The sequence below is a fragment of the Saccopteryx leptura genome, chromosome 5, assembly GCF_036850995.1.
Source record: "Saccopteryx leptura isolate mSacLep1 chromosome 5, mSacLep1_pri_phased_curated, whole genome shotgun sequence".
Lineage (NCBI taxonomy): Eukaryota > Metazoa > Chordata > Mammalia > Chiroptera > Emballonuridae > Saccopteryx > Saccopteryx leptura.
In genome coordinates, this window is record NC_089507.1 from 157112554 (window position 1) to 157184185 (window position 71632).

Genomic DNA, 71632 nt, shown 5'->3' on the forward strand with positions numbered 1-71632 from the left:
CCCCAACTTCTAACATGCTCTGGCTAGACGAGATGGTCCACTGTCCTTCAGAGATATCTGCCTGTCTGTCTCCCCTTGTGTTCCTCTTTTTCCTACAATGTCCTTTTCCCCTTACCACGTGTCAAAATCTAGGTATCATCAAGCCCACATTTCAACCTTTTTAATGAAAACTTCCTGATCTTTATATTTTCCTGTTCTAAACTTCATAGTACTTTGTTTACACCCATCATAGGACAACACATTCCAACTCTGACAGACAGACAGACATCCAGGAACTGCATCTCATGGATCTTTGTCTCCTCTCTTGAGCCTTGGTGCTCGCACATAGACACACTTCATGAGCGTTCATTGAACTGGGTCGGTCTCCCTGATTCCATTCTCTCTCCTTGCCCGCAACCATTTAAACAGCTGAGAGTAATGGCACTTCGCTTCTACAACATTGAAAGTTACAAAACTCTTCCACACTTGATTTCATGAACAGGCCTTCGAGGCAGGCAGGATAGATATCATGCTCATTTTATAGATATGAACACTGGGGCTCACGGAGAGGAAGGAAGTGGCTCAAAGCTACAAGCAGGTAAAGAATGCCGCCATTAGCAGAACTCGGAGAAGTACCCTAAAATGTGTGCAGCTGAAGGCCAAGGAAGAGAGCAGGTGAAGACCAAGCTCTCCCAGGGACCACTCCCCTTCCCCCTTTACTGAGTGTGCTGAAGATATTCTAAGCCAGCTGGGGGCTCCTAGTGGGGGGTTACCAGTCGGGGAGCTGGGCAGGTGGCGTTGTGTGATTGCATGAGCATTTTAAATTGGTGTCTCCCTTTCAGCCCCAGATACACAGATCATCACGCCAGCACCAGGAACTCCTGGACTCCTCTTTCCTCCAGATTAAGCCATAACTCCAGGCCTCCTTTCAATCTGAACACTCCGTAGATTCTGGTGGCTAAAAGCTCATCAGGCAGCTCTGGGACCTGGGCCTAATTGTCCCCCCTTTCTCACACTTGGGACAGACCCCTCGTTTTCCCACTCATTCATTTATTCACTTATCCAGCCATCCATTGGTTAATTTTCTGGAGTACCAGATCCTTACGCTGCCAAGTATTCCAGTTCCCTGGGGCTCTTTCGGGTTCTTCAGTTCCAGGCTGAAGAATCCGCCAAGTTCCTGATGGGCTGATGTGTTCTCTCTTCTAGGTAATACCTGGTTATTTTTAACAGTGGGCTTCACAGAGAATGTGAAGGTTTTATGAAAGAATAGTGGAGGACGAAGATATTTTTAAAGAAAAAAAGAGTCTTTTCCAAACAGACCTCATGTCGGACTTGAAGGGTTGGGGGATGATCTCTAATTTTCTTCACTCCTCAGTGCCATTAACAGGAAAGCCATATTTAACCTTCCCAATGGTATTAGCTGCACCAGCTCTTTGAAGCTTTCCTTTACTAACGCTCAGTTTGGATCCTCTGACTGGACCTTGGCAATGTTTGAGATCAGAGTTAGAAGTGAGTGATGTGGCAAGGGACATTCTCGGGTCTTAATTATGCTTGGGATGGTTAGATACTGAATTTGGAAGAATAAATATGTCCTGGTGGCAGAAATGTGGGCACCCCTGTCCCCCTGCTTGCTTGCCCACTCTTACAGTCTTCGCATTGAATGGATCCTGGCTGAGATACAGGGAGACTCCTGGGGCTCCTCCTGCCAGGAAGCCCTTGGACTACTAGCTACCCCTTCCCCACTCCTGGCAGGCCGGGTAGAGGAGGACAGGGCCTGTCAGTTTAGCTCAGAGCCTAGCAGAGAACCTTGCCCATCAAAGGCAGATGGTCGGCAAGCAAGGTTGTGTGGTACGTGAGGACAAAAGTGATGCTCTCTGTGATTGAATTATGTGAAAGTCTTTGCAGCTCGTTTTTTCTTTCTACTCAGCACACACAATCTCTGAGACCAGTTACCTTTTTTTTTTTTAGTGACAAAATATATCCCTCCACAAATTCTCTCTTTTCCCTTTGTCACTCTAAACACAGTGAATGTTCTTCTGGAAGTTTTGAAACATCAGACATTTGAGTCAATACCCTAATTTGGTGTTTTTTAATATGAATGAACCATAAGGAGAATTTTTTTTTGAGAATTCATTTATTTGTTCTCCCTCCCCTCTTCTCCCCTCCCCTCCCCTTCCTTCCCCTCCCCCAAGTTTAGCAAAATAATTCAGATCCTGATTTTAACTTGCAAAAATAAACAAACTAACAAACAAACCAACCCTGTTGTTTCCCAGAGAGTTCAGAGACTGTGGTCTCAGTGTGGGCCCAGTTCCACGTGTTTCTGCTGGTAGTCTGCTGCCTGCTACAGGTCTGGCTCAGTGTATAATTACATCAGTGCATACAGTTTGAAGTTTTTCTACTATGTGGAAGCTTAATTGAAGGAGAAGAATAAATGAGAATTGCTTCAAAATAATTAGGAGGTGATAGTAACTTCTACCAGAGCAATCTTTATGTAATGGCTCGTGTCAATGCCTGTGACCAATTGCAGCATTTTTAGTAACTCACTGATATATTTCACAAACGTGGTATTTTTGAATGGACAGGTCAATCAATCTTTTGGACTCAGCAATGAATATTTCATAGTAATCAGAGCACTGGTCTGAAAAAATCCTGTAGTTTATCGTTGAACTGCTGGTGGTAATCAAAAATGATTTCCTTCATTGCAATGGTCCAGCCTTTAATTATTTCCTGAGCGCTGGTAGAAAGCTATATGATCTTCTCTTTCCTTTTTCCATCTGTATCGACAAGGATGCTGAGATGCTTCTGCACATCCCTCTGCACAAACCACTCAACTTAACATGAGAATTGGGATGCAAAGCCAGCAGAGTTGATAGTGTATTTGGAATAGAAATCCTCAAGGACATCTACTAATTTCTTAATCAGATCGATTATCTTTTCTTCAAGTTCATAATATTTCACCATCCAGCTGAGCACACCTGAATCTAAAGATTCTTTGAGATGAGCCTTTATGTACTGTTGGATCTGCTCTAACTCTTGAGAAGCTTCTTGAAGTTTCTTTTGAACAAGTTCATTCAACTTACCAAAGTTAAGGGATAGGAATCTAAACACATATTGAATATAACTGTTGATGGTTGGGTTGATATCATTAATGAGATTAGCAAATGTCTTCTCCTTTAATCGGTTCATTTCTCCTTCTATCTCTTGGAAAACATAATGTAAATACCTCTGAAGTTCACCTAGCATTTCTGTAGTTGTGTTAGACTGGAGGTCATGAAATAACTTTTGGATCTTTTGTGATAAAGATTTCAACAGTTTCCCATACTCCAAGGTAACATCTGTTAGTTTATAACGTTTTGAATCAAAAGGAGATTTAATTGTTAGGTCCTTGATTAGTTCAGATTTCTCCATCAGGTCTTGAAAATAGCAAAACAGTGTTTCTAGCCCACTGTGGAGTTTTGAATGTACCTGGGACAGTACCTTCCCCACTTCCCTTATGATTATAGTGCAGAGTTCACTTATTGTGTACGTGCCGGCTCTTCCTGGGAGCCGAAACGTGGCCCCCTCCAGGTAGTTACTGAAAAAGTCAATCACGCTCTCGGCTATTGTGTATTTCTTAGTAACTCCTATTAGGCTGTCTATCATCTTATTTTGGAGTCCCTGGAGGTTGAGTTGGCCTTCCTGATCCAGTAGTTCCTGGCACAGGTTCTGGGCCCTGCCATTCCACAGCTGGTAGGTGCTCACAGCACCTCTGGTTACCCTGCTGAGTTTCAGTGCCTCTCCCACCACATCAACCAGAACTGCTGCATCTTGATAGGTCTGCTCAGCCGTGCTCTGCACACTTCTTCTTAGTTTTAAAGCAGCCTCTCTCAGATCAAGTCCTGTGTATTCCTGGTGGTTCTTGTCGATATAGTTATAAAGGGCCCCTGTTGCCCTGGGCATGTTGTCTTTCAGGGAGTTTAGCAATTCAGACACTGCCTCTTCTTCCCAGTTAACTTTCACCTGAAATTTCTTATGAGATTCAGGGTACTGGTGCCTCAACTCAATTTTGAATATGCTGAGTTTTTTATCTGGCGATGACTAAAACCAGAAAAAGAAAAAAAAAAAGAATAAAAGAACAAGTTTTCAATTATCCTGATTACATAATATACTACACTAAAACTTCATTAGTAGTTAAAAGTAAAGATCAGAGGATCTTTCATAGTCTTGAAGGGGATTTATCTTTTTTATGTCAGTTCATGTGTTTGTCTTACGGTTAAACAAGTCTACTGTTGTTAATTCCTCTTTAGCGCGTGCCTTTAGAAAGGATAAAATTATGCATGGCATTTACACAGTAACACTTAACATTAAGGCCTTCATAGAAGGAGGTGGAGGGGGAGGAAGGGAGAAACAGACAGGAGAAGTCTAACTCAGAGAAAAAAGAAGTAGTGAGAAAGGAAAATGCCCACAGTCCATCCAGCAGAGATCTAGAATGCCAGCGCCAGGAGCATTCATTCTCCAAGCCTATGACAAACTTGAAAAATAGAACCTCCCTGGCGTGTGGGGGACCCGGGTTCGATTCCCAGCCAGGGCACATAGGAGAGGCGCCCATTTGCTTCTCCACCCCCCCCCCCTCCGCTTCCTTCCTCTCTGTCTCTCTCTTCCCCTCCCGCAGCGAGGCTCCATTGGAGCAAGGATGGCCCGGGCGCGGGGGATGGCTCCTTGGCCTCTGCCCCAGGCGCTAGAGTGGCTCTGGTCCTGGCAGAGCGACGCCCTGGAGGGGCAGAGCATCGCCCCCTGGTGGGCAGAGCGTTGCCCCTGGTGGGTGTGCTGGGTGGTTCCCAGTCGGGCGCATGCGGGAGTCTGTCTGACTGTCTCTCCCCGTTTCCAGCTTCAGAAAAAAAAAAATAGAACCTCGTCACTTCTCACGTACTAAATTTAACGGCATCTTTGATTTGGGCAGAGCTTGTAAAGGACAGGGGACAAACCTGGCAGATCTCATTTAAAAACTCTATTGTGGGGAAGCATTTCGGAGCCTTGAATACTCCAGAAACCACTGCCTGTTTCCCCCAAATAAAAGCGTCTTATATTAATTTTTGCTCCTAAAGACACGCTAGGTCTTATTTTCAGGGGAGGCTTTATATTTCTAAGCTTGAAAAAAGTTGCACTAGGTTTTATTTTCGGGGGATGTCTTATTTTTGGGGAAACAGGGTATCTGAAAACGTATTCCACATATGCCAGAGTTTGCTTGTGACTTAGGTGGTGAGCCATAACCTTCCTTTTTCTAGATTTGCCCAATCTTAATAAAATAAGAGGTAATAGGATGTCATATGCACATCTAATAATTAAAATCAATAAAAGGCTCATCATAATATTTTCTGGAGAACAGTTCCTCAGAGAAGATGTTCAACTTGCTCATTGCTTTGTCTCATCTAACCTGGGAAATCCTGGAAAAAATACTTCGTATTGAATTACATTTATCTGTCCCAGGTCTCTGCTTGCTGTTACGGTGTGGAACCCATTAGGTGGGACTCACCTGAGGGCGGTAGTAGAAATTGTATATTACAGTATCATCATTGTCTTCCAAGTCCATGGCCACTGTGCCTATGGCTGGAGAGGCTGCCGAGTAGTAGTTTTTGTCACCTGTGTGGTAGTGCAGATGGACATCAGTGAACGCTTGGCTGGTGACGTCAAGGCGAACCTCTCGTTCCCAGTCCCTGCAAGCAGAAAAGCAGAGGAGTGATCACGAAAGGGGGGGCGGCAATGGCACAAATCACAATGATCTGAACAGGAATGAAGTTTCAACAAAAGTTCTATACCAAAGTCCTTGGTATTTGCCATCTTCTGTGTATTCTGCGCTGATGTCACGGTGTGCAAATGTTCCCGTAGCCTTACTGACTAATGCGCCATCTTCAATCTTGTGTGTTCCCACAGCTGCACAGGAGAGATTTTTCATTTGATTAGTAACTATAGGACACAGACATTTTTACTGGGGAAACCAGGAGAAACCTTAACTTCAATGGCTTACTTATATATTTGAAACATGCAGCCCGCATTAAAAAAAAAAAAAAAAGAGGAGATAGTATCAGTCCTAAAATCATTACAGAAAAGTCTATTTTCTTTGAACCTATTCCTCTTAAATGTCAGTAGGTTTTCTACAGGGTATTACATGGGGATATATATTGTATCTCTTCTTTTAAATTTTGCTACAGTGAGTAATTGTGCCTCTAGTCATATCTAAGTATGTAAGAAATGATTCACAACTCTGGCTGCAAAAAAAGATGTAACATATAGGATTTTTATACAGGAAGAGTCAAGACAGTCCCTTACCATTAAGGTCATATTCCAGAAACTGTAGGGTTGAGTTGCACTTGGACTCCAGGAATGTTTCAATGTGATCTTCTTTGTTTTTCAAACCAGCACTCCAAGTAGCATTATACAGAGGAGAGGCCAGCCCGAAATGTGCAGTCAGTGCCCCAAAGGAAGGAAGGTTAATTCCAGCAGGCACAGAGAACCTAATGGAAGGAATCTCAATAGCCTGATCAGGTATGGTAATATTTGGCAACTGGAAGTCTGCAATCTTGCTGGCCATCTCATTTAGATCCAATACAGCAGCACCCCTGGAAATGCTTTTTGGGTAAGTGAACCGGGATACCGTTAACTGAGTTTTAGGCACAGTTATCTCAAAAAAGGGAACCGAGGAGTCTTCTGGCTCAGAATACTTTGTTAACACATCAACTTCAGGGAATTTCACTTTGGGTAGGGCTGGCACGTGGAGCGCAAATGGTGAAGTACTTAGCTTTTTGTATATTTTTATTTCACTGAAGTCAAGTGTGTAGGATGGAACCTGAAGATCTGTAAATGGGACATGGAATGTAGGCGTGACAACAACCGAATTCAGATTATTTAGTTTCAGGCCAGGAATAACAAATTTATCAGCCAGTTCTTGCACGGGGACAGATAAGGTATAGCCATGGGGGTTTTTGGTGTACACAAGGGCTGTTGAAGCACGAAGGTGCTGCTTCCTATCCAAGCTGGTGGTTGCATCCAGCTTTAAAAGTTCCCATAAATTCTTGCCATAAACTGGTGGGGTAATATTGTAAAGAAACTGTAGGTACGCCTCTATGGCACCTGCAACATCAAGGCGTGCCTCCTTCTGGTCATTAGAAAGCTGTATGTCACTCTGAAGACACCCGGAGTGAATCTGGATATCACTTTTCCAGCTGACCTTCTGGTTCTCAGTGTTCACATTCAGAGACACGTCCTGGCCAAAGTAACTGAGATCAAGGAAGGGATTGGGCTGACTTGCACGGACCTGAACAAGGGCTGACATTTTCCAGGGGGAGAGTTCCACGGTGGCTTTGCTTGTGTGCTCTCCGGATGTTGAAAAGGGGTCCTGTAGCTGTAAGTGGTTCTTTGTACTACGCTCCCAGACAGCATATATGCGTTGGAGAGTGGCTTCACCAGCAAAACTTTCTTTTACTTCAAGGTTCCAGATACCATCAACTTTGGAAGCCCCTTGTAGCTTCACTGAAGACCGAGTCCCTTTGGAATTTAAATAAGTGCTGACCTCACTGGCAATCATTCCTGAATATTCCTGTAAAAGGACTGAACCCTCAACATTTCCTTTGTTAGCTAACTCAATGGAAAAGTAAGACGTGAGGCTTTCTAAACGGAGATTGTGGCCCACTGTCCCTGTAGCAGTAGAGTGCAGCTTGGTGGAATTGAAATCATACTTTAAGTCAATGGATGAAGAGACAGAAGGTTTTGACTTGGTGTTTCCATTAAATTCTTGCTTGAAATTCAGTCTCAAAATTGGAATTTGAACTTTTACCATTGTTGTCACTGAAGCTGTTGTTGTCATGGTTTTCTTGGTTAAGCTAATGGTACTGTCATGATTACCTTCCACGAACTGGTTACTCAGAGACAAAGCTGTGGCTAACTTCAGCCCTCTTTTCATTGTCAAACTTGAGGTGCCCTCTAATTTGTACTGCAGTGCATCAATGACAGAAGAAGAGGAAGAAAGAAAATGAGCAACTATGTCTGATTGGTTGTAAAGTCCAAGATTGGTATTCAGTGTGATGACACTTGATTTAAAGGAAAAATCATAGGTGATATTGCCCATGGTTGGAATTAAAATATAGTTTGGGACATTTAATACCTTGAATTCTGGAAGAGAAAACTTGAGAAAATTCCTAGGGACATGAAGGGCAGGCAGCTCTAGGAATGGTAGGGCTAATGTATGTGAGGGCACATGGAAGCCAGAATCCAGGATGGTAAAATTGGAGATGCTGATCTCTTCTGGGATCACAGAGCCAGATGTCAACATCTCTACTGTGAATGGAGACACTTCGATGTTGACTACTGGAATAGTGTATCCAGGAATCTGAAAGGTCCTGGGTTGCCTGTTCAGGGATTTATATACTTTGTACTTATCAAATTTAATTTTTGCTTCATTATAGGATTTGGTAAAAAAATCTAATGCCTTGTGTCTGACTTTCTCAAAACGTCTGTTGAAGGAGTTGATTTTCTGATTGATAAACCCATAAAACACATCCAGAGGCACGAGGATGGAATGTTTGTCTTTGTTTTTCTTGTACCGAACCTTTACATTTAGATCAAATGCTTGCTTTGTTGTTTTCAAGAATTCCTTCAAACCTGTTTTTTCCCATAAGGAGAAATCTTGCACCTGGGGAACTGTTAATCTTGTAAAAGGTAGAGTCATTTCAGGAATTGTTAAAGGAATGTGGAGGAAATCCAGGCTGGCTTCTCCGTTTATTCCTATGTGGGCCTCAATGCTGTTTTCATTGTTGCCAGCAGAGAAATTGTGATTGTATTTATACTGATTGAACCTGGCACTGGCTTGCCAACTAGCTTGCTGGGTATTGGGAGTCAGAAGCAGTGCATAATTATTCAGAAAGTCTATTTTCCCTGTCAATTTCAACGGGAAACTAACTTTCAGATTGCCTTCATTGAGTGTGGATGCAGTCATCTCAAATGGCTGTGCTGAAAAAAAAAGAGAATTTTTCAAAGTCCCACTGACTTTACCATCTAAATGGGCATCGTGGTGGCCAGTTACCTCTACCTTCCTTTCTCCAAGTCGAGCTGAGCCTTTAGCAGCAAGAACACTGTGGCCTATATGATGGGATTCAATTTGGGACTGAATTTCCAACTGATAAAGGTCGAGGAAATCAGACGCATAAACCAAGGTTTGGTTCACGCTCAGGTGTTTGCTATGTATCTTATTAGACAAGTCAAAGGAAGTGAGGGGTCCTTTCACTGTGAAGCTGACTTGTGAGTCATGTGTTCCCTCATCTGAGAAGCTGGGGCAGGCCCATTTCCACGATCCTGTCCCTGAAGAAGTCCAGGCTATCTGTTGCGCTTCAAGCAGGGTCTTGATTTCATTGTGTAGGTCAGCCTGGCTGGAGAAGTCCAGTTTGGGAATGTTCAGTTTGTGGAAGTACTTAGTGTTGCTGTCCAGGGTAAGCTGATGGTCTATCCTAATGAGCAGGCTGTGACTAAGTTCCACTGTGTTTTTTTTAGTGTGGAAACCTGCCACTGTGTTTGCTTTTCCTTCAATAGCATTCTCAGAAACCAGCACTTCACTCTTATACTCTGTTTTCAGGTACTTGCTGGAGAAACTCAGGGATTTTTTAACAAGGAGTGGATTCGTCTTAGTATACAAAAGTTGTGCATTGGCTTGGAAGTCAAACTTGAGAACGTCTAAATTGGAGTCTCCTTTGGCAGTGACAGAAGCCATCACCCCTGCCTCGTTCGCTGATGTGACATTCTGAAGGTCAGCATTCGCATCCAGTGTGAAAAGGGGAGACTGGATTTTCAAGACGCTGTGCAGCTTGCCAAAGTTAGGGACTTCCACTGTGTGTGAGATGTTGGGAAGCTGGAATTCTGGTATACGAAGGTCAGGAACTTCAAAATCTTTGAGGTCAAGATTTGGGATTATGAATTCTGGAATTGTGATTTCTGGTACATGGAAGTCTGGCAGAGTGATTCTAGTAAGAATAGTGTCCGTCCCCACCAGGTCTCTCAGGTACACTTCTGGAACTGGCCACCACAGCTCGCTGTTCAGCATTTGGTCAATGATTCTGATGATCTTTGCTTTGATTTCTATCAAGTCAACGGTAAAGGAAGGAATGAGGAAGGTGTTGACAACAGTAAATTCTGGTGTGGAAAACCTGGCTGGGACTTTTATATCGCCTAATTTTTTGAAGTTTATCTCAACCGATGGAATCTTCAAGTCTGTCAGGGGGACTACAAAATAAGGAGTTGGAAATGTAGCTTCTTGAAGGGCATTGAGGCCGACTTTAAAGAAAGGCATGGTCCCAAAAGGTGTCTTGATTTCAGAAAAGAAGTAATCGCTTCCTGCAATTTCTAACAGGGTTCTAACCCAGTTCTCGATGGAATGCTGTCTTGCAAAGTCAGTAAGGTTCTTATCAACAAGATTCCACCAGTCAATAATGTAAGTAACAAGTGTGTCATAAGCTTGGCTGGCCAGGTACAGGAATTGCTGCACTTCCTGTTGAAGGTCCATTTCATACATTTGGTCTCGTATATCTTCAAGGGTCTCTTGGAATTTGGCTTTCATGTAATTTAGAGATGGTGAATTTAAAGCTTCCTGTAACCAATCAATGAATAAGGTTATTTTGGTGCCTTTTAGGTTTTCCAGATGGATTGAAAGCACAGTTTTGATGTCCTCTACAAACAGTTTTAGTGCTTTTGCTTTCTGTTGGAGGTCCAGAGCCTGGATTTTCTCATTGATTCTCTGAGTCACCTCACGAATTTTATTATTGGTTTGATCTACAAACTGATGGTAATCAAATGACCTTAATTTCTTTGCCAACATATCAAGGAATCTGTTTAATTCTTCAATGAATCTTTTAAAAGACAATGTCTGAAGCTGAATGACAGTATCATCAATAAACCCAACCAATTTCTCAAAGTGATCTTTTATCCCAATTTGTTGTAGGACATTGCTCAGCTTCTGAACAGTCTCCTTCAACTTATATTTGTGGGCCAACTGTACTGATTTATCCATTAAAACCTGGATGTGTTGGTCTATTTCATACATCTTAATTAACTTGTGAACCATGGCTCTAAAAGCATTGATTTTTTCAGCTACTTCAAAATCTTCAATGAGATTTCTCACACAGTATTCAACATACTCAATCGTTTGCTTTATTTTTTGAAATGGACTTGTAGTTCTCAACTGATCTAAAAGCACTCTGACATCAATAGCTTCAACCTGTTGTTTTAACTTTTCTGCAAAGTGCTGGAGGTCAATATTCTGAATTTGTGTCTTGAGCTGTTGCAATTTTTCTTGTATCTGGACTCTGATTTGATACTTAGCATCTATATTTTGAATCCAAGACGCTGTACTATTTCCAATTTTGTTAAAATCAATCTTTTCAAGAAACAAATGTAGATCATGGATTGTTTTTACTATATTTACATGAATTTTATAATGTTCATTAAGAATTTTTAATTTTTCAATGATTCGATTGATAATCTTAGCAATAGCTGTTTTTAAATCATGCAAATCATAATTATCTCTAATATACTGATCAAATTGTATCACATACGTTTGTAGTTTTTCATTAAAGTTGATTTTGGCATTGTCTAGTGCAATTTTTAGATCATTTTCTGTAATGTTATAATTTTTTGCAAAAGCAGTTAGTTTCTCCTTGGCATTTGAAACTTGTCTTTCCCAATTGACTTCATTCAGATAGTCATTCACTTGCTGTGAGAGTTCGTCCAAGGCAATTCTGTATTTCCTCACAAATTGATCAATATCGATTTGTTTCAGTTCTCTCTGTATGGTTTTCAATGAAGTTACAATTACTACTCGACTCTTCTCAAAATGTTCTGGCAGGACATTAAAGAACGGGAGGTTGATGGTGTGAACATCTTGGTTCTTGTCATATTTTACAGAAGCAACCATAGTGAATTCCTGAGGCTGGTCAATAGTATCCCGCATCTCCAAAGCATCAATTACATTGACGGGCTCAGTGAGTAAAAATGGCACATTAATTGGAGAGTCTAGCACGGTGAGGTCAGCCAGGCCCCGTCCAATAAGCTCCACACCGACTTTGTCTTTAGTATTATAAGCCTCAAACGTGTGGCTGTATTCATTTTTGTTCAGCTGGGTCTTGAGTTCCCAGGTGCCTCTCTGCTCAGCAGGAGTGAGCAGGACACCGACTTTGTTATCAAGACCAGTGCTGATGCTCTTTCCGGACATGAGATGGTGACTTGTGGACCCTTTGCAATCATGAGAGAAAGTCAGGGCCAGGGGCTCCGCTTTCAGGAGGAGCTTACTGTACAGTTGCCCAAGGTGCTCTCCCCAGAGAGCCAGTTTCCCGTTGCCGTTTGTACGGGCATCGATGGTCACCGTGAACGGGGCCATTGCAGAGTGGAAAACGTTGCTGAAATGCAGTGAGTCCGAATTGTAGTTTGTATTGATGTCGATGGCTGAGGCTAGCCCGGCGATGTCTGTGTTGAGCCGATGGCTAAATTCTGTGTCCTGCACCTTAGCCACCGTGTTTGCTTTGTAACTCGCTGACAAGTCGGCGTAAGAAACGGTGTAGATATGCTTTATTTCATCATTTTGGTAGGTCCCTTTTATGTTCCCATCCACATTCAGCTTCAGGGGTTTGAGCCGTAATTTCCCACTGTTGGTCAGATCCAGAGCATTGAATTTCAGATCATTGTTTAAAGTAGTTATGAGAGAATAGGGCTGCAGCTGTAAATTAAAAGTTTGCTTATAAAACTTGTCGGCACTGTAAATGTTGTCAAGTTTTGAAGAGAAGTCTAGCGATAGCCCCGCGATGTTCAGGCTGTTTGTGTGGTCGAGTTTCATTTGAGCATACGAGCCCATCATGTCGTTTGAAAGCTTAAGTCCCTCCTGGTTAATTTTGAAGTTGAAAATATTTTTGCTGTCGACACCCAGGATCATGGCCTGATAAGCACTTCCCAGTGACACCTCTGTGAGGGCAGCTTTTCCATCTAGACTGAATTTTGCATTGTGTTCCCTGAAGCGGCCACTTGTTGTTAATTTCACAGACGCTCCAGAGAGTCCAAGGGCTGCGTTCAGCTCATGCTCCAACACCAGGGGGTTGTACTTCAAGTTGGTTGTCGCACTGGTAGACATTCCATCGCTGGCAATCCTGAGTGTTGCTTTGTGAGCACCGCTGTTGCTTTTGTCAGTGCCCTGCATGTCAGCATTTAGTTCAAGACCATGGGAACTTAGCGATCCGGAAAGCAGGGTGAAGAACCTCAGTGACTGGTAATCGGCCTTATGCTCAGAACGTAGCAATGCGTTTTGCTTGGAGACGGTCAGATCTACTTTGTTTGAAGTGGCAAAGTTCTCATACTTCCCGTCAGTGTCAGATTTCAGAGTCAGCTCGTAGTTCTCATATTTCAGGGAAGCTGTATTTTTAATGATGCCATCTTGCAGATCTGAGCTGGAGGTGATGGAGACAGTTCCATCTTCATATCTTCCTGTTATCTGGTTGGTGCCCTGGAGGTAGGTGGAGTTAAACCTCAGACTGGACTCTCCAGTTCGCTGGCCAGTGGTGGGATCCCTTTGATAAGACAGGCCATAGTCACCCTTAGCATAGAATGAAGAGACTCTCAACTGCCCATCAATCTTGACTTCCTTGATATACAAATGCTCCTTCTTTTTTGAGTCCAAATGTACTGAAGCAGACATCCGTGGTCCCCAGACACTGGATGCACTGCATGTTAGCAAACCTTTTGAAGCTGGATTGTTTCCAATGTTTTCTTCATGACTGAATTTGACATTTGAATCCAGAAATTTGTGGTGCAGAGATCCATCCCATGAGAATGTGATCGTATTCTTGTAGTCATAGGTTGTTTCTCCAGATCCTAAGATAAAAATTAAATCACATTGGTTACTTCAGGCAATAAATGTCCAGAATAATTTCTTTCTTTCTTCTTTCTTTCTTTTTTTCAAAGTGAGAGGAAGGGAGATAGAGAGACAGACTACCCCATACACCCGTTACTGGGATACACCTGGCAACCCGTTTTGAGCCGATGCTTTGCCCATCTGGGGCCATGCTTGCAACCGAGCTATTTTTAGCACCTGAGGCAGAGGATCCACAGAGCCATCCTCAGCCTCTGGGGTCGATGTGCTTGAACCAATTGAGCCATGGCAGTGGGAGGAGAAGAGAGAGAGAGAGCGAAGGGAGGGGAGAGTTGGAGAAGCAGATGGTCAGCTCTCCTGTGTGCCCTGACTGGGAATTGAACCCAGGACATCCACACGCCAGGCTGATGCTCTACCACAGATCCAACTGGCCAGGGCCAGAATAATTTCTGTGTTGTGAAAGTTTCAGTATTAAAGCCCCTTGATCTGAGTCAGTTGTGCAAGAGTCTCCTCCATCTATAACTTAAGCAAAAATTAGATGACAAAAGCCATTCCTGCAGGACGACTTCCCTGACCACTGCAGACCTTGCTGGGTTCCCTTATTAAGTGCTTACTTTGTACCTTATTCTTACACACTGTATCTTATCATAGCACCTCTAATATTGAATTATAATTGCCAGTTTATCTGTCTGTTTTCTCTGTTACTACCTAATAGAATACTTGATATATTTTATATATTTAATAAATATTTCTATTGGTTGAATAAATGAACAAAGGAATAAATAGGCTTCCAAGTAGCAGAAAAATATCTGTAAGAAAGTGCAAGTCTTTTTTCTCCTGGAAGAGGCTATTCCATCAGAGCCCTGTGCACTCCTATACCCAAGCATAGCTCACCTTGCACACTGTAGGACAGCAGGTCGACCGCAGAGTCAGCCTTCATGTGGTACCGAGCCTGAAGGCTCAAGTGGTCTGTGCTGGTGTTGCCGCCAGTGTAGGAGGCGGACCAGTTGTACAAGTTGCTGTAGATATTTGTAGAGAGGTCTAGAACACCTAGGAGAGGCACCTGAAGTTCGTACAGCTCGGGAATGGTAAAATTGGGGACTTGGAACACTCGAACTGGCTGGTATAATCCCAAAAATGGTAAGTAGATCAACGGTGTCTGAATAGTGTCTAACAGGTTTAGATCTTTGTAGGATTTGCCCCCAAAAGGCAAAGGAATCTCAATTTTCACACTGTCCTTGTTCAAGGTGTATTTGACCCGGCCATCACTGAAACAAACAAAGATAATGTCCCGTAGTCAGATATCAAACACTCAAAAGTCTTCTGCCATCTGACCTTCCAAGTGATAGTGTATACGCCCCATTCCTTAGCCCATTCTCACTTTTCCTCATGCTACTTCTTATGCCCAAATCCTTCTGTTTTACCCCTCATCTATCACACACTCACATTCATTCGAAATCCTTCCAAGACCACTTCCTTTTCAGTACCAACCTATTTAAGTCATAGTTAATTCCTCATGTTCGGATAGTGACAAAGTCCCTTACACCCACCTCAAAGAGCATGTCATAATTCTGCTTATATAATATAATTAGAACTTATCTGCTCGCCCTCTGTCTGTCTGTGTCTACACGATATCTTGCTGGGAGGTCTTTCTTCTCCCTGCACCTCATCTAGTATCTTGCACCTAGGGGACACTTGATACATAGTTGCTAAACTGAATTCAAGCAACTTGACATGTGGAAGGAACTCAGGTGTGGGGTAGAGTGTTAGCTTCCGCTGATGGTGATACCATGATAGTGAATTCACCTTTCTGAGTCTCAGTGAGGTTATGGGTGCAGTGAGGGTAACAGTGTTGATCTCACGGAGCTAACTAGCAAGTGAGAAAAATACCCAAACCAGTTTACAATATTCTGAATACTACTGACATATTATGGACCATTACAATAGCTTATAAGAATAAAGCAAGATGGCAGAGTTTTAAATTTTTTAAGTAGATCAACGATTCATTGCGTTACTCCAACAGGGGTTGGATGTGATCCATCCAGGATCCTGACTCTAGCAGGAGGATGTGTGATAAGACCCTTGATGATTCTAAGGTCTACGGTCCTGTCTTTTCAGCACAACACAGAGAAGACTGCTGGTCGGTGGCCCTAGCAGTGAAGGGAGAGGTTCCGGACCCTCCGAAGCTGCCACTGTTTCCTGTTCTCTTCCATAGGTTTGTCCCTGTGAGCGCTGTGGCGGACCTCAGTCCTTCAACACTGACGTGGTCAGTTGTGAGTCATGGCCGCTCAGCCATAGACCATGGAAAGGCCACTTGTTTTCCTAACCCCAAAGAGCATACAGAGAACAGTCAATCTAGAAAAGACTGTTGTCTTTTTATTCTCTGGAAATGAAGCAAAGCATTATGTGTAGCTCTGTAAATACGGAAGTGCCTGAGCAGTTCGGCATCTGACGTCCCTGTAAGGATGAAGCTACATTGCTCAAGTGCAGTGGCCTCTCAGTGTGCTGCCTTTGTTCAGGGCTCAGTGGCTGTTCCAACCCTCTGGGGCTCAGAAGCAAACTTGGGGTCAGCGATCACCCTAGACAGTCTTGAAGTCTTCACACTCAAAAAATTAGGGGTACATCCTGATCCTGAATGGAAGTGGAATGCACTTATAATGAGGAAAACTGAATGCCTCTCAAGTTCAAGTTGTAGTGAATAAAAAAAATCTTAGGGTGAAAGACCTATAATCCTTAATTATTTCTTAGGTTCTCTCTGACTGGGTTGGCATTCTCATTCTGACCTCATGTTTAATAATGCAAATATGCCGCAGTCATTAATCTCCTAAAAATGCTGAAATTATTTCCCTTAAAAATATGAGTTAGAGCCTGACCAGGCAGTGGTGCAGTGGATAGAGCGTTCGACTGGGATGTGGAAGGACCCAGGTTTGAGACCCCAAGCTCGCCAACTTGAGCGCGGGCTCATCTGGTTTGAGCAAAGCTCACCAGCTTGGACCCAAGGTCGCTGGCTCGAGCAAGGGGTTACTCGGTCTGCTGTAGCCCCACAGTCAAGGCACATATGAGAAAGCAATCAATGAACAACTTAGGTGTTGCAACGAAAAACTGATGATTGATGCTTCTCATCTCTCTCCGTTCCTGTCTGTCTGTCCCTATCTATCCCTCTCTCTGACTCTCTCTCTGTCTCTGTAAAAAAAAAAAAAAAAAAAAAAAAAAAAAGTTAGAGCCAAAGGCATGCTAAGTAAAATCTTCCATTTACTTGGCATGGTTCTGGAAATATTTCTGGGGTTTCTTTTCATACCTTTTCAAGAAGAAGTTTTCTGGGATGTGGAAGTCTGGAAACTTCATCTTCCGGAGGCTCAGCTCTCTCAGGCCGCTGAGGAAATCTTGCAAATTCTGGGCAGAAGGCAGAGTCATGGGTGCCTTCTCAAGCCACATGTTTGCTGCCTACAAAATAATAGACACTTTAAGAGCAATGGGCAGAGAGGGGCCTCAAAGTGCAGTTAACATTGGGTGATGAGCCATATTTGACAGATCAATCACAAAGCAGGATGGTGCACTGAAATGTAAAAGTAAATCTTAGAAAGTTACAAATGTTTGGTCGTTGATCACTTCCTGTATTTTATTAAAGACACATAATGCAGTCAAACTCCTACCAGTATCCTGATGTGATGTCTTAGTCACAGCAAACTTTTCCATTTGGTAGTGTATCCATTTGGCAGTTGTCATAGACAGCTTTGTCTAATAGGGCAGCTGTGCGTGAATGTTTCTTTTCTCCCCAGAGATTCCCTGGGGGGTAGGAAGCATGCCTTACCCATCTTTGGATTCCCCTCCTTCACCTAATGCAGGGCTGAGTATATAATTAGCACTTATAAGCATGCATTTATTGACTGGTTTGTACTTACAACTATTAATTTGGAACCCATGTGCCGGAAAGTCATGTCTGTTTGAGGAACCCTGTGATCCATGAGACCGTTGGCATACACATACAAGCGCTGGGGGTAATCAGAGAGCTCTACGGGGAAATTGGAAGCTGCTTTTTTGGTATCTATGTTGGTGCCTGTGTTCCATTCAAATTCAATCTTCTCTTCATCTGAAAACACATATGTGACACAGTTGTCAATGACACCACGTCAGCCCCCAACCAATGGTTCTCAGCACTGTCCCCAAGTACAGAGCGCCCTTGGAAGCACTCCGATGGCAAGAGGCACGCACCGTAACGCCACGTTAGCTTCTGGGAGATTGTTGAGCCATAAGCTGTTGCGGATGAATCCGTTTGAAGGAGGAGCTTGGTGGGAGACCACCGGGCGAGGGTTTCACTTCTGGCTTCTGCTTGCAAACGGGGTATGGAAATAACACCTTTGATTTTGCCTTCTTCCTTTTTGTCACAACTATTGAAGAGAAAATCAGCTGACATCAATGATTTTGTCCAATCCAAGGAAATAGCCAGGATTAAACAGCAGTTCGATTTGTGAGGATGGGAACGAGATCCACGGATGACTCAGAGAAATGACCAGGGATTCAACTCATTAAGGTCTACAATCAACTCTAGCGCAGACTCAGGAGGTATGGGAGAAAGGGAAGGTTTTCCAAAAACGATTTGAATGCTGCTCTTGCATTTACTAGCTCTATTGCCTTGGCCAAATTATTTAACCCCTCTGAGCTACTGTCTCCTTACCTGTATAACAGGGAAGTTCATGTCTACCTTGCAGTTTATTATAAAGACTGAGATAATTTCTTTAAAGGGCTCTGCACAGTGCCTGATGAAAATAGCAAGTGCCCAGTGAAGGGAAGGAAGATCTAACCGGACAAGAGCAGGGGTCAGAATGTTGAGGGCTCCATCTGCCCTTCAGACTGTTGACCAGGAATGGCATAGTCTGGTCAGTATTAAAGGTGAAAAGCAAGATAGGAAAGACCCATGAGGGTCAGCACTCAGGTCAGATCACCCTGAGTCCTCCTTACCTTATGTGGCCCATGAGGGTGACCTCAGTGATTTTCTTATTCTGCATGTCCAGGGTGAGTTTATAAGACATTTCTTCCTCAGAAGATTCATCACTAATTCTGAGGACTGTCCCGAGGTCAACGTCAAAATCTGGAATTTGCATTTCAGTGGACAAAGTCATACGCTGCCGGTTATATCTGATTGTCATCGTGGCCTCGGTCTGCTTTGCACCTGAAAGAGTGTACAAGATAATTGAAGTGTGCATTTGGAAGCTTTGTTTAGGAAGAAGAGAGATGATAAGGCAGAGAAACCCCAAGTTCTCCATGGGCTTCAGTGAGGACACACCGCAGGATTTTACCTTATTTTTTTTTAACTCAGAGGTGCTCATGCATTTTTGTTCAATCTGCACATACTATTTATTGATTGCCTATCACGTGTTTGCTATGCACTACCCTTGACACCGAGGAGTCCCTGCTCTCATGGAGCTTACATCCTAGTGGAGGAGTACAGACAATAGCCAAGTCAACTTTTTATGCCCAATGGTATATAATGTTATAAAGAAAATACAACTGGATAAGACAATAACGTTAGAAAGGCATCAAAGAGGCACCATGTCATGTGTGGTGGTCATTCAGGAAAGTTCTCTGATCAGGGGATATTTGGGCAGAGACTGGAAGTAAGAAAGGGCCGAGTATTGCTACATCCTGGGAGGAAAGCACTCCAGGCAGAGAGAATCAGAAATGCAAAGGACGTGCCATGGGAAGTACTCAGCCTGCTCAGGGGACAGCAAGGGCCCGAGGTCCTGCCGTGTCAGGCAGAGGTGGCATCTCTCTATGACTCTCCACTGATGACATCCTTCCTGGTTCCGTGCCCCCTGCCCTGCTCTCACCCCTCCCCGACTCCTCCTTTCTCTGTAACAAGATCCCCATGTTTCCTTCAGTTCACAGGCTCATTTATTTTATGTCTTTTGTAAAATCGTTACGTGACATGTTTTTTTCCAGCGTGCACCCTGTGGATTTATTTTTCTTGTTTGATTTGGTAACATACTATTCCTACATAAAAAAACCCAAAAAACCTTTCAAAGTGGACATCTAAATTTGCTCCTAAAACCTACTCCTCCAGTGGCCTTTACCATCTCGGTAAATAGCACCTCCACCCTTCTGTTGCAGAGGCCAAAAAAGCCAATAGTCGTCCTGATTCGTTTTCCCCTTACACTCAACACCCACTATATCAGCAAATCTTGTCAGCCAGTCTTCAGAATGTGGCTAGAGTCCAATCACTTCTCAAATCTCGGAGCCAGAGCCTCACCATCTTTGGCTTGGATTATTGCCACAGCCTACTCACTAATTTCTCTGCCTCTGTGCCCCTCAAGCCTTTCATCAACATCAACATAAATCAAATCATGCACACTCTCTAGTGGCTTTTTATTTCACTTAGTAAAACCCAACGTCCTTACCAAGACCTACATGACTTGACTCTCCTTCCCCTCCCTCTCTCTGTCTCCCGACCTCCTCTTCCACCATTTTTCTCCCTGCTCTCTCGGCTTCAGCCATACTGGCTGCCTTCCTTTCCCTCAAACACAGCAGCCGTGCACCTGCCTCAGGACCTTTGTACCTACTGGCTCCTCAGCCCATAAAGCTCTTTCTATACGGCTTATCCCATTGTCACCTTCAAGTCTTCCTTTTATGCTCCCTTTAGCAGTGAGACTTACCTTTTCATTCAAAATAGCCCTGCCTTCCCCCCATCCTCCTCCTCCCTCCACTCTCAACATCCTTTGGACTCCTCTGTGTCCTGTTTTTCTCCTCAGCACCAACCTGACACTCTAAATATTTACTTGTTTGGGTACTTACTATACACTCCATCGAGAGCAGAGATGATCTCCACTGTTTACTGTTCTAGCCTCAACTCTTAAAAGGGGCCTGACACGTATCAGGCACTCAGTACGTATTTGTTACTTGCATTAACATAAGAGATGTCCCCCTTTGAGTTCTGGACCTGAGACTGAGGGCAGAGATGGAGGAGCTCTCTTCTGGGTACTTGCCTTCTGCCTGAGTCACAAGCTTCAGCACGTCCACCAAGGAGTCGCTCTCTTCCTGGAGTCTGTAGGTTGCACTGGCAGAATACTTCTCCACTTCTCCTGTTGGCTTCAGTTCTAGTTCAAATCTCAAGATTCTACAATACATATGGTGAGTGATGTTAGAACTTCCCATGATAATGAGAACGTCCCCAAAGCAACTCAGCCTCAATAACAACAAAATAATTGCTCCTTATTTTAACCTCCACTCTTCTTCACTAACGTTGAGCTTTGTGATCCCTTTCAGTCCCTCCAAGGGCGGGACCAGGCTTCCCAGAGTTCCTGGACAGAGCAGGAGTTGCTGGTTGTGTCAGCAAAGCTGAGAACAGGTAGAGGAAGTGTGTGTGTGTGTGTGTGTGTGTGTGTGTGTGTGTGTGTGTGTGTGTGCATGTGGAATTGCTTTTAAATATGGTAAGGGCTTTGAACACCAGTGGGTTCCAGGAAAGGCTGCCCCAATGTGTCTGGAGGCTCAGAAACTCAGACAGAGAATTAGAAGCAAATTGGAGTCTGTGCTTTGACCCACTCATCTAATGCACTATAAAGAGGTGCTTTTACGGGAGGGATTCTCAATGGCAGTGGGGGATTGTTTGACTTAAGACCTCTCTCAGTGATCCTCACCTTCCACACTGCCACTCCCAACCCACTTATGGACAAACCCAGTCCTAGACTCAAACTTTAGCCTGGAATTCGTGTATCCTTCAGGTGTATTGGGTAGAGGACTACTCTTTTAAATAATTAAAGGACGGTACAGATTTCTGAGACTGGTGACACAGGCCTATAAGACACAGCATTTTTTCTTTGCCTTGCCAGGTGGCCATGATACAGAAGGTACACAGATGCTGGGCGGGATATTGAGCATGTCTAACCTGGTGTCTCCAATCAGCGGATAGTAGAAACTAGCGCTGGAGTAAGCGCCGGAGGCGCAATAGTGCAGGCCAGTGAAGAAAGGCTTGCAAGTGGTCCAGGACTTGCTGTTCTCCACAGGAAGTGGAATCGCTTCTGCTTTGGTGGTGGAGACCAAATGCAGTGTGTTACTAGTGAAGAAAGAACAATCCCGAGTCACCTTTAAGTCGTGAATTGAAATGAACATCACAGATTCTCGCAGGGCAAATGAAATGCCTTCTTATTTTGCCTTCTATTTCCCATCTGTCCACACCCACCTCGAAATCTCTGATTTACTCAGACACAAATCATAGTAAGAAGAACACCAACAAGGTTTGCAATCACAGTGACTCTATGTTTCAGACACTGCACTAAGTTCTTGACATTTGTTACCTGTAACCCCCACAACAGTACACATGAAAAGCCTCCTTTTCCACTGGAAACAGAGGCTCAGAGGTATTAAGTAACCATTGCCGGGACCTGACTTCAGGTGTGCTCCTTCCTTCTGATGCTGCAGGGTAGGAGGTCCTGTCTCATTTTCATCTGAAATCTTAGTCTCTACTGGCTTCTATCCACCAGCATTATACATGCTTGAGTGTCTTCTCCCTATCTGCACGCATGCACGCGCGCGCGCGCGCACACACACACACACACACACACACACACACACACACACACACTTTCCTTTCTTCCTTTCTTCCCTCTCCTGCCTCCCCCACAAACTAGACATCTGTCTATGTTGGCACTCTCCACTTTCTCTCAGCACTTTCTCCCTGAACTGCCACCTCTTGGCCACCGTATCGTGCTCTGGAACTGCCTCCTTCAGCATCTTAAATCACCTTCTTGCTCCTAACTCCCGGGGACATTTTCAGGCTTCCTCTGCCTTGATCTCCTGGAAGCATTCAGCAGAGTTGCTCACGGACCTCCAGATCCTGTAACCTTTGAGAAGATTATGGTCTCCTCCCAAGTGTGCACTTAAGTAATTAGGAAGTGCAAAAAAGTTCAACAATGTCTTGGTTTCACCCAAGAGTGCTTTCTTTGATCAATCATGCTCTTTCCTAAGTATTGTTCCCTCATTTTAGGGGCGCCCTGAGACCAAGCTAAGCTGGTGGCTGGAGCCCCAAGTGCCACTCCTGTGACCACTCCTGGGTTATTGTGACCCTTCACGACCTTGGCTCCCCTTCGGCCTCTCTGGTCACTCCTTCCCACTCTTTGCTACTTATTCTCTCCCCGTTCACGTGTTTATATTCTCCAGGTTCCTATCCTAGTTCTTCACATTCCACTCTATACCAATCACTGTTTGACTTCCATAACCTCTATATACCCCACCCCAAATCTGTATTTGTAGCTCAAACCTTTTTACTGAGCTCAGACCCATTGGCCCAATTGTCCGCTGGGTATTCTAATCGGTTCCAATGTAATATATCCAAACTCAGATCTGTCATCCTCCACCACTCCAGCCTCTCTCCCTCTTCAGTCCCTTTCTCAATGAAAGGCACCCCCCCACTCCCTTTCCTCTCTCTTCTGCCTCATCTCCCACAGCCAGGCAATCACCAAGTACTCACATTTCTAAAAATTTGTAGAGTGGGCTCCCTCCTCTCTACCCGCTGGCCTTCCCCGGTGTGGGCTACTGCCATCTCTCCCCTTGTATGATTGCGACAGACTCCTAAGTGGTATCCCTGTCTCTAGCCCACCCATTTTTCATTCTGGAGTCCGAGTACTTCCTCTAAAACACTAACCCTCAGTTTATTTATGATCCCATTTTAAACTCCTTTGCCTTCAGACTCCCTAAGATGGTTCACAAGACCAACCCTTGCCAGCTTCTCATGGCCTCTCTCACTACAGTCCCTGTGGACTGTATTACATGGAATTTAGTGCCGTTCCTGAACCATATTCTTTTCCCTTCAGGCCACTACAAGAGCTTTTCTCTTTGCCTGGGAACACTTATTCCCTCTTCTTCTGTCTGAATAACTCCAACACAACTTCAGATGTCAGCTCAAGTGTGAGTTTCTTCAGAAGGCTTTCCCAAACTACCACAGGCCACTTGAGCTAGAATTTCATGGTCTCTCTAATGCTTCCTCTGACTTAGCCCGCACTTCATAGTTGGTGTGCTTTGTACATCCTTCCTGTGTCCCCTGAGCTCTCTCGTTCAACATGCTTGGTCTACAATAGGCAATTAAATACTATCTTTTATTATTTTTGAATCAACAAATTAATGTGCCCCAAATATGAAAACTAAGACAAATCAATGTGTGAGAATGTCATTAAAAATAAAGCTCTTCATATGAAGATCTATCTTGTAAACATGAGATTAGGACTTATGTGCTTTGTCTACTGAGCCAGCTACCACAAATCAACTTGCCCTTTGATATTTTTTTCTGGAAAAAATGTTCATCTCTCAAGTATGATTTCTCATTGCTAGTGTTTTTTTTTCTATTCTCAAAACAAACAACAAAACCTACAACCTAATAACAACTAGATAATGAGTAGGTCTTAAGTCACCATTTAATCAAATGTGGAAAGTCAGGGAAATTGTAGTTATTTAGTGAGTTTAGGTTAGGTTAAAAACAGATAATCTAGTACTTTCTCTCTCTCTGTTACCTAGATCCATGGGGGCCAGAATTATCCTATTAGTTGTCCAGCCTGGCCAATTCTTGCAGACACAGTTTTGGTTCTTTCTCAGACTGGCTGGTCAGACCAGAGGGAAAGCGTTACCTGGTGCTGAACAGCTTGACTGGTCTCTCTGGAGCTGGAATGCTGAACTTCAGCTGCCCGGAGTGTAGAGCTACTTGTGCTTCCAGGCCTGTCTCATGGAAGAAGTTGGTGTTCATCTGGACCCCACTCCTAGCGAAGTCTGGAACGACGATGCCCATATTGGTCACAAACTCCACAGATACAGAGGGCTTCGCCACCAGTTCCGCCTGCATCTTCTGTAAGTCGGAAAATGACCTATTCAGCTTTGGTCAATACCTTAGTCCCCTGTAGTTGGATTCAGCACCCTTCCTACGCCTGGGCAAACATCTCCAGATAGCTCACACCTTGGACATCTTACTGTGTTTGAAGGGAGAAAAGCCAAATTCTCAGTACTCCAGGGCCAGACACCACTGATACCCAGGGGAAGTGCCCAAGTTACACTTAATAATAAGGCAAAAAGATGACAAGAATCCTTATGTATTATGAAAATAGTTGAGTTCTCATGTGACCGCTGTGCCATATGGGAGCTAGCAGGGCAGTGCATCCCAGTGGAACCCTAACATTTGTCATAAAGATTACTGAGGTGATTCCATTGATGAGGTGCTTCACCTTGAACTGGAAACACATTTGGAAATTGCCCAAGGAACCCCCCCTGCAGGAAAAGAACAACCGGAGGAACCAGAAGTGAACAAACAGTCTTACGTTGGCTACCCTCAGCTTCACCCCAGCCAGGATTCCGGGAGTGATGACTCCAGAGGAGGACATTTGCAGTTGTAACCCAAGTCCGGTGGGGACTTCAAAGGCATTGTCCATAAAGATGTAGTGAAGAAATAAGTCATTCTTTGAACCTTTCTTTAGCACCTCTCCAATCTGTAGATCCAATGGGAAAAGTCACTAAACAATAATTCTTTTTCTTCACCCAGAAAGGAAGCGTCTAGCATATTTTGATTAGATTGATAGTTTAATAAGTAAAGATAAATGATATTGATCTTAACCAGTTGGGTTGTACTTCCCCTAGATAGATATTGTTTCCAACTGGTAAGTCAGAGGCATTTAAGAATATTGCTGGGTCTCCAAGCTTTCTGAACGTTCAATCTCATTGCATGGCATGGCTTCATTCTGGTTTTTTGGAGTCTAAATGTAAATGAGGATTTACCTAAGGTACAATATATTATGGTAAAGCCAATTTTGTGAAAACAACAAGTTATTGAAATGCTATTCATATTGACTAGAATGTAACTTGAGATCTATTTTCTTAAAGCAAACATTATTATTTATTAAATCCTAGGGAGTAAATGTCCATATTTTCTCCTTTCTTAATAAATTAATAATAATAAAAACTATAGCTCATAATTATATAGTAGACGATAGTTTGCCAAATACATTCATTCATGATCATTGCAACATTTCAATATTAAGAGAAACCTGTAGGATAGGTAGCAGGAGTTACACTCACCATTGTTTTCCAGGTGAACAAATGAATGCTTTTAAAAGATACATCTAACCATATGAATAGCTTAAGTTCTAAATGTTACCAATTCCTTGTGATCAAGAATCTTCTTCACCAAAACTCAAGGCAAACCTGCCTCTCTGAAAGAAGTCCAAGCACTTTTACTGGTTTGTATGGTCAGAATCTTAAGGGCGTTTGAGAGACCTAAAATAGCTCATCCAAAAGGCTAATCTCATCATCTAGGACAGGGCCTGTCCACTTACCATCTGGGGGATCCCCTGCAGGGTCCGGGCACCATTCAGGAGCAGCCTTCCCAGGAACTGGAGGTCACGGAGCTTGACAAAGCCAAGCTCCTCTCCTAAGATGCGGAGGTAGGCTCTGGCTTCTGGGAATTCTTTGGATTTCAAATCTTTGATCAGCTTCTGAACACTGAGCATAATTCCATTGACCAGGTCCTGAGATTTTAACAACAACACATGTAGTGAGATGTCGGCACCGTCAAACACCTGGAGGTTTCCGATGTGGGGCCTGCCTGCGGCAGCTGTGATGGATCTAAACAACAGCACTCAGGATGAGGGGCTGGGGAAGGCACTGGAATCAGGCTCTCGCCTCTTATTTGAAAGATAAACAGCTTCTCCAAATTAGGATGAAAAAACAGGCCCTGACAGGGACAGAGGTGCCTCCACACTCTTCATAACTTGAATAATGTGTGCACAGCAGGGGGTCTCTACTTGCCCGGATGGCAGAATCCCTTTGGATCCCAAGATGAGAAGGTCCTCTGTCCCTCCACATCCTCCCTGGCTTGTGCCCTCTCTCCTTTGACTAGGGAAGAATAGCAGTGGGTTCTTGGGACAATTAGCTGCCAAATAAATTGGCCAAAAGCTTTGAAAACACCTGATACTAGACAAGTTCTTAGCAATGCTTAGGCATTGAGAGAGGAAAGAGTGATTGACAGGCCCAAATAGATCAATGGCCCTCAGCCTCATGCGGAGGCAAGTAAATGAGAAGATGGAGCTGGGGCCATCTGTGAACATATAGGAGGAAATTACTGTCCTGCTTCACAAACTGAAATGTGCATGCAAGTCACCAGGGGACGTCATTAAAATGTGGGTTCGGATTCAGGAGAGCCCAGCGGGGCTTGAGGACCCGCATTTCTACCAAGCTCTGATGTGACGCCGATGACTAGACCACACTCTGGGTAGCACACAGTTAATGAATAAGAAGCTCCAGATTACGTGATCTATGATCTTCCTTCTTCGATGGGGGCTTATGCTAGCTTCAAAGTAACTTTTGCTTTCATCAGCTAATGCACTGATGTAGGAGCCAAAGAAGTTAATGATAATGAAAATATAAATTGAAAATTATAATAGTACCTGCTTATTGAACAATCAGTACCAGAGCCAAAGCACTCTGCTTAACATTTTACATGCTTTATTTCATTTAGTCTTTAAATAACCTTGTGAAGAGTGATTGGTACTCCAGGGATGCAGAAACAGACAGACACAATATCAAGCAACACGCCCAGGGTTGCACAGCTTGAAGACAGTGAAGTTAGAATTCAAGCCCATGCCCTAGAGTTCACACACTTAGTCACTATGCCAGAGTGCCTCTGAAGACTCAGTTCCTGGGCACTCTGACTCTCTGGGAGGCCCACAGCTGCAGAAGATGCTGGTTCTTACTTTCATAGGACTGATTAATAAAAGGCAGAGTTGTCACTTTAGTTAAATAGTTCCTTGATTACTTCCAGGCTTAGATTAGAATGTTTTTCACTGAGACCCAAAGCTTTCCCTGTGAGGATACTTAACAAGAACATACCTGCTCATGTTTATCCTCTTTGGTGTAGCCAAAGTGGTCCATCAAAACTGTGGAGACATGATTGGGAACTTGACCATCAACCCAGTACAAAGCCTTGTTGACACTGTCTGGGAAAAATCCTTGCTTCCCAAAGAAAGCTTCCAATGTCGGCTCAAAGCCTTTTCCTTCCAAACCAAGCTAAGAAAGAAAATTAGGCAAGAAATGCTCTCAGGTTTCTTTGTTGTAGGTCAATTCCCCCATTCCCCTCTTTATATTCACTTATTTAGACAAGTATTTGATGAATACCATAAGGCAGGCACTGAGTTTAGTACCCCACAGGAGTTGTCTTATCATTTGCCCTTTTTTCCAGAAGAGACAGCTAAGGCTTAGAAAGGACAGATAATTAAACCAAAGACTCAGCGTTGGGAGGGTTCAACCCCAATATGGGGTTTCAACCAGGTTGGTCTGACCGCACCCCCCATGCACTTCCATGGATTTGGGGTCTGAGGGCTTTCCTGGGACATTTGTATTTCCATTTATAATAAGTCATGCTTGAGGGGGTCCCTAGCAGGGAGTAAGGGAGGTGGGAAGAAAAAGGCTTCCAAGTGATGGCACAGAACTAACTGCCTGACGATTCTGGCCCTTCGCTGGTGGGTGCAGTTTCTCTGGACTTTCTACTCAGGTTGAACAGAATGGGCGAGAAGACATAAGACTCCCCTTCAGTCTCACTCTCACCTCAAAGAGGTCCGCCGCAGCAAATCCAAAGACAGTGAGGGTCGTTTTCAGCATGCTTTCTTTAGGCAGGTAAGTATGGGGATCAAATATAAGATTGCCCTCGATTTTGGCCGAGACTGGGTCAAGTGATGGAAGAGAAACTGACTTGGAAAATTGGTAGTTCCGGGAATACTTTTTGAAGTCCATGATAGTTGGGAGCTGAGAGTTTTTCAGAGTTTCTTTCACCAACTCTTTCAAACTAGGTGGAAAGAAGGAGTATATTTTGAGCCAACACATTGTGCCACTTACTCACTGCCTCTCTGACCCGAAGGGAAGATGGATTCTCGATTGCTAACAAATTCATGAGTCTGCCCCAGGAATTTGGCTCTGATCCTCTGTGCTTCGGCACAAGTGTTTGCTCCAGAAGAAAGAATTATATCAAAAGGGCAGGCAGTGGCTAAATCCAAATGTAGGTTTGAAATTTCAGCCCTTTGTAAGAATTGGGGGAAAATTACTCTCACTTACTTCTGGACGTACAGCTCTTCTGAGTTTAAGATGTTGGTGATGTGGGAAGCCACAAAGTTCCTCACTTGCTCATCCTCTTCCACTGGAAGAAGTTGGGTGATTTTGCTAATATCTGACTGAGAAGGGTCCCTCATCAGCATGAGATAGGCAGCCAGACGCTTGTCCCCCGGGGCAGCAGCATCCAGGAAAGTCTGAAGAAGCACTTCCCGGACCTGTAGCCAAGAGAGGAGATGATTATCATTGTCCTTTGGTCAAACACAGAACAAGCCTAGCAAACATTCAGCATGGTTTTCAAGCAATTTATGATGTGCAAGCCATATTTCCAATAACTCTTCAAATGCTGGCACTGAATCTTCTTGCTGGTGTTCCCCAGAGCAACCAGCTCAAGGAAGGGTGCACAGAAGACTCCTATCAAATGCATGTCAAATTCAGTTTCTCTAATATATGCAAGTGAAAAAAATATGCAAGTTATGGCCAAGTTATAATGTGTTGGAGACTTGCCACTTACTGAAAATAAAGGTGTTTTAATATAAATTATTTCAATATGAGGGTAAAGGTGGGAAAGGATAGTGAGAGTTGGGGCTGATAAATAAGGTAATGTCCAAAGATATGGAGGCTAAGGGGTAGGCAGGCTGACTATCCTAGATTAGGTAGATTGGGGGAAATCAGGCTTGTTTTCCTAAAATGAGCAGAAGAGTGCTAGCCAATGAGGAAGGAGAGCACGTGGTGAAAACCTCGACTTCCGCATTCTGGAGAAGCAGCAAGGTCAACTACTTCCCCCATGTTCACAGTCTTGCTGAACACTTGCGATTTTAGAAAGCAGAAGGAATCAAGTCTGTAGAATGACGAGATTTAGAATCTCATTCCAAATCCTTGTCCCTCAGAGTAACTCTCACTTTCAGACCTCCTCGGTGGACTTTACCTCATCTTTATTTTCCATCTTCCGCAGGGCTTGAATGGCAGCCTTCTGAATCAGCAGTGAGGGCTCTGTACTTTTGATACATTCCAGGAGGGAAGCTGTGAGTCTTGGCGTTAGCTGGTCCAGGGTTCCGCCGGTATTTCCAATGACCTGCATTGAGAAATGACAAGCAGGAGTCAGGGCGCTGAGGGAGAAGGAAAGGTGTCCAGGAAAAGTGCTTCCGAAAGGATGCATCTTATACGAAGGCCATGAGTACCCTCAGAGTCAGGTAGGTGTGCTCCTCGCTCCCGGTGCAGCCATCGCGGATCTGCTCCAGCAGGTAGTCAGCAATGTCCAGCAGGCTCTGAGTGTCTGCAGGGTGTGTCTCGTGATACCTATAGAATATGAGTTAGGACTCAGTAAGCAGTGCTCAGTTTATCTTAAAATCCAAAGTTGTGTTTGCTGATTTCTTATTTCCAGTCACTACTCTCAAAAAGACCAGGAGAAAAACAAGAGTAAGCCTGGAAGTAGAGGAAGGGGTACAGTCTTCATTCAGAGATGTGGGGTCTTCCTTAGCTCCTGCGAGGGGAAACAGGGCAACACTCACTTGTTGATCACGTGACTCAGTGAATAGAAGGCAGCCCGGCTCTGCTGCTCCTTCGCCGTGTGGAAGATCTCCCGCAGCCTCTGGGCCGAGGGCTCTGGGATCAGGGCCATGAGATAGGTCACAACATCTATCAGAAGTGGGCTGGCTTGCTCACTTTTCAGCCACTGGAGGATGTGAGTGTAACATTGGGGCTGTCCGCACTGAACCAAGGCTTGGAAGGTGATGGGGCTGTGAAGGACAGGGGGCAGAGAAAGTTACGTAGATCACTTCTAAGGCGGCTGAAATCTCCTTGGCCCATGGTATTACTCTGTGCTCTTATTTCCCTCACTTACTCTCCAAACCCAATGGCATTCCAAAATCCATCTCAGGTCCCAAGAATCATTATCTCAAGAACCAGGAAGTTTGCTTTATAAGCATTATCCATGGAAGAGCCATTGTGGAGGCAAGTCTGAAGAAGAACGCCCTGGTGTTGGCGCCAAAAGAGCAGTTATCACTGCCCTTTGGTCAGAACACCGAACCTGCCAGGCAAACATCAGCATGGTCGTCTCTGACCTTCACAGCACTGAGAACCAGTGCCTTGACGTATGCAGAGATCACAATATTATTTTAGTTTGTCTGAGTTCTCTCTCCACTAGGCTCGAGATTTCTGAAAGGCCCAGACTTCTCTGTCTCTCAGAACTTCCAGGGTAATAGAATGAGGAATGAGAAGATACCCAGCAAAATGTGGGAATGATATTCCTCTTACTTTAACAAACAAATACATATCTGCCTTGGATGCAATGTGTGTTTGTATACATGTGCTTCCCATGCAGCTCTAGGTACCTCACCTGACATTTCTCATCTAGTCAACGTGAAATGACTAATTCCCTAACAGGGTTGATATTTCAATAGATCCTGCAATCCTCTGTTTGGCAAAGGTTTAGCAGCTACCATAGGTTTCCAACCCATGAAAGATGGAGCTACAATCATTAAAGACATACCTGGATAACTCGACCAGCTTTGGCAAGAGGGCTGAGACTGCCTCATGGTCAAGGCCACGCAGCTCAGTAACCAGTTTATTGAAGAGGCGGGCTCTCTGGGCATTCTGCTCGGAGATGTGTAGTTTTTGCAGCTCCTGCAGGGTCTTCACAATGACCTCGGCCTGCTTTGGCAGCGAGCTGGATTTGGTGCTCTCAAAGGCAAGACCCACCTCCTCGGTACCTGGAAGGGGCAGAGTGTCAGATGATTCTTGCTTGCCTCCACATCTCAACCCTATCTTGGTCAACTGGAAGCTGCAAACCATCGGGTAAGAACACAGGGGAAGATAACATGGTCCCGGATTCAGTGCCTTCTATGTATCTGGCTCTGGGGTAAGTATGTGACTTCCCTGAGCCATCGTATATCTCTGTGGGTGAGTGTTATTCCTCAATTTAAAGACAAAAAAGCTAAAACCCAGATTTGAGTAACTCACCTTGTCCAAGACCTCTCTAGGTATAAGAGGTAGAGCTGGAATTGAATCAGGTTTGTTTGAATCTGGTATCCTATTCCCTCTTTCCCAAAAAAACTGGTGAGGAGGTGCAGCTGCCAATAGGGCTACAGCTGAGGCTCTCCCATCATTCTTTCAAGTGAATCTAAGAGCAGCTTGTGGGGGAAGGAAAGCCCTTTTTATTGACCCTCCATTACCCTGCTCTGACCCGCTAGAGAGGCAGGTTGGTTCAATATGGAAGTGTGGTGTATTAGAAAGAGTCCAGGCTTAGATCAGACCTAGGGACTCATTTTGTACTGCCTCTAATATTCTATGACTTTGCATTCATCACTAAGCCCTTTATGTGCCATTTTCCCTTCTGTAGAATGACTATGAAAGCACACATTGGTGCCCCCTGATCTCACAGGTTGCCAAGAACAATGAGGTAATGCCAAAGACAGGTTTGAGCACAAGACTAATCAGGGCTAGAGTTGGGTTTGAGATCTCTGAAGTCCCTTCCAGCTCTAAAAACGAATTCCTGACCCTGAAGGCCCTCTGCCACTTGCCCAAGGCCCCAGGCCTTATCACAGGGTGTATGAGGTTATCAGGTCTATGAAAGGTAGGCTTAAGAGTCCAGTTCCCTTCTTACAAAAACCTAGGTAGCTTTGGGAAACTTTTCCCTCTCCTGGACGCCATTGTCACTTGAGACTCTGAAATGAACACGCTTTCTCACTAAAGTAGCCCACAGCCAGAACCCCAGAGCCCACGTGACTCATTAGTCAGAACTTTCATGAGGTCCAGCGAGGAGCTAAGCCATGATACATGGACCATGTTGGGTAGATTCCCCATCCCTGGTGAACGTGGGGGTATAAAGTCTTACCAGCATCAAAGAAGCGGCTGTTGATCTTAGGTGTGTCTTCAAGTTTCAAAGTCTGTGTAACCTGTGCCATCATCCCGTCCTTGTTCCTGGAATAAAGGAAGGACATCAGGTAACAAAGGATGGCTGGCTCCCCAGAGCAACTTTTCACGTTGAATGTCCCCCGCCCACCCCCGTCTTCTCTCTACCCAAATCCTGCCCACCTTTCAAACCATGGTTAAATCTAGACTGGTAAGGACACATGTACCTCCAACTTCTACTGGTCTGGAATGCAAGGAACTAGCTCTGAGCCTCGAAATTCCTTTGTACCTCCCACCACACAGTGCCAAGAGGATGACAATTATTCAATAAACATTAGTTGACTGGTCAATTTTCAAAATGGATTTGGATGCATAGGTCTCCAGTTCAAACCCCAACTCCCCCCACAAAGCCCTTCTGACCAGGGCAGCCTGCAATGACCCTGGCTTTTCCTCATCCATAACCCTTAACCTCTGGGTCTCATAGCTTTTGTTGGTCTCAAACTGGTTGGCATGTGTGAGATTTTCCTAACACATTGCCTGTTAGCTTGAAAAGGGGGGGCAGGAATGGCTTCTGCTTTGTACCTCTTCATAGCCCCCTCCCAGGCCCAGCCTAGCCTGGGAAGCATGCACTCACACAGACCCTATCACTGATGACTCAGGGCTGCAGCAGGTGACCTACTTATGGGAGAAAGGCAGGAACAGGTGTTGTTCCTTGCAGATGGCTTCTGACACATGCTTCCTCTTGGGGTCCAAGGTGTACTGGCAGGACTGGCTGTTGCTGATCAGTGTTGACAAGGGGTCGGTCTGTGAATGAGATGGGGTGGGGGGAAAGCAGTTTGATCAGTCCCTAGGGCTTGAACCTAAGTCTTCTGCCACAGACATTTACCTTAAGGAAAGAAGGGGTGAGGGTGGGTGGGGAGAGCGAGAATTCTGTCCCATTAGGCAAACTCAGTTAAAGAAGAGAACTGAGGCCCTGGCCGGTTGGCTCAGCGGTAGAGCGTCGGCCTAGCGTGCGGAGGACCCGGGTTCGATTCCCGGCCAGGGCACACAGGAGAAGCGCCCATTTGCTTCTCCACCCCTCCGCCGCACCTTCCTCTCTGTCTCTCTCTTCCCCTCCCGCAGCCAAGGCTCCATTGGAGCAAAGATGGCCCGGGCGCTGGGGATGGCTCTGTGGCCTCTGCCTCAGGCGCTAGAGTGGCTCTGGTCGCAACATGGCGACGCCCCAGAGGGGCAGAGCATCGCCCCCTGGTGGGCAGAGCGTCGCCCCTGGTGGGCGTGCCGGGTGGATCCCGGTCGGGCGCATGTGGGAGTCTGTCTGACTGTCTCTCCCTGTTTCCAGCTTCAGAAAAATGAAAAAAAAAAAAAAAAAAAAAAAAAAAAAAAAGAAGAGAACTGAGTACTTGACATTTAGACAAAGGAATGCAACAACTTGGCATACTCAATACTGAGTCAAGCTATAGACTCTTGTTATTCCGCCCAATGGACATCTCATCCTGCACAGAGGATATGTAGCCTGGCTTCCTACACATACTTGCTCCGCCACACATGAACACTTTACTCACTACTCACTGCTCCCCATGTTTTCTCTGCCTGGAGCGCAGCCTTATGTCTCTCTTCCATTTAGATACTCTTTGTATCTTTTAGCCTCATGCTCCACATTCTCTGTGAAACTCTGAGCTAGCCTCAATGATACTTGCCATTGTTTCTTCTCATTAGATTTATTAGCTGCTTTGCTGAAGGAGCTATGTGAATGGTGCTTTCTCCTTTGTGCTCAGGCCTAGGACTGCTTGTCTGCCCCCTTCGGTTTATCATTTTATCGCATACGCCACCTATGGTCCTTTGTTGGCATGTGTATGAACCATGTTCCTGCGTTAGACTGTAAGCACCCTGAGGGGAAGGACCACATTCATCTGCCACGGTCCCTCCCTCAGGGCTGACTGAGTGGGGCTGGGCACACAGCAGCTGCTCAGAAAGAAACAGACACCAGGGCACTGGCCTCTTCTAGCTAGAGGCGCTGTGCTCACCAGACTCTCCGTGTTTGGTCTCAAGGACAGTGACCAGAAACATTGCCAGGCATGGCATGATTGCTCAAGTCCTTCGTGCTTACTGAAATAAGCTGTGATTCATGTCCCAGAAGATATTACAAGGCATTAGCCAAATGCAGATAATGTGGTGCTACCTGACTGCTGTTGAGGGGACACCAGAGAAGGTTAGTACTGCGGGGGTGGCCCCAGCAGGAGGCAGAGGGGCCAGGCATTGAGCAAGGTCCTACACGGGATGGAAAGACAGGACTCTGGACCGCTCTCGGTCACGTCACTTCGTGGGAGTTAGGGAGGGCAGAGCAAAGCACAGGTCTTGGGACTTTCTCGGAGGCCAGAGGCTGAGTGCTGGGGACATCAGCCCCTGCACAGGGACAAAGAGTGAGTAGCTTGCTCCCCTACATTAAGTCTTGGAGGCTTGTCAGGGATGGGCAGAATGTTTGGTGCCAGGGACAGAATGACAGCAAAAAGGGCAGAGCTCTGGATGGGAAGTCAGAAACTTGCTACTAGTCCTGGTCAATTAATAACAGGCCATGTGGCGGTAGTCCTTTCCTTGTCTGGTGCTCAGTTTCCCGCTACAGTCATATGAAGAAGAGGCTGGGCAGGTTCTTCCCCGAGGTCCCTCCTAGCTCTACATGCCGTGATTTTAATAACAAACAGGCCAGTGGGACTAGCCACTCACCTTGCCTTTCATTAGAGCCAGTGGGCTCACTGCGGTGCTCATGGGCTTGAAGCGATCACACTTCTCCAGGTTTCTCTCGATGGACATTTCTGTGGCCACATTTCCCTTCCTTGTTTTTACGGTTAAGTCACTGGAACAGTTTCCAAACACAGTATCCTACGGGAGCAGAAGACACAACAGGGACGTTCAATGTGGGAAATCCTCCTTCGGTGCTTTGGGAGGGGCTGGGAAGGGAGCAAGGGGTGTGGAAGAGAGGGCAGGAGCACCATGGATTCAGAAGACCTTTGCTCCTGCCAGGCCCAGCGCGGGCACTGTCGGTGCCCCGCCAGCCAGAGCTGTGTGAGCCCATCGGTGGGGATGGTTTTGATTCCAAGGCACAGTGGCCTGGCCCCATCGGACTCAGCTGAGCCCGGCTTTATGCCCTGTGCTCTCAGACTGTTTTCTCCCCTGCTCACTGATAGCATGTATTCCGTCTGCCTTGTATGCGTCCTGGTCCTCCCCCCAAATCCCGAGTGGGTCTCCGAGGAAGGGCTTCTGCGGGGTGTGACTCTGTGCTCTCCAACTGCGGTGCAACCCTGAACTCAGAGCACGGCGCGGGCTCAGCATGGCCCCCGGGCTGAAGGATGGCAATTTCTCAGATGGAAAAACTGACATTTTTATGCGAGGCTGGCAAGCAGCCCGATCATTTTTCTGTGTTTACAACACTGGGAGGCTTTACCCTGTCGCACCTTGCTGGAATAGAACAGAATCAGACAAAGGAGGAGGGTGGTCGTAGCTCCCCAGAAACTGCTTTAAAATTTGATCTGCTTGGGACCATCTGACAGTGAACACAGGGGGGTCACGGGGAGCCATGGGCACTGGTGTTTCCCACCAATGTAGGGCCTCCTGTGTCCCCAGCCAGGCAGTGACATCAACGGCTCACTGTATGTAGACAGTGGGACCCAGCTCAAATATGTGACGATGCGTTCCAAGGGCCATACTTCTCCCCTTTCTTAATTCTCACCAGATACAACACTTGTTTGGCCTCTTCCGTTTCTGGGGGAACCAGGAAGGCTGAGATGATGCCTCTCTTGATGTTCAGGATGTGCGTAGGCTCCTCCTTCTCAGGGTAGAGTAAAACCTGTTTCCCTTTGGGGGTGGCCAGCCTCAGCTCGTACCTGTCCCGGACAGAGTGTGGTCACAGAAGTGTCCTTTCTCCATCAGAAGCCTGTAGAACACAAACTGGGTGGCTTTGTAGCCTCTTTTTAATTTTTTTTTACTTATTGCTTTTTATTTTACATCTTTTCTTTATGAATATATCTCTACATTTTAAAAAAGATACACAAGAATGTGCCTGTGTTTGACATTCTTTCATTTCTTTTCCTTTATTTCCGTCTCACCTGTCCCCTCTCCTCCACTCCCATCTCTGCTGCCACACCTCCACCCTCAGACTGTCCTGTACATGTGTGTGGATGTCACACCTCCAAAGATTTTGTCCTTGCTTGTTTTGTACAAATGCCATTGCACTATGCACATTTTTATTCATCTCCCTTTTCTCAATTATCCTCCATGAAAATCCTTCTGAGTCACTTGATAGGGCTCTAACAGATTCTTCCCCCAAACTCCAAAACATCAATTCTATGCTTACATATAATTTATTCAGACATTCCCCTATTTAACGGCCTTCACTTCCTTTCTGGATCTATATCTATATCTATATCTATATCATCTATATTTTTGGCTACATGAATAACACTGAGATAAGCATCCTTGTGTCTTAACACATTACTGCTAGAGTCCCACAGTTTGAATTTGCTGTGTCAAAGGTTACAGTATATTTAATTGCACTCGATATTGACCAATGGCTTTCATTTCACCAGGAAGGCACAAAAGTATACTTTTCCTCAGAGACCTACCAGCTGCTGGGCTACTGCTGTTTTAAATTTCTACAGTCTTATCAGTATAATGTGAGAAATATCTTGCTATGTTAATTGCATTTCCTGACTGCTAGTCAATTTGAGCTTCTTTTCATAGGTTGGTTGCTTACTCGGTCTCTGATAAGGTCTCAGGCCATGTGTGAAGCCCGGGTCACTTGGGTCCCATGGATTTTCTTTTGGAAACTTCCTCGCTAAGTCAGAAGGAGGTAAAGGAGAAGAGGCAGGTCTTCCATGGCTCTACACTCTCTCCGAAAGTTCCAGACACTGTGATGCATGCTTGGAAAGCCTTGAGGTGGTCAAGAGCAGGAGTCCCTTTTGTTTGGAGGAGGGTAAGGACCAACATGTAACTCCTGCTCACTCCCTTCCGTCACTGTACCTGCCCCCAATACATATCTAAGTCTCAGACAACAGGTGTAGTGGTGGGAGATAGCAGGGTCAAGTCTTACTCTGCCAACAGAAGACTGGCTTCCTGGTCTCATGGTCAACGGATCGAAAGATGAGCAGGGAATTTCCAATGCTACCAAATCCACACACCTATGACTGCGTGCATTAACACCCTCTGAGGACATTGCAATCTGATTTGAAGATGAGGCAGGGGTGATGTTCAAAATATTTAGCAACTGGTACAACATGGCCACTGACCAGTCAGGAGGGAGGCCAGCTGTGAACCTCAGGAGTGCCTGGTCAGTGTGCACTGGAAGCTGCTCAGGTCTGGGCTCTCCCTGTACTCCCGGAGGCCAGGGCTTGACCCCCACTGACCAGACCCTGCACTGCCATGTGTGGACCACAGCACGGGGACCTTCCCTGGAGACTCCATGCACCCACTCCTGCTTAATTCCCATGTGTAAACAAACCAGTTCAGCTTTACTCGCTCAGGAGTTTAAGCATGAGATCTTTTAGAAACACAAATGATAATTAGGGGAACATTGGTTGGGGAGAGTAAATGATGCTTTTCTCTACTGGGTTGTTGTGAAGACTCAGCAGTTCCCTGACCCCTGAAGAATACAGAATACAAACACTTGCTCTCATATATAGGCCTACTATGAACACACATGTTCATACCTCAGTGGACACACACGCACACCCTCACTCGCAACACATCTGGCACACATCTGAGCACATCCGAAGCTCAGAAATGGAAATGTGTAGGCTCACGCCTTACTTGGACATGGCCGCAGAAAACTCCTCAGAGTTCTTGGTGTTCCTCAGCAGGGCCTTGCCCTCAGGGCTGAAGCCATGCACCTCCTTCAGGGTGCACTGGCTTGTCCTCAGGATGAAGCTGCAGAGTTGGAGGACCTCCAGCTCGACCTAGAAGACAGGGTCATGGCACATTAAGACCCTCCACTGAGAATTGATATCCGCACTCCCACTCCGGGGACCAATGATTACTCCCTAATCAGGACACCAAGGGGAATGCTGTTGGGGAACATGACATCTGCTCTCCAGAACCACATGTGGCCTTCACAGGCCTCATGAGTTCTCCACAAATGAGCCTTGTCACAGCCTCATTTTGGATCTTTTCTATGCTCTGGGGTACCAAGTCTCTAATCTGCCCTTACGTATTATGAGGACATCTCTTTATTGGTTCTAGATGTACTTGCTTTAGTTATAGAGAGGTACGACTGGTTGGAAGAGACAAAGCCTATGGGGGAGAGTTAAGAAGAAAAACAGGAAGCAGGAGGAGGGTTGTCATTGGTTCTAACAGCAAATGTCTTCTTAAAGTCATCAAAAAAATCCCCCAAATCAAAACTGTTTATATCTATTAGGGGCTATTCCCACCTTTGCATGTAGCTGAAGTTTACACTTGATCTTAGCCTAAAGGCCCAGAAGCGATGTAGCTGAAGTTTAAATGGATCCCTGGTTGTTATCCAGAACTGTTCAGAGAACTTTGTGCTATGAAGGAGAGGTTCTGTATCTGCACTGTCTACTATGGGAGCCACTAGCTATGGGCAGCTACTGGACCTTTGAAATGTAGCTAGTGAGGCTAAGAAACAGAATTTTTACTTTTATCCGATTTTAATAGGCACAGGTGGCTAACGGCTACCTGATTTGACCATACGGACAAGGGGTCCTTAGAAAGAAGAGGGCAGCATCCTGCCCGACTTCCCCACACAAACTCAGTAGTGGCCTTTAGATCGGTTCCATATGAACACGACCGTCAGTGTCAGTCTTAAGAAGAAAAGTTTTTCTTGAGAACTGCATCTTTAAATTTTTATTTTTTCAATTTTTTTTCTTTTGTAAACAATGCTATTTGACATAGATGATCAACACTGCATGCCAGAATGCTTTCTGGAGGTGCCCACCCCCTTCGGTCACCCCCTGGACTTCTCCCATCACATGAAACCCACTGTCCTGTGGTGCTGACATTCCAGATCACATATTACAATTGCACCTTGGAAGCTGAGGGCCAGCTCCCAGCGCTTCGAGATTCCAAACACCTCGGCACGAGCAGGGTTTGCTCAGCCATGGGCTCTGGGCCCTCTGGTGTCCCCCATCTCCCCTCCTACCTTGCAGTTGATCTTGGTGACACCGCTTGAATCACTAATCACAGGAACACCACTGGAACTCTCAGCTTCATAGCTGTATATGTACTTTCTGAGGTGTCTGAACCGAGTTGACTCTTCTAAAATGAGAAGAAATACATCAGCCACAGAGCAGCAATAACACTCTTGAGAGTCAATTCTGGGCAGACAGGAGCAGCAGCAGAGATGATAATAAAAAAGTAATTAAACTCAAATTCTTTTTAATTGACTTTGCATTATATGTAATTTTCCTTTATAGATTTAAGTTCTCCACTGCAGTTTGCTGAGGTTAATGTCTAAATTAGCTGGCATTCCCTGAATATATCATCTGAGATACAAGAAGGTGATTTTCAAGTAATGAGGCTCAGAAAGTCTATAGGAGAGTAAAAAAATTAAGGGTTGATTACATATAGCAGGTCCATCTAATGACTTTCTGGCTTGAAAAGAGCATAATTCTGTGGCTCTTCTTTGGTTCTACTACAATAAATACCTGAGGCAAGGGTTTTTGTTGTTGGTGTTGTTTAAATTAATTAATTAATTATAGAGAGCAAGAGGGAAGGAGAGAGAGAGAAACATCATTCTGTTGCCTCACTTATTTATTCATTCATTGGTGGATTCTTGCATGTGCCCTGTGGGGATTGAACCGCAACCTTGGCATATTGGGATGACTCTGTCACCAACAGAGCTATCCAGCCAGGGCCTGAGACAAAGTCATTTAAGTTTGAGGAGTATCTGGCTGACTGAGCAAATCCCCAAAAAGGGACATCTGGATATTTTCACTGTGCTTAAGAGGAATTTTTTGAACAATTTGAGAAAAAGAACACTGGAGTCATGAGCCTAGGTGCAGTGAAGGCAGATGCCCACGAGATGGCAGTGCTTCCCCATCAGTGGCCAGCCTCGCTCTCTGGCGAACACTGTGGCAGGTATCACCTGGAAGCCAGCTCCCTTGACCTCTAAGGGTCAGGTAAATACAAAGAGGTGGGTGGGGGTCTGGGTTTCTGCGCAAAGGTTAAAGTCAGCATTTCCTCATCCTCATGTGCTTTGAATAAATGATTAGCCACTGATAAACAGAATGGTGATGTCTCAAAGTGTCCAGGAGCCAACAGAGTGACACCCCCCCCCTCCCCATCCCGCTATGGACAGAGCACAGGGTCAGGCAGAAGAGAGCTCAGGCCCCTTGGGTGGGCAGAGGCCCAGGGACCTGGATGCTTGGGGTTCAGTGCCATGCACATCAATCACAGCATCCCGAGGTGCAGGTGGGGTGGCGGTTTGGGGTTTGGGTGCCCCTCCTCATCCTGTGAGCAAATGCCTTACTTGGACAGCTGGGGCTGACATTTTCCAGCACCTCGACTTCTGTAAGAAATGAAGAAGGACACTGTGGGTTTCCCCTCTTCCAGATGAGTCCTAGGGCCTCAGAGGGAGGACCCCTGATGCACGGGGCTCTCCTTTCGGAGGAGGCAGGTTCTGAGAGCTGCTTCGCAGCCTCTCCCCAACCCCTGCCCCTCCTCCCCCCCTCCTTCTCCTGCACCCCCCCCCCCCCCCCCCGGCCCCCAACCCCATCCTGAGCCTGGAGGAGCCAGCCACCTAGCTCTGTCCCTCGACTGTAACTGCCCTACGCTGTCCCAGTCCACGCTGTCCCGGCCAGCCCTCCTGCCACTGGCTGTTGCCCCCTTGGCTAGCTCCTTGGGCGCCCCCACGGGCATCCCAGCGGGCCGGCGGGCGGGCCCCTCGCTCACCTGCCCGGGCGCCCGCGGCGAGCAGCATCAGCAGCGCCGGCAGCAACATCGCGGGCCCGGGCGGGCCCATGGCCGACCTGGGCCGGCTCCCTCCCCGCGCCTCGCTGGCTCTGCCTGGCCTCACGCAGCTCGCTGCTGCCACACGGACGGAACGGAACGGGCGCCCTCCGACAGCCTGCTTGTACCGAGGTAAGAATGCGCGTCCGGAGCCCGCACCCTTTTTATATGGGGCTGCCCGCCCAGGGCCACCCCGGGCTTAGAGAGTGCCCCGCCGATTGCACAAGGTCCAAAGGGCAGGGTCCCGGAGGCCTGTTTGCTTTTCCGGACAGGGCTCTGCTAGGAGCCAGAGCCGAGAGGAGCCCGCAGCGAGGGGCTCAAGGGGACCCGGCCGGCAGCCCGGCCTCTCCCCTGGCCTGGCCAGGCCTTTCCCAAGCTGAGGCCGTGGGAACAGTGGGCTTGGCCCCTGAAAGCCTGTCCCCACCCAGCTGTGCCTTCAGATGCCCAGGCACAGCGACCAGAACCCACCGGTGGCCTGGCCCTGCTCCCAGGTGTGAGCGTTTGGGGAGCCAGCCCTCACGTCCTCTCAGTGGAGACAGTTTCCCTCCATTCTTGTTCTTCCCACTTCGGTGGATTTGGGAGTTGCGTGGGTGCCCCTAATCCTGATTGGTGCCGGGCTCAGGTTACTGGTTCTGATTCCAGCCGGTCCAGAGGGAAAGGGGAAGGAGGGAGGTCTTTAAGTAACTGACTGGAAGTCACCCCAAAGGGACAAGCAGTCACAGTCCGGGCAGGAGCCAGGTGCCCAAATCTTCCAGAACCCCCAGGGAGGTGGGGCCCCTGAGAAGACCACGCCCTCCCTCCAGCGGTTCCCCCCCACACCCTATTGCAGGGTCTTCTTGAGAAACTGAGGCGAGGAGTCTTTCCTCTGCATGAACCAGTTCCTGGGATTCCTCCAGGGGTGGGGAGGCCAGCGAGGAGAAGCAGCAGAGTGGACTGGACTCCTAATCATCCGGAACCTTCTCCGTAAATCTCTCTCTTCCCTTCTAGGCACTGACCACTACCCACGAGAGACTTTCCACAAGGCCCCTTCCTCTCCCCAGCTGTAGGAAATCAGGGTCTGTATAGATAGCTCAGCCATGTAGGTTTGACTGACCCTGCAGCAAAATCAAGGGGCTGGATGGGGCGGTGTGAGATTGGCGGTGTCCACCAGGCACCTCCGGTCTAGCTGGGGAGACAAGATGCATAGACAGGAGACTCCGGTGAGCCATGCGGGGAGACTGTGAGCAGCGCCAAGTGGTGTGGGGTGTGCCTGCTGGACGAGTGGGCGTGGGGGGCTGGAAGCAATGAGATGGGAATGGACTCTAATGACGACCCGAAGCCCCAGTGGCAGAGTCATCGTCTGTTATTGTAATTTGTTGTTTATCTGCTAGACCCAGATGAAACCAATAAGCATAAAGTTGTTTATATCTTCTGGTAGCAAGACTGACGGTTCATTTCAGAAGCATCATGTTCTGAAACAGTGATCGTGTGTAACGACTATAGCATGTGCCTTCTTGCTGGCCATTGGGCCTCCACACTTCATCTCCTTCATGTATGATATTGTCGTTTTCAACACCAAATCCCTAGGGCAACCAAACCCCCGTCGGTGGCTGGTTGCTCTGCAACCATGGTATATTAATATCATAAAAAGAGGGGGCATTACAAAGGTCTCAACCCAAGCCTGGCCAAACCTACGCCACTGAACAGTGAAGGTTCTGGAAAAACTGTCTCTAAACACCCTTTCTCTGAGCATTAAAAATTTTTAAATTTTATATTTCACTTACAGTTTACATTCAGTCTTATTTTGTATTAGTTTCAGGTATACACTCTGAGCATTTTGTTTGAACTCTTTTATGTAGGCTGACTTACCACAGAAGGGGCTGCTGTATTTTGGGAAATGGTCCCGCCCCGTGTGTGTTCATCGGAAGGAGAGTGAGTGAAGAACAGTGTGGGTTTTGTTGAGTTTAGTGAATTGGTTGTTAAAATGGCACTGTCATCAGGGTTCTCTCTATGGTAGGTGCCTGGGCAGCGCCCAATGTGGAAATCACAAACTTACGTTCCTTACTATTTTTTAACTTTCATCTGTGCATCAGCGTATTCTAAATGCCCATATTCATGTTCATTCCATCCATCGGTGAAAAAAATTGTAAGTGAGGGCTCCAATCAAGAAGCAATATGGAAATACCTTAAATAACAGTTTTATTGTTTTTTTTTTTGTCAGGTATTATTTAATAGTTTTTCATTAATATTTTAAAACTCTTTCTTATAATCTAGTTTTGTATACCTCTTCTATTGTTCTTATTTAAGTATTAAATGCATGAAATAAACTACCTTTCAGTATATCTTTTTTTTATATTTAAACTGGTCATTAAGGGAGAGAACCGGTAGTTGAATTATTTGACTCCCACCACTGGTGAGGATACTTGATCATAAAGAAAGCCGACGGAGATGGCTAACTTTCATTTACCAGCCCAAGTCCAGGCTTTCTCTGTTGGATAACAAATTAAGTCACTATCTTATAGTCAGCTTCAGTAGAGGACGTGACTTCTACGATTTGGAAATCAATAAATGAGTCTACTAACTTGGATGCAGGGAGAACCTGTGGGGTGTTTGGATGTCCCGGAGTTGACTGTCATCGTCTCTGAAGGAGAAAGCCTAAGACTGGGGTCAGCTTCTCTTCCTTCCCCTGATGTCCTCAGGAAAGTCACCCTATGCTGGGCTTCTGGCACCCATTCTCTGACAGGGTCAAGTGCACAAGCACCACAGAGCCCTGGGGAATTGTTGAGTTGACTTGAGCAGACTCACACAAGTACTGTAAGGATCAGTGCCTAGACTTTTTTTAAATCACACAACCCACCGAGATCTTTTTTCAAAAGGCTATTGGAAAATGTAGCATTCTTTGTGACCACAAATAATCACCCTTCCTCCTTTCCTTAAGCAGAAGAGTTCTCAAATCCTTCTCCTAAACATGTTTCAAGTTTCAAAAGACTATCAACCAGTTTTCATAGAGACATCAAATGAAATAAAAACCTTCCAGTGTGAATTACTCACTGAACAGAGAAAAGTCTCGTCCACAGGGTCAGCTTTACCTAAAGGAAACCAGGGTGAGTACCAAACTCAAGAAGACCCGAAGTTGCATCCTAGCAGGGTTTCTTGTGAGGTTGGGAACTTGGGCAAATGACTTCACCAGCCCAGCCCTCTGTTTAGTCATCCTTAAAACAGGATTAAAAATACCTGCCTTTCACATAGGAATTTTTGGAGGATTAAATGAAATAATTATGTTACTGATTGCATGGATAGCATGGTGTCTGGTGAATAAAAGATCCTCAGTAAGTGGTAACTGTTACCATTTATTATCTGTATGTTAGCGTGGAGGTGTATGTGTAGGGTACCTGTGTGAGCCAGCTAACCACAGCGTACATGGAAATAGGTTTAGAACGAACACAGGGAACCAGGGCTGAGGAAATGGAGCAGAAGCAGAAGAGGGCATTCATGAGGACTGGGAATAGCGGTGACTAAGTATCCATTTGTCTCGGGTGAGTCCTAACATTTCTGGGCATTTGAAATCACTGTTCTCTTGTAGGGAGTGTGGGGAGGAGGTCTTTCTACAGCAGGGAGACTAAGGCTCTAGCAGAGATACATTCTGGTGTCACAAAGATTAATCTCAGTGAGTGGCTGTGACTTATCAGCTCATGAATGCAGAGTCCCATGGGGTAAACCATCCTTCTGAGTAGTCACAGAGTTATGGGTACCCATTAGAAAGCAGTTTGCCTGGGGGAGTATCAGGAATTAGATAATGTGGAGTGGCCAGTGAGGGCCTCTAGACATGGAACTAGGCATTCTGTTTATCTATAGGTGACCTGAAGGGTCCTAGCCAAGTCCAGGGAAGTAAGGAAGCTATTAAGAGTCCTTCGGAAGCCCATTATTCTGAGTTCAGTGTAGCTTACATACTAGAGTAAGTGTTCAGTACATAATTTGGTGGCTACAGATGAATGAATCTATGCCATTCATAAACCCCTTTGCTACCGGGATACTTACGTACGTTGACTGTGATGCTGAACAACTCTTTCAGTGAAGCAAAACAAGGATATACAATGTGTTACAAATTACTTTTCAGCTATGCTGTTCAAAATCTCATTTGGCAAATAGGGACGAGTATTGACAATGATTAATTTGTCTATCTCTTTTCTGCCTGTAACAGCATTACAATTGCAAATGATGCCCAGGAGCTGGAAATTTCGTGAACTGCAAGACTTGCAGATGGAACTAGGCCCAGTGTGTTCTGTGCATGCCAGCCACACATGCATGTACACAAATGAGAAATGTCAAGGTAAAAATTGGGGCATTTAGGTGAATGGTACAGGTGGGAGGTGGTAGAATGGACCAGTGTCCACCAAATGGAGACATTACCAACGGATGATGCACTTCCCGTGGAAAGGCAGAAGAAACTTTCCTACTCCGTCATTCTGCTACCCAGGAGATAAGGTCAGAATGTGGAGCAGCGGTTCTTTCTGGGGAAAGGAAGCCAGAAGTCAGCACTGTTCAATGTGCAGTACGGCCCTATGGACAGGAAGTGTTACTTCCTCAACATGCAGATCTTACCCATCAGCCCTTTCTGAGCTGGCCGGTGGCTCCCACTTCCTTGAAGAGCCTTTCCCTGGGTCTGGCCCAGTTAGGCCTTCTGACCCTGATCCATCCCAAAGGGCCTGCCCACAAACCGCCTACTGCTGCTCTGAACTTGTATTTTTCTCTGGAAATACGATTTAATTTTTCACTTGTTTACATATTACCTTGCCAACCAGAGAGATAAGCTTGGAGGACAAGAACTGTGTGCAATTTTCACCTTTGTATCTCTCTCCCTTCTCCCTCACCAGCACCTCGTCCAGGCTAGGCAGACCGTGGCTAAGGAGTAAATACTGGGATTCTGAGGGGGTGGTCCTTGTGGGACAGGTGTTTTTCATATGCACATCATTTTTACTCTTAGATGCTGTTGCAGATGTTTATAGCCTAATGTAAAGTGTATGGTGGATTTCCTTTTTTAAAAACATTTAATTTATTCATTCATTTTAGAGTGGAAAGAGAGAGGGAGAGAGAGAGAAGAACAGGGAGGAACAGGAAGCATCAACTCCCATATGTGCCTTGACCAGGCAAGCCCAGGGTTTCAAACCAGCAACCTCAGCATTCCAGGTTGACGCTTTGTCCACTGCACCACCACATGTATGGTGGATTTCAATCAATATGAGAGGGGCAGGATCTATGAACCAGGAACATTGGATGATCTCGAAGACTGTCATTTCCTCATCTGCATGACAAGTGGCAAGGAATAGATGACCTCTTAGGCCCATTATAGTTCTGATTACTTTGATTTCATGAGGACTTGGCAATTTTTAAAAGAATGCATAAATTATATGCATGACAGTGAGAGGCTGAGGATTCAGAATCATTAAGCAGGATGAATTTTCTGGGAGGCCACCTACCTCTACAAAGACAGACAGTCATGTGCTTGAGAAATTGAATGCTGCATCCATTTAAAACAGGTTTCCAAATAAGAAGAGGGCATGCCCTTCTGGGGGTGCTGAGGAACTCTCTGAAAGTTCTTTCTCATGTCTAGCTTTAGTCTTCATCCTGACTTTGAGTTGAGATGGGTCCTTCCTTAGCTTATCCTTGGAAAGGCAGTTTGCTTGTTGCCTTTTGTTAGTTACCCTTTACCCATTTTGTCTGGCTTTGTTTTCTTTATGTTCTCACAGGACTAAGAATCAGACAGCACTACTCTCAAAAGGCTGAGACCAGTGCTCATGACAAACAGTACTTGTGAGAAATAGGTGTATTGGCTGACTGGATAAGCAAGCCTCGCCATTCCCACAACCACTGATTCTCTTTAAGAATTTAGGGAGCCCCTGAGCCTTCTGTCCTCTGAGAGCTCACCAATACGGAGAAGGGTAGGGCTGAACATCGCAGGTAGTAATGAGCGCACGTGAAGTGCCCAGTGTGGGGTCTGCGTGGGCAGACTGCGGTGGTCCAAGGTAGTTTTGGGAATCCTGGAGGAGTGAGATGTGAGAGGATCTTGGTTGATGGGCAGGATGTGTGGCGTTGGGTCAGTTGGCGCCACTGAAAGGCCATGGCAGGAAGCTGAGACTATATTGGGCATGTCTGGTGGACTGGAACCCCACCAGCTGAGTCTGGGGCCATGGAGACGGTGAAGAAGAGTGGGGTAAGAGGCCTGGAGGAAGCATGGTGTGCTGAGCCTGGGCTGGGCACAGAGCTTGCTGGCTAATTCAATCTCTGATTTAACCATGGGTTACTATATAACTGCAGAGTATATATTCAGCATTCTGTTTAGTACATAGGGAACAGAGAGGTTCTGAGAGACTGACTCTACATAGGATTCTCATTTTATAGCTAGAGAAGCAGAGGCCTGGACAGCCTGAGTTCCCCCCCCCCCCCCATGAAAATAAAAGGAGTGAGGGCATGGACTCAGGTCTCCTAGTTTATACCTAGAATATTCACCCTAATTGCACTAAATCTAGGTTGATGACATAAAATTGCTTGGAGATTGCCTTCTGAAGATGAATCTTTGGCAGTGTATTTCTTTGTAATTTACTAGTCATTAAAAATAAAAAAAACTTAATTGATTTTTTTTGTGGGTTTGTATTCAGAATAAATATTGTGGTATAACTGGTTGTATAGACTTACAGGTACTCAGAGTCTCAAAGGGCCGTTATGGTCATTGAATCTAACTTGTCTCCCCAGATGAGTGTCCCTTCAATCTGAGAGTATCTGGCCACCCATTCACAGGCTGCTTGAATGGTAGAATTTTGTGAAATTAGATGTGCTCTAGTCAGGATAGCAATATAAGAGTCTCTAAAGGAAAACTTCTCTCACCTGTCAAACTACAGATGGCCAAATGGGTCTCGTATATGGAGCAATGCTTTGTGGTCATATCTTAGCTTTCTTCTATTTCTGTCCCCCATCTGGGTCACAGACCATTCACTTCAGGGAGATCCGGGAAAGGTTCCAATTTGGGGATGGAAGTTTTTCTGACACTGTCTTCACCTCTATTCTGAAGTGAAAGTCAAATACTGACCAGATGGCCTGATGTTGTTTCCTTTTTTCTTTTTTTTCTTAAGTGAAAAGTGGATAGGCAGAGAAACAGACTCCCTCATGTGCCCGGACAGGGATCCACTTGGCAAGCCCATTACGGGGTGATGCTCTGCCCATCTAGGCCTCTTGATCCATTGCTTGGCAACTCAGCTATTTTAGTGCCTGAGGTGAGTCAGTGGAACCACCTCAGTGCCACGGGTCAACTTGCTCCAACCGAGCCATGGCTGCAGGAGGAGAAGAGAGAGATAGAGAAAGATAAGGGAGGGGGGAGTAGAGAAGTAGATGGTTGCTTCTCCTGTGTGCTCTGACCAGGAATCAAACCCAGTACATCCACGTGCTGGGCTGATTCTCTACCACTGAGTCAACCAGCCAGGACCCTGATGTTGTATTCATCTGTACATCCTTGTCTCTCTGTTAGCATGAGGAGGAGGAGTCAGGCCTCCCTACAACTTGGTTGGCTTGCGTTACTTGGTCCCTGAAACAGAAGAGGGGTAGAAACATATCAGGGGTTCCTTCTCTTCTTTCTTTATTAATAGTGGAGTTTAGCTTTCAATAGTCATTAAAAAAATGACTACCTTCCACTGTTCTATGGTCCACCTGAAAAAGGGACTTCTTTTGAAAATAGTTTTATTGAGATAAAATTCATATGATAAAATACACCTCTTAAAGCGTATAGTTTAATGGTTTTTAGTATATTCACAGAATTGTACAACCATTACCACAATAAAATTTGAAACATTTTTTATCATCTCAAAATATTCTTGTACCAGTTTGACATCATTTCCTAAACTCCCCATTTCCCCAGCTCAGAGCAGCCATGAATCTATACTCTGTGTCCATTGATTTGATTTGCCTATTCTGGACATTTTCTATCAATGCCGTCATACAACGTGTGGTCTTTTGTGATGGGCTTTTCCACTTAGTATAATATTTTCCAGGGTCATCCATGCTGTAGAATTTTATTCCTTTTTATTGCCAGACAATATTCTATAGTATAGATGTACCCCAGTTTATTTGACTACTCATCAATGATGGATAGTTGCATTGTTTTAATTTAGTGGCTATTTTGAGTAATGCTGTTGTAAACATCTGTGTACAAGTTTTTGTGTGGACATGTGCCTTCATTTCTCTTGGGTATATGCCTAAGGGTGACATTGCTGGGTACCATGGTAATTCAATGACTAATTATTTGAGGAACTACCAGACTGTTTTCCAAAATGACAGCACCATTTGATATTTTTGCCACTAGTATATGAAGGTTCCAACCTCTCTGCATTTTTGCCAACACTAGTTATTATCTGTCTTTTTCATTTTGGCCATCCTAGTGGGTGTGGAGTGGTGTCTCCTTGTAGTTTGGTTGGCATTTCTATGATGGCTAATGATGTGGGGCATCTTTTGTGTTCTTTGGAGAAATGTCTATTCAAATCCTTTGAGTTTTGAACTCTTTGAGTTGCTTTTTATTATTATGTTATATGAGTTATATTCTGGCTCTGTCTTTTATCAGATATATAATTTTAAAATGTTTTCTCATTCTGCATGTTTTCTTTTCACTTTCTTGATGTTATTCTTTGAAGTACAAAAGTTTTTCATTTTGATGAAGTTCAGTTTATCTAATTCTTCTTTTGGTGTCATTTCTAAGAAACATTGCCTGAAACAAAGTTGAGAACATTTATTCCTATATTTTCTTCCAGGAGGTTCATAATTTTAGGCTTTGTGTGTATGTCTGCGCTCTATCAAATTTTGCATATAGAAGATTCCTTTTGAGCCTGCTTTTAGATATTTACAGGTTCCACGAATCTCTACATGGCCCTGAGTAAGCTCTTCCACCTCCCTGCTAATAGGTCATGACCTCTTCCCCTGAGGATGACATCAGTCCTCTTGCTCAATGAGCAGAGCCAGTTCCTTATCAGGGTGCTGCTCCTCCCAGGGACTTTCCAACCAGTGACCAGTCACCTGGAGCTGAGAGCCACAGTCACTGTGGGACCAGGCCCCAAGTACTTGTCTTTTCAGAAGGAAAAGAAGAGATGTTTTTGGTCTCTGGAGCTGGGATCTCCACCTGCTTACAGAATCCATCGTCCTTAGGTAACCACCTTCTTTCTTTGTTCGGGAAGTATCCAACAGTTAGAGAAGTGAAGCCTTCCTGCCTCCAAAACAGCTCAACATGTGTATAAGAAAACATTCAAAATTAGTAATAAATAAATTAAGTGAAGTGACGTTAAGCACTACAGAATGGTTGCTTTGGGGTGAAATGGAAAGCAGGAGTTGGAAGGAAAGATGTGCAGCTACGTGGGCAAATCAAGAAACAATTAAAAGGCCTTGGCCGGTTGGCTCAGCGGTAGAGCTTCGGCCAGGCATGTGGAAGTCCTGGGTTTCATTCCCGGCCAGGGCACACAGGAGAAGCACCCATCTGCTTCTCTACCCTTCCCCCTATCCTTTCTCTCTGTCTCTCTCTTCCCCTCCCACAACCAAGGATCCATTGGAGCAAAGTTGGCCAGGCGCTGAGGATGGCTCCATGGCCTCTGCCTCAGGCACTAGAATGACTCCGGTTGCAGCAGAGCACTACCCCAGATGAGCAGAGCATCGCCTCTTGGTGGGCATGCCGGGTGGATCCTGGTCGGACACATGCAGGGTCTCTCTGTCTATCTCCCCCCCACTTCTCACTTCAGAAAAAAACCCAACAAAACAACAATTAAAGCAACACCGTGAGACAGGGCCCTCACACTTCACACAATAACAGTGTCCCTTGTGCTGAGAAGGGTGAATAGCCATCCCTCTGCTCCTGAGAAGCAACAGAACAATAGTTACGTCATTATAAATATTTAGTAAAAACCCAATATGTATTAAGCACCCTGAAATGTACCAATCATTGTGATAGCTAACATATAAATTATTTAATATTCAAAAGACAAAAACTGCAAAATAGATACTTTAACCCCAGTCCTTACAAATAAGGACTAAATTCTGTACAACTAACCCAATTCTCCTGTCTTCGTTATGCAAGTCAGGTACCTAGAGGGGATGAGTGTGGATGCATAAGAGGCTCAGATGAACACCAGCAGGGCCACATGTCAGTGACTCTGGGCGCGCGCGCACACACACACACACACACACACACACACACACACACACAGGTTGCCCTCTCTCTGGGAAATCAGCTAGTATTTTATTAATAAGTGCCAATTGCATATTGCTTTAAGGTCTGTTAAGGCTTTGGTTTTTCTTATTCCTTTTAATCTTTCTAATGACCCTGTGAGTTTAATGTTATGTGTCACAGGTGAGATACCTAGAGTTCAATGACTTTTAGGATCCCCTAACATAATAACTAACGGGGCTAGACCTCAAACTCAAGGGTCTGACTTCATACTCCAGGTAGTTTATACTCCACCATCCTGAATCTCAATGAGAGCATCAGGAAATCTAGGTCTCTGAATTTTGGCATTTTTTTTAGAGACAAAAAAAAGGACATGAGGGTTCTGAGCCTCAGCTGGCTTCTAGAGAGCACACTCAGAGAGACAACATGAAAATACCATCAAAATGCCAGTGCCCGAGGAGGAGATAGGCACCTCAGTGGCATTTGCTAGGCTTGCCTTGGAGAACATCCAGGTTGCTGATGCAGTGTGATCGGGGAGAAAGCACAGATGTGCCTGGACACCTGTGGTTGCTGCTCTTCAGATGAGTTCTTAATGTAAATGCTGTTTATTGTAATGTTTCTCTTCTAACTGCAGGCGTTCCCACGTCGGTAAACAAGACGCAGACTCACACACCTCACGTCTTTCTCCTTGTTTATCCTGCACATAATGGTCTCTGCATGATGAGCGCCACTGGATTACCACCCTGCATCTCACCCAGAAAATGCCTCCAAGCAGGACATCCCCTCCTTCCCGATCAGGTCTGGGCACTGGAGTCTCTTGGCGGAATACTGGTTGGCAGCACTCTTCATCACTGCTGACCCACAAGCCACTTATGTCACTTAGTTTGGATAAGTCCAATATAAAATGGTAAATTGAGACAATTAATTCAAATCAATCTGTTCTTCTTAACTCTTAGACCTTTTTTTTTTTTAACCTGGATATTTTAGTTGAAAATGGTGATGGATGTCTGAATTATTCAGAGAATTATTCATCCTCACCTCATTAATAACAGAGCTGTGTCTCCTCATTGGAGGCCAGATCAGCTACTTCTTCCTTAATGTTCGGAGAGACTGGACCCTTCCTGAGAGGAGAGAGTGGAGGGCGGGGAGTCAGTGAACTCAGGCAGGTCTGCCCATCCCACCGATGACTGGACCCCCGTCCTTAGGGCACATCAGCCGCTGCCCCTCTTTTACCCCCCACAAAATCTTTCCCTCCCTAAAACTCTTCCATGGAGAGAGGATTTTGTGTGACTTATATGTCTCCCATCTCTCTTGTCACTCCCCTCCCCGTGGCCCTTGCCCTCACCCTCTCTCAGTTCACTCACTGTCTCACCCTTGTCATCGAACTGCAGTCCTCAGCTCCCCTTTCCCTGTTAAGGTTGTCTGTCGCGTATTCCTTCCTCCTTCACATTTTCTTTATCATCGCCGTCAGTTGGGTACCACATTATTGCTGGAATAATTTGTTTTTTTGAATTATGTTATAGGCCATGATACAGGTCCATGTGACATATGCTACAGTGACTCCCACAGTAGTGTAGTGTGTGTATTAGTGTGCTAGGGCTGTTGTACAAAGTACCACAGATAGAAATTCATTTCTCACTGTAGGGCATCTGGACCTCCAAGATCAGGGTGCCAGCAGGGTTGTGGTCTGGTGAGATCTGTCTTTTTTGCTTGCAGACAGCTGGGCAGGCCACCTTCTCCTTGTGTCCTCATGTGGTTGGGGAGTGGGAGTAGGGGGTGGGGTGAGAGAGAGAATGAGAGAAGGGAGAGAGAGAGAGAGAGAGAGAGAGAGAGAGAGAGAGAGAACATTCTCTTATGACCCTTCTTATAATTCAATCATGAGGGCCCCACCTTCACAACCTTGTTTAAACCTAATTACTGCCCAAAGGTCCTATCTCTAAATTCTGTCACATTGGGGAGGAGGACTTCAACATAAATTTTGGGGGAATCACTAATACCTGAGTAGGGACTACAAACAGAAGTACATGATCTCCTTACAGTGTGGGGAGATGTGGACCCACACTTCCTGTGTTTTCTGAGGAGCGTTTTGAAAAGCTTCAAGAAGATCCTGTTAACTATCTGACTGTGGTCTAGATCAGTAGTCAGCAAACTGCGGCTTGTGAGCCACATACGGCTCTTTAGCTCCTTGAGTGTGGCTCTTCCACAAAATACCACATGCGGGAACTACCTCGATAGGGAATGTACCTACCTATATAGTTTAAGTTTAAACAATTTGGCTCTCAAAAGACATTTCAATCATTGTACTATTGATATTTGACTCCATTAACTAATGAGCTTGCTGACCACTGGTCTAGATGGTCTTGAAACTGCCCACTATTTTAAGTATTGACTTCCTCAGTGTCCCATTGATTCCTGAGATGGGTTTAGCTGTGGTGGTTGCTACAGTGGAAGGATGCCTCTGGCCATATTGGTAGGCATCACTGATGCACCCTGGGGAATACAAAGCCATGAAAACCCATGGCATTCATTTCAAGGGTAAGACAAAATCAGAAAACTACTGGCCTGCAACATTAAGATAGCTTGCCAAGAACAACAAACTGACCCAGGAAGAAGGATGATAAAGCCTGTTGACTTTTGCTCTTCAGGGGTCATTTTCTCCTAGCAGAGCAAACTCACCCGGGGGAGCTATGGATTCCTTTGTACCTGCAGACCAGCCATCCTGTTAGCTGAAGAGACAAGGCAGATTAATGCTTTGATCCTGCGAATGCTTGGATGGAGAACAGAGAAATAAATGTTGCATCAAATCCTGTCTTTTCTGTGAGCAGGGTGCTGGGGTAAATATTTGGCTGGTGTTCCCACTTTGACTTCTGCACCCTGTCCATCACAAAACCTAGTCAAGTCTGCTTTCTAAATATTTCCACCTGATTTTGCACCGTTTCTCTCCTGCCATGGACATACCTCCCCAGTCTTCCATACGGCAGCCCCCAGCACCCTAGCTACAGCCACACAAGATTCCTGAGTATTTGAAGCTTTCTCATGACTCGGAATCCTGAAAACTGATTTTATCTCTGCCCAGAATGCTTCCTTCTTATTAGTCTGACAAACTTAAAATTCTCTTTGTAGCCTCCCTTGATGCATCCAGCAGATTTAATTGGTGCCCCGAATGCTATGGGTATGCTTGTATATATCTCCATTGTAGCTATATCCGTTGTACTCTGGTTGTCTACCTGGATCCCCATCTCTCCATGACTCTGAGTACTTTACAGGCAGAGGCTGTGGCTCCTCATTTGTGTCGTCTCAATGCCGGGCACACCCAAACATCTCCCCTTCGATGTTCCACAAACATCTCAACCATGGCATGTTTTTTGAATAAATAAATACATAGATGAGTTTGTTGAACAGATCTTTTCCACCTTCTGTATCTTGAGGTTGGGAAGGAACTATCTTTATTACCTTTGGTGGCAAATATTTTATCACATGTCTTGATCAGTGGAGATTCATAACTTACTAGTTCTCAACTATCATTCAAAACATGTCCCCTTCCCAAATCTCAGTTGCCTAGACGCTGTGACAAATAAGACTGTTTTTCCTCTAAGGCAGTTTTCATCATTCTGTGGAAAGAGCATCACTTGACTTAAAGCAGAGAGTTAATAGGGACGCCTCCTGGACGCACAGGTGGAGTTGGACAGGACACCGGGATATTAAGAGAGTAGTTTTTTTTCATCTGGAATGCATTTTAAAAGAGTAACAAAATAACTTCTATTGCAGATTCATTGCAGTTCACTTTTTAAAAGCTGTTTGCACACACACACACACACACACAGTTCATCTATAAATCTCATTTAGTGAACAAAGAAAGAAAAAGACATTATTTTGGTGCAATAGATGGCTTTCAGCAGTTTCTATGGTCTGTCTGGTCAGACAACATGGAGAATGTGCTTCCTTTGTGTCCGAAGAAATGCCTTCTGGCCCTCCACTCCACAAGACATTGTTCTGCTCTGAGCAAAAGCACAGAGTCCACTTTTTAATTCTTTATTATGTTTCAGTAATGAGATGTAATTTTCGCTGTTGGAAAATTCTTTGGGATTTAGAAAAATACCTTAGAATTGGAAATATAAATGTTCTGGTACATGGACCAGCGGCTCACTTTGTCATCAAAGAACCTAGCAATTCTTACCAATGCAATATAAAGCCATGAGGGGGACAATGTTGTTCTTATACCTTAGCTACCTGAAAAATATCACTGGGCCAATTCTAACCATTTTTCTTTCCCATTATCCTCTAACTATATATTTGAGATGCAGCATCATAAACTAAATGGATACTTTAAAATTGTCATGTTAGATTTTTACTGGTCATAAACCTACCTGATACTCTTTCCTATTATTTTTGCAGCCAACCAGTGCTTATTTTATACAACTTATATATGGGTCTCCAAAATAAACATTACATAACAAAGGTGACATGGTTTAGTTAACTATAAACTTTCCCCACCATTTAGTACCTCATTAAAATAATTACCCAGTTATAATAGAGGGAGTATTGATTTAGACTGCTAGAAAGAATGAATAGAGGACAACTTACATTTTCTGCATTCTCAAGTTTTCACTTGTTGTCAGACCACTGCTTTTAAAAGTGAATGTGTTGCTAGTATTAAGCACCTGTAAGTAACATCTGTCTAAATAATTAGGTATTTTCATAGAAAGAGAAAGAAACAATTTCAATTTAGGTATAGAACCACCCTTCTTTCTCTCAGTTGTATTGAGGTATGATTGACAAATAAAATCACAAGATATTGAAAGGGTACAATGTAATAATTTGCCACATGTAAACATTGTAAAAGACTTTCCCATCAAATTAACATGCCTATCAGCTCACAGATTTACCTTTTTTTGTCAGAACATTTATGTTTTCCTTTCTTAGCAAATTGCAATGCAGTGTCATCAACTCTAGTCACCATGTTATACATTAGATCCTTAGAAATAATTTTTCTCATAACTGAAAGTTTATACCTTTTTACTAACCTTTTCCTGAATCTCTGCCACCCCTCTAGACCCTAGAAATTACTTATATACTCTCTGTTTTTATAAGTTCAATTAAAAAAATGTTTCATTGGCCTGACCAGGTGGTAGGGCAGTGGATAGAGCATTGGACTGGGACGTCGAGGACCCAGGTTTGAAATCCTGAGGTGGCCGGCTTGAGTGCAGGCTCACCAACTTGAGCGTGGAGTTGCTGGCTTGAGCATGGGATCATAGACATGACTCTTTGGTCCCTGGCTTGAGCCCAAGGTTGCTGGCTTGAGCAAGGGGTCATTCGCTCTGCTGTAGCCCCTCAGTCAAGGCATATATGAGAAAGCAATCAATGAACAACTAAGGTGCCACAACAAGGAATTGATACCTCTCATCTCCCTTCCTGCCTGTCTGTCCCTATCTGCTCCTCTCTCTGTTTCTCTGTCTCTCTCACAAAAAAAGAGAAATGTTCCATTGATTTGGGATGGGAGAGAGATAGAAAGGGGAAGGGAGAGAGAGAGGGAGAAGCATCAAGTCATTGTTCCACATAGTTGTTCCATTTGGTTGTGTACTCATTGATTGCCTCTCAAATATTTTTTTTTTTTTTAAGATTTCACATGTAAGTGACATCATGAAAAATTTGTCTGGCTTATTTTACTTAGCATGTAACACTCTTCAGGTTCAACCATGTTGTCACAAAGGATAGGATTTCTGTCCATTTAAGGCTGACAACATTCCATTGCGTATGTGTGTGTGTGTGTGTGTATATATATATACACACACACATAAACAGTGTATCCGTAAAGTCATGGTGCACTTTTGACTGGTCATAGGAAAGCAACAAAAGATGATAGAAATGTGAAATCTGCACCAGTTTCTGTAGGATGCTGTGGCAGCATGTGTGCATGTGCAGATGATAACGTAACACCGTGTATATAGCGGAGCAGCCCACGGCCATGCCAGTCGAGATGTGGACGGTACAGAGGAAAGTTCAGTGTGTTCTGTGGCTTGCTAAATTCAAATCCGTGACCAAAGTGCAACGTGAATATTGGCGCGTTTATAACGAAGCGCCACCACATAGGAATAACATTACTCGGTGGGATAAGCAGTTGAAGGAAACAGGCAGTTTGGTGGAGAATCCCTGTTCTGGTAGGGCACCAGTCAGTGACGAGTCTGTAGAGGCTATACGAGATAGCTACCTAAGGAGCCCTAAAAAACTGTGCGTGAGCCCACATGGAACTGCACTGAATAGGTATGAAACTGGGAGAGTTTTCCTTTTATTTGGTGTAGATTTCACATTTCTATTGTCTTTTGTTGCTTTCCTGTGACCAGTCAAAAGTGCACCATGACTTTACGGACACACTGTATATGTATATCTATTTATCCATTGATGGACACTTAGGTTGGCTCCATACCTTGGTTCTTGTGAATAATGCTACAATGACCGACCATTGGAGTGCAGATATCTCTTTGAGTTATTGGTTTCATTTCCTTCAGATATATACCCAGAAGTGGGCTTGCTGGATCATATGGTAGTTCTGTTTTAATTTCTTGAGGAAAGAAATGCTCCATACTGTTTTCCACAGTGGCTGTACCAACTTCTATTCCCGCCAATAGCATACAAAGTTCTCTTTCCTCCACCTCTTTGCCAGCACTTACCTCTTGTCTTTTTGATTATGAGATGATATCTCATTGTGATTTTATTTTTCATTTACAGTTTGCATTCAACATTATTTTGTATTAGTTTCAGATGTACAGTGTGGGGAAATTAACGCTCTTTAAATTTAGGAAAGCGGCAAGCTGTGAAATTAGGCCACAGTTAATCTTTTGATAAAACCACATGGATTTAGATTACACAATTGTACAAAAGTTATTTAGTAATTTAGAGGGCAATTTCTGTGGGTAAACTCCCCTCCCCCAAGAACTCACAGTAAAGAAAAAAATACTTTTTTTACAAGTGAAGAGAAATGATGTAATTTCAAAGAATACATTTTAGATTTTCTTAGCTTCCATTTTTAAAAATCAGAATGTGTATACACAATGCAATCAAATAACAATTAGCCAAATGGGACTCTGCATTTCATTAAAGGCAACTCAAAAACAAAAACAAAAAACCCCATCATGGCCCAGCTGGATGTATGAAAGCCAGCCCAGTCCTCTCTTCCCCAGTTGTCAACAGCAGTAATCACAGTGACAGAATCCACCTTGGGGTCATTGACACTCTTCACTGGGAGGATAGAAACAGTGGGATTGGCCACATTTCACAAGCTGACTACAATTGATTTACTTGTTTATGAACATGCTACCGCAATAAGGTGGAAACGGGAATACTTGTATAAAGGTTCTAGAGTGCAGCAACTGTATTGTCAGGAAATGAGGCTCAGTCCTCAGATTTGGTTAAAGCACTGCTAACTGATCCTCTACAGCAGTGGTCCCCAACTTTTTTTGGGCCACGGACCGGTTTAATGTCAGAAAATATTTTCACGGACCAGCCTTTAGGGTGGGACGGATAAATATATCACATGACTGAGACAAGCGTCAAGAGTGAGTCTTAGACAGATGTAACAGAGGGAATCTGGTCATTTTTTAAAAATAAAACAACGTTCAGACTTAAATATAAATAAAACGAATAATGTAAGTTATTTATTCTTTCTCTGCGAACTGATACCAAATGGCCCATGGACCGGCACCAGTCCGCGGCCTGGGAGTTGAGGACCACTGCTCTATAGGATACATCTTCCCACTGAGGTGATGATTATCTGGTCACTAGAATCTGCCAAATGATAGCTTATCAAGTAAACGTTGGGCAGTAAACCAACTAGAAGCCAGTTTCTGTTACTTAAAAGGACCTCCGCCTCCATCCATTTTAAATCCAAGGTTATAGGGCTGCTCTTCTTAATAGGAGAATGCATAAAAATTGGAGTTGAGAAAACAATTCATTCTTAAAATTTTGGGACCACAGAGTCCTGCCCTTTGATGATAAGAGCTAGTGTCTGTCCTTTTACTATAAAAGTCCGCAAATGCCCACGTTTTGCACAGAACTTCAGGATGTTATGAAGCCTCTGAAGCCCATTGTGGACCCCAACAACTGCTTAGACAACTAGAAGACCAGGCTTATACTTTATGCATCTCTGTGTCTCTAAGCTTCCCAGCTCAGTGACTAGCCTGGGGTAAGTTTTTAGGCCCCATTGGAATAAAACATTTACCAGGGGTTGGTGCTGGTGCTCTTGTCTAAAGGGAGCTCCAGGGCACTGGTAGGAACTCAGTGATCTAGAGTCTGCCATCTCCAGAGGACGAGCAACCTCTCGCCACTGCCTCTGGTCTGTGCATTCAGGAGAGAAGGATGCCTTGAGACGGTGGCGAGGCGGGGCAGCACTGTGCGTGCTGGGTGTGGGCGGCAGTGAAGGGCAGGCCACAGCAACCTCACCCTCTCCACACCGAGTGAGTCATGAGTGAGGTCGCTGCTGTCAGGCAGACCTTGTTTGGGGATCTTTTGTTAATGACATCAGGGTATTAGAACCAGTGCACTGAGGCACAGGTCCAGAACCAATGGTCTCGACAGAAAATTTGTGCTATGGAAAGAATACAGAAAATAGCTTTAAATTAGGTTCCTGTCCCAGCCTTAGAGAGAGAAAGAGGAAGGGTGAGAGAGAGAGAGAGAGGGAGGGAGAGAGAGAGAGAAAGAGAGAAAGCAAGAGAGAGAGTTAGATAGAAGACAGGGACAAAGAAGGAAGTCCTAAAGTAATGAGTTCCATCCATGCTTCAAGGGCTGTTTCAACGCTAGACTTCCTAAAGGGCATGTGACCTTGGACATGACTTTAGCTCTGAATCAGAGCCTTTATCATTGCTCCAGAAGAGACCCCCACCCCTTGCCTTACCAATGCCTTAGTATCAGAGCCACTCCATGTCACCGGCAGATGTGTCACTCTTATTTCATGAGTGCAGAGATCAGTGTGTGAGGATGCCCTGTGGCAAAGGTTCGCTTCAAGTACAGCATGTGAAAAACACAAATGGGGAGGTGTCAGACTGCAGACTGGCCCACTCTCTGCTTCTTGCCCTTTGCTGGCTTATAGTGACAGTGTGTCATAACAGGCTGGGGTCAAGGCTGCAAGAAAATGAACCACGGGAAAGACAACACGTGCTATCCAAACATTTGGAAAGTGACCCATATTAAGAAATTCTTTGCCCATCACAGTACAGTACATGCAAATACATATATGTTAGAGACCATTTATTTGCAAAACACTGGCTTTTCTCATTGGGTTCTATTGAACCCAGAAAGGAATTCTACCCTATTCTGAATTCTTCTCTATAAACCCTCAAAATATTTCCTATCCACATATAATTTACGTAACATCTCAAACAAATACTTACAACAGTGCCAAACTCAATTTCACAGCTAACAAATGGTGACATTTAGAGTTATAACTAGTCTTAAGATTCCCAATCAAAGGCTCTTTCCACTTTATCATGCTGCATCCAGCATCCTCTTTACCCGGCTAGTCCCTCCAACTGGGAAGTGCTAGAAGGGCTGGCAACACACCTGCCTGAAGCCATGTGGGGTGCCAGGGGGTGCTTGGTGAACACCAGATGAGCAGGATGGTATAATGATCTGGGTCAAAATCCATGTCCTGGTTTTGACATTGTGCTTTAGGACATCTTTGTGCCAAAACTGTGTATACTACTTAGCAATCACGCCTTTTATGAGCTGTAATTATACTTCATGTGTGGTATCAGATTTGTGATACTCTCTGAGCCATTATTTGATGGGCTGTCACTGGAAAAGTGTCCCGAGCTTGCAGGGCTTCTCCGGTGGGCAGAGAGGAGGTACGGAGAGAGACTCCACATCTTACCTGAGGTCAGCCTTTCCCCCACGCTCAAAGGCAGAGTTCTGGAAAGGTCAGTAAAAGCACCAGACAAGAAGGTTATTGTTTCTGCTTGTTTTCCCAAATAGCTGGCTTTCCTAATGCTCTGCTTTGTAGGCCTGGATTTCAGCAGACTCTGAATCTGTGACCAGTGGTAAGCTTCAAAACTATGTCCCAATCGCTGTTTGTCTTGGGCCTCTCCAGCCACATGCAGTGTCCTTGGGCGAACACAAACACCTGTCTGTCCAAAGGTATCACGTGCGGGCAGGGAGGTAGGGTAGGGACTAGTCAGACTGAACAGATGCTGAATAACCTGCTGAGTGAATACATGAATATATGAGTGAAAAGAACCAAAGTGTGAATAATATATGCTATCCTCCATACGTATTTTGTATACATATGTAAATGTATTTTCATATGTGTTCATATGAGGCTCTTTTCCTAAATGACCTGGAAGAAAAAAAGGTGACAATAAAACAGTTGTGTGGGTATTTGGAAAGGAAAGGACAGATGGAGAAAGGAGTTGGGAAGAGAAATGGGAAAGCAAGACTGGGGGTAAGATGGGGAAACGTGCCTGGAAGGGCAGGAAGAAGGCCCGGCAACACTGAGTGTTGATCACAATCTTTGTTGGTTCTAACATTATCTTTGTTGTACCTGTTACCATCTATATTTTATAAGGCTCAAAGTACATGTTTCCTATGATGGGAAGCTCCCTGTTTACTAATTCTTCTGGAACCAGTTTAAAGTGTGTTTAACCACCTCAGTGTGGTCCTTGGTAAAGAGTGGGAGGAAGTACCATCCTGTTGGCTGCCTAAATCCAGTTCCTGTTAAGAACTAATCCAGGAAGCCTTCCCAAATACTAAATCAAACAGACCCCCATCAGCAGAAGGAACATAGGTAATGTTGCAACTACAGGACTTGCCTTTCAATCTCGTGTTTGATAAGGTTTTCGGGAAAGAACAGCATTCTATCCAAAAGTCAGGTCAAATGTCTCTCCATACCTTGATTTCCCAACCCAGGGACTGTAATACCAAGTGAAACACAGCTCTTCCTTCAAATGAAGCCATTAGCAAGCATCTCTCTGCTCTTCTGGGAATTGTGTTCTCGCATAACATTTTCCTGCACTATTATTATGTACTGAGAAAAGAGTTTAATTTTTCAAATCAAGTATTTGGAGACAGGAGAGGCCTGTGGTTCTGAGGGCCAAGCAGAAGGCTAGTGTCACCCTTGTGCATGGGAGAAACACCAAGGTGACAAGCACAGTTCCTGCATCTGACATTGGTTCTGCCATCAGCTACATAAGTGACATAGCTTTTCCATGCCTCCTCTGGGGAATAGGATCAAATAGTTTTACCTCATTGGATTAAATGAGTTAATACTGGCAATGCGCTTAGAACAGTGTCTGAACTTAGCAGGCACTCATTAAGTCCTGGGCATTGGTACCATTCAAGAAAAGAAATCTTCATTTGCTAAATTCATGCATCCAGCCCTGAGTTAGGCCATTTATGAAGTAAAAAGTAAAACTCAGTCCTTGTCCTTAAAGGATTTCAGGTGAAACAGGAGCTGTAAGAAAGGCAGAAATAAAATGATGTAGTAACACAATCATTTATATGATGTGAGAAGTATTAGAGAGGTTAAGCATACTTTGCTAATATGGCCAAACGAAAGTCCAGTAAATGAGTTATGGTAAGGTTAGTAAATTTATGAATGACTAAAATGAAGCCAGGAGGGTCTGCTGTGAGTTGTACTGTAAGTCACGAGTGCTGGAGATGTAGGTGCTAGAGGCTCCAAATTTCTGTAGTGTCTCTGTTTCTGTCCCCTGTTGTCTTCAGGATTTTTAAGAACACCTCCTCAGAGTCCGTTTTGTAGTTCAGCTGTTATCCACTGATTTATTAGAGCCCTGTGGGTGTGGGGGTGAGGTGTCGGGAAGGGAAGTTTTCTATAGCTTTGTGGTTGCATCTTCGTGTTTCAGTGTGTGTGGGTCCCAGTGGTTCTTCAATCCCTCCTCTTTAGATAAGACCGGAAAGGTAGAGGGGGCCAGGGGCAGGGCAAGGTCCATCTCCCAGGTGGGGGAAGGCTCTGGTAAGGTCTTCCCCGGAGGGTGGGGTTTGCTATGCAGTGGGCTTCGGACTCTCTCCTGCTTGCTACTGCAGACTAAATGCAGACATGCATCTAGATTTCTAACGGATCGTTTGGAGGAAAACCCACATATTTTCATAATTATGTTTAATTTTATGTGAATGCATATATTCATTTTTTTAATAACTGAAGTGTTATTTACAGTGAAATAAATGGATCTTAAAGGCACAGTTTGGTGAGTTCTGACAAATGCATAATCTTTTGACTTTATCAAGTTCTAGAATATTTCCATTACTCCAGAAAGTTCCCTGGTGACCCTTCCCCCTCAGTTCCCATCTTCTTCTAGGCAACTAGTTTTCTAACTTCTGTCATCACAGATTAGGTTTGCTTGTTTCAGAACTTTATATGAACAGAAACACTGTGGGTATTCTTTTGTGTCTGCCTTCTTTTGCTTAGCATAATGAGGTTTGATGTTAGGATTTGGAGATTAAAGTAAGTCATCCTAATAAAAAATTCTCATTATTACTAAGGTGACTGAATGCAGACCAGAAAGAAGGCTCATGTGTAAAAGATCCCTGGTGTTTTTCCACTTCCTGGATACTTGGCTAAGAAATCTAAAAACAGAATTTAGTTAAGCATTGCAGGAATTATCCTGTGGCCAAAGCCCTCTTGTCTTTGTATCCCCATCACCACATCTTCCTAAACTTTTTATTGGTTTTGAAATGGATTAGTGAGGGAATAGTTTGTTTTCCTACCTGTGAGAGGGATGGTAAACCTGCTATGTGCTTGGTAGGATGATTCTGTTTCTGCCTCAGGGCTTAAGAAGAAAACCCTGGAATATTTTCTCCAACTTAAAAATGAAATTCCAGCTTAAACATTAAATCCTGGAATAAATTTCTTAACATTTGTTCCAATAGAAACCAGTCTGAGGAAATAGCTTTTCCTTCCTTAAAACTGTGCTTATGTGCCCTGGCCAGGTAATTCAGTTGGTTAGAGTACTGTCCTGAAACACTAAGGTTGTGGGTTTGGTCCCTGGTCAAGGTGCGTACAAGAATCAACCAATGAATGCATAAATAAGTAGAACAATGAACTGATGTTTCTGTCTCTCCTTTCCTTTCTCTCTAAAGTCAACTAAAAAATAACAAAACTGTTTATTCATATGGTGGTGCTATGAACTGAATGTTTATGTATTTTTCCAAATTTATATGTTGAAGCCTTAACCCAAATGTGATGGTATTTGGAGGTGGAGCCTTTTGAAGATGATTAGAGTTAGATGAGGTCATCAGAGTGGGGCCCCATGATAAATCAGTGCCCTTATATGAAGTGATGCCAGAGAGCTTGCTTGCACTCTCACTGGGCACACAAAGTAGAGGTATGTGATCACGCAATGAGATATTGGCTGCCTTCAAGCCAAGAGAAGAGGCTTTACAATGAAATCACCTTGCCAACACCTTGATCTTGGACTTCCAAGCTTCCAGAACCGTGGAAATAAATTTCTGTTTAAGCTCTCCATTCTACGGCAGCCTGAGCTGACTAAGACAGGAGGTGATATTTATTCACCACTAACTAAGCTAGGCATTGGGTCACATTTAATCCTTGAAACAAATTGAGGAAGTAAGTACTGATCTCTCCATTTTGCCAGGGAGGAAAGAAAGCCCAGCATCACACAGTTAGTAAATGATGGCAGCTATGACCAAATTTCCCTTCACTCCAATGAGGTTGCACCAATATATTTTTCCACTAATAATCCCCTTACACTTACCAACCTTGATAAGTGGTGACCCCCGACGCTTTGTAAAGTCCTGATGGTCTGTCTCACTGTGGGGTCTTGATCTCATTGCTTCCTTTTTTTTGAGTTGATCATTGAAAATAGGAACTTCTAAAAACTGGTCAAAATACTGATTTTGATGTTTCTATATCAATGTATTCACATCTCTATTATTTTTTAATTGTTGCATCTTATACTTTTGCACATAGATAACTTTAATATGTACATATTTATTGAACCAACCCCCATGAAGCACATTAGGTTGCATCAAGTCTTATGCTATTAAAACAAAACAAATAAAAGCAATGATGCTGCAATAATCAGCCAGTATACTTATATTTGTGGCCATCTATGAGTCAATAAGTAAGATATAGTCTCAGAAGAATTGATGGTGTATAAGAAAAATCAATTTTATCTCTTTGTCTTCCCTACTAAGATATTCTTTCATGTTTTCATCTACTGACTGTATGATTTCATTTTTTTAAAACATTTAGTTTTGGTATAAAGAGTAGAGAAAGGTCCAGCTTTAATATTTTTTGTTAATGACATTTATTGAAGAATCCACTGATTTGAAATGTTGTTCTTATTGTATACATAATTCCCATAAGTATTGGTCTCTTATCAGACTATTTATTCTCTTTCTTTGACCTATTTCTCTGTTCACATACTAATTTTAAACTATTTAATTTTCTTATAGAAGACAGAGTGCTAAAATCAAAGGCTCTGGATTTCTACCTGAAGTCAAGTCTCGACACCACTGTTTTTTAGGCGTGTGACTGCGGGCTCATCACCAAAACATCTTTATTCATCAACTTCCTCATCTCTAAAATGATAAGATGACCAACTAGAATGAGTTTTCCCCCACATCTTTCCTTGGCCAAATCTAAACTTGGAGATTGACAGCTGGAGATAGAGGCTGAAGGATCTTAGGGCTATACACAGAAGGAAACAAAACCCATGAGGATTCTCAAGGAGACAGAAAGGTGCTGGATCCTGGCGCAGCCAGGTCATGTTGATTTGGAAAGGGAAGGCATCAAGCGCAGCATTTAGGAGAGAGCTGGAGGGAGGGATATTCTAGTTGGATCTTGTTTTATTGCTGACAACATTTTTGGGGAGTCCTGTCCTCAGAGAAGAGATTGAGGGAGTTGAAGTTGGTTTGTAACTGAGTGATGAGTCTCGGATACACTGTACTTTTTGGCTGAAATCTGCCTGCTAGGTGAGGAATTTAGGGTACTCATAGTGCTCAGAGCACCACAGACTCAGGTGCCTTGAAGCACAGAATGCGTAGGAATACAACAGAAGGAACATGCACTAATGATGAAGCAGGGATACCCTGGACCACCCTTTCCCTATTGTTGTCCTACATGAGGAAAATAGCAGCATCAGCCTGCGGCAGTGGGATAACATCATACATGATGCAGAAAGCTGTGTTGGATGGGTAGCCTCCAATAAGACCAATGAAATATCAAGATTGCACAGCTGGGAAGTAGCCAAGCTACTATTTATATTTGAACCTGATCTCTCTCCTTCTTTTCAGCTTTACTGAGTTATAATTGACAAAATTGTAATAGTGTACGTTGTACTGATTTGATATACATATCCAATGTGGAAGAATCCCCCTTTCCATCTTGTTATTTAACACGTTTGTCTATCTTTATCTCTGTCTCTATATAGCTATGTATATATCTATATTTGTGTATATGTATATTTGGTAAGAATATTTGAATTTTAGAAAAGCTTAATTATACAATACAGGATTATCAGCTGTATTCACTATGTTACACATTAGGTCCTCAGACCTTATTCATCTTGTAGCTACTCCCCCCTGCTCCTGGCAACCCTGGTTTTAATTTTTGTTTCTATTGGATTCCACATGTAAGCAATATCATCAAGTCCTCGTTTTCTTTCTCTGTCTAGCTTATTTCATTTAGCATTCATTATGTCCTCAAGGTCATTGCAAATGGCAAGGTTTTATTCTTTTTCATGGCTGTATAATTTTTATCAATAAATGTCACCCCAATAACGTCGATAAAAATGAAAAAAAAACTGAACTATACAATGGAGTCAAGAAAATATTGCTCAGGTGTAAAATTTTTCAAGAAACATAGTGAATTGAGCTGAAATGACAGGTTGTAAGTCCAACATTATAGTTTCATTAAGAGAATATTAGCACTAAAGTACAGGACACAAATAAAAGTAAACAGCAAAAAAAATAAAATAAAAATAAGAGCTCAGGAGCAATGAAGCCTTTTCCTCTCTTCAGGAAAATTTATTAATTCAGCTTTTCATGTTACATAAATTTTCAATGATTTGATAATTTGTTGAAAACATTTACATGCAAATAGTCCACTAAAATATAAAATCTACAGATACAAAGCTTATTCAGCCATATATATAAAATATTAGAATAAAATACTCTAATACTAACAAATGAATAAGACAAGAATATAATAAAAAAGCACTTACACTTGAGAAGTTTGATTATATATGCCCCTAGAGATAAAATTTCATTAGAATCACCTTTTCTCCATTTGCTTTTATCTCAAAGGTTTTTCATTCAGTATATTGCTTTTATGTTGGGGAGTTTAATCACTAAACTGTTTTTTATAGTCTTAATTACTTTATTATTACTTTTTCAAAAAGATTTGTAATCCTAGAATAAGCCAATCATTGCCAAGCTGTTCAAAAATATTTATCAAGTTATAACCTCTTCTAGACTCTTCTGAACAGTGTCATCCAGGATAGCTGCTTTCTGTATAGCTATTCTTTTGAACCCCAAGATTTTCAGTCACTTTGTCATCCTGAAGGAAAACTATCTATAATGAGGACATCACTCTCAGAGAATAATATAACTTAGGATTTTTCTTATGATGAAAGGTTATCGTTATCCTTTCCCTTTCTTTCAAGATCATTTAATGAGCAGACAGTGAGCAACTTGCTGGAAATTGCTACTAAACGGACTCTGTGTAGGACCTAAGTACAAGGAGACATGCTCAGGGCACATTTGGAATGGCGGGATGCAGATAAGTTGAGCTCTGCTGGCTTGAGGACGAGAAGGTGCTGCAAGTATATTATAATGGATATGTCTTCATATTTTCTTTTCATTTTGCTCAATACACATCTTTCAAACAAATATGAAAATCTCCCATTTCTGTCTTTCTTGATTAGCAGATATTCATTCTCTTTAATTCCTCAAAGACATATTAAAAGAAACCTGCAAAGTAAATGGGCCGGTAATATACTTCCTAGCTCATGGGTGAGGAACTCTAGGCTCTGTAAGGCTAAGTCATTGCGTGGCCCCCCAAAACACGTGGCTGGTTGAAGTGAGGCTATATTTGTCTTCTACCTCCTGTTAAAAGCTCCTTTCAATATCATACCTAATTTTTTCATAAAACAGGAGAGAATTTAATATTTCTTTAAAAAAATTTTTATTGAATTTATTGAGGTGACATTAGTTCACAAAGTCACATAGATTTCAGGTGTTTGAGAACTTAGTATTTCTGTATATGAATGAAAGTATGGTGGAAAGAAATGCCACATCTGCAATGAAACGTATCAGCTACCTTCAAACACTGAGGTGATGGGGTTAAGAAGTGTAAATTAGTAGCTACAAAATATGCACAGGGATGTGAAGGACAGCCTGGAGACTATTGTAAACAATATTTAATGATCCAAGTGGGCACTTGGATTATCAAAGGGAATACGTTGCACTTTGTAACCTATGTGAATGTCTATTTGCTGTGCTGTTTACCTGAGACTAATACAAAATAGTATAGAATGCAAACTGTAATCAAAAAATGATTTTAAAAACAACTTCTAGATCCTACAAGGTTGGCAAATCTCCACACAGGTGGGGTCACTGGAGCATGGAGCCCTGACTCTCATCCTGGTGGTCTTGCTGCCCCCAGGGGTTCTTTATGCCCCATTCCACTGGCCTAGGCACGAATCCAGGTCGCTTCTCAATTCCCCACAGCGCAGCTGAGAAACACTTTATTTATTTACTTATTTTTAAAAAGTGATTGTTTTAATTAATTTCTCTATACCTTCTCAGGTCAAATTTAGTCCTTTGTACAACAGGAAGTGCATTCATTGCATCTAGATTTTCAAATGGGTTGGCATAAAGTTTATAATATTCTCAGACTTTTCTTCTGTCTTCCACAGATATGTACCTATGACCATTCATTCACTATTAGTTATTCTGTGACTTCTGTTTTTAAAGTAATCTGGCCATAGGTGGTTTGATTTTATTCAGTTAACAACAACAACACAAAAGGCGAGGGAGGGCTTGGAGGGGGTCGATCCATGCAGTTTCCTCAGTAAACATTCTTGTGCGCTCTGTTGTGCACTGATCTAGGGCTTTTAATGCTGTTGATAGGTAGGAGGACCATGTGACCCAATTCGTGCCTATTTCAGGTGTAATAACTAATAGCGTTCCTCTTTACTCTCAAATGTGTCCTAAATTACAAAATAAAGAATGTGATCAACTGCTGATAGGTCAAATACAATTCAAGTTGAAATGTACCAGTGGTAGCCTTCACAAGATAAGTTTTGATGGAGTGTTGAAGGTGGACACCTGATTGGAAGGGTTTCAAAAATATGGAGAGCAACTGGAGATGGTCAGAATCATTGATTGATTTGAAGAGTTTTGCTAAGAAAGAGAAGAAATGAGGTAGGAGGCAGAGGAAATGGAGTTTCTTGTTTGCTATTTTATCCATTCTGCTTCTGCTATTTTTATTTCATCTTTCTACTTCCTAAGGGCTTCTTTCTTTTCCAGTCTCTTCGGTTAAGGCATGATGCATTTGAAGCCATGTCTATCCCTCCATAAACAAAACATGGACTCTAATATTTCCTTTATTTTTATTAATTTCTAAAAAATTTGAAGCTTGAATTTTGACATGCTCTTTAACCAATGAACTATTTAGAAGTGACCTAACATACTTAGATACCTGGATTCAATTTTTTAAAAAAATCTAATTTTAAAATGCTGAGTTTAGTTAAGGAGTCTATGTACCTTTTACACAGTGTATGTTTTTAATTTTATTTTATTTGTTTGTGGCTTACAACACATTTATTTCTCTGTATATTTTTTATTGAATTTATTGGGGTGACACTGGTTAATAAAATTATGTAGGTTTCAGGTGTACAATTCTACAATGCATCATCTGTATATTGTATTGTGTGTTTAGCACCCCAAGTCAAGTCCCCTTCCATCACCATTTATCCCCCTTTACTCTCTTCTACCTCCCACTCCCTGCCTCTTTCCTCTCTTGTAATCCTCATACTGTTGTCTGTGTCTATGAGATTTCTTTTTTGCTTAATCCCTTCACCCTTTTTACCCAGTTCCCCTAATCCCCATCTCTCTGACAGCTGTTAGTCTGTTCTCTGTATCTATGAGTCTGTTTCTATGTTTTTGTTAGTTCAGTTTGTTCATTAGATTCCACATGTAAGTGAAATCATATGGTCCTGTCTTTCTCTACTTATTTCACTTAACATAATGCTCTCCAGAACAGTATATCTTTATAAAAACCTTTTCTTCCTTTTTTCAATTACAGTTGATTTACAATATTTTTTTCAGGTGTACACTCCAGTGATTAGACATTATATCACTTACTAAGTGATTATCTTGATAAATCTTGTACACATCTGACACTGTACATAGATTCACTGTGCTGTACTTTACATCCCATAACTATTCTGTAACTACCAATTTGTACTTCTTAGTCCCTTAACCTTTTTCACCCATTCCCTCAATTCCACCTAACATCTGGCAACCATCAAAATGTTCTCTATGAGTGTTTTTGTCCTGCTTGTTCATTTATTTTAATTTTTAGGTTCAGTTGTTGATAGATATGTATTTATTGCCAGTTTATTGTTCATATTCTTTTATTTTTCCCCTTCAAGAAGACCCTTTAACTTTTCATGTATTATTGATATGGTGGTGATGAACTCCTTTAGCTTTTTCTTATCTGGAAAGTTTGTTATATGTCTTTTAATTCTAACTGATAGCTTTGCTAGGTA

General features: G+C 43.9%; 1 protein-coding gene and 1 long non-coding RNA gene across 4 annotated transcripts; one reads left to right on the forward strand and one right to left on the reverse strand.

Annotated features, from left to right (window-relative positions):
• Positions 1 to 2140: 2140 nt before the first annotated feature.
• APOB (apolipoprotein B) lies at positions 2141 to 41873 on the reverse strand. The gene is made up of 29 exons (XM_066386284.1): positions 41666 to 41873; positions 41244 to 41282; positions 39915 to 40030; positions 38570 to 38715; positions 36495 to 36648; positions 35492 to 35647; positions 33450 to 33574; positions 32754 to 32839; positions 31410 to 31629; positions 30430 to 30657; positions 30100 to 30217; positions 29847 to 29993; positions 28925 to 29136; positions 28421 to 28658; positions 27707 to 27883; positions 26155 to 26346; positions 25144 to 25311; positions 24463 to 24677; positions 21732 to 21899; positions 20833 to 20963; positions 18812 to 19022; positions 18065 to 18240; positions 17755 to 17942; positions 17151 to 17296; positions 14747 to 15120; positions 6286 to 13854; positions 5775 to 5889; positions 5492 to 5672; positions 2141 to 4056 (listed from the first exon to the last, which is right to left on the reverse strand). The coding sequence occupies exons 1-29, from the start codon at positions 41733 to 41735 to the stop codon at positions 2812 to 2814; spliced, it is 13311 nt and encodes a 4436-aa protein (XP_066242381.1). The 5' UTR covers positions 41736 to 41873; the 3' UTR covers positions 2141 to 2811.
• Positions 41874 to 50884, forward strand: LOC136406314 (uncharacterized). Of its 3 annotated transcripts, none has more exons than XR_010751654.1 (3): positions 41874 to 42215; positions 45903 to 46031; positions 50813 to 50884. It is a non-coding gene; the product is annotated as an uncharacterized lncRNA (long non-coding RNA). The 3 variants fall into 3 exon arrangements; XR_010751655.1 differs by lacking the exon at positions 41874 to 42215 and adding an exon at positions 42708 to 42777; XR_010751656.1 differs by lacking the exon at positions 41874 to 42215 and adding an exon at positions 44719 to 44805.
• The last annotated feature ends 20748 nt before the right edge of the window (positions 50885 to 71632 follow it).

Coding starts and splice junctions, on each gene's coding strand:
- APOB (XM_066386284.1), bottom strand. CDS start 41,735: ATGGGCCCGCCCGGGCCCGCGATGTTGCTGCCGGCGCTGCTGATGCTG. Junction 28,659..28,924: donor GAAGAGCTGTACGTCCAGAA/GTAAGTGAGAGT, acceptor CTTTCCACCTAG/TTTGAAAGAGTTGGTGAAAG. Junction 5,890..6,285: donor TCTGGAATATGACCTTAATG/GTAAGGGACTGT, acceptor TCTCCTGTGCAG/CTGTGGGAACACACAAGATT.